The 70,000-nt window shown below is 34.0% G+C and overlaps 1 protein-coding gene across 1 annotated transcript; it reads left to right on the plus strand.

Annotated features, from left to right (window-relative positions):
• Positions 1 to 9,532: 9,532 nt before the first annotated feature.
• On the plus strand, positions 9,533 to 31,566 carry LOC145276874 (co-chaperone protein HGH1 homolog). The gene is made up of 4 exons (XM_080128288.1): positions 9,533 to 9,683; positions 16,250 to 16,926; positions 24,865 to 25,055; positions 30,763 to 31,566. Exons 2-4 carry the CDS (start codon positions 16,266 to 16,268, stop codon positions 31,036 to 31,038), a joined length of 1,128 nt encoding a protein of 375 aa, XP_079984414.1. The 5' UTR covers positions 9,533 to 9,683; positions 16,250 to 16,265; the 3' UTR covers positions 31,039 to 31,566.
• The last annotated feature ends 38,434 nt before the right edge of the window (positions 31,567 to 70,000 follow it).

The raw sequence follows: 70,000 nt of genomic DNA on the forward strand, positions 1-70,000 counted from the left end.
ATCCATAAAAGGACGGCCCGTAAAAATCCAATTATTTGAAGCCCCTAGCGCTGCTCTGCGACTTTTAGTTTCCGGAGAGATAGAGTTTGAAAATATGGATACAGACAAACAGACAGACAGACATATAGCCTTTTATATATTACATTTATTTTATTTATAAAACAGTCATCTACATCCATATATTAGGCCATACCACGGCTCATCAGCGCCGCTAACTATTGTGGGGTTTGAACCTCTAACGACAATGTTTATGATCGAGTGCAGATACTGTTACGCCACAAATAGAGGAAGCCAGTTACTTGGCTTAGGTTTAGATCTAAGGAAATTAACTGTCTTTTCTGATTTCCCGGGAGGAAACTTTATATACAGAATTTAATCATCATAAAAAATCAACATTTAGAAACTTTTTAAATCATTACTATATATTGGGTCCAATGTAATCTTCTATAATATAAATCTCACCTGTCTGTTTACATGTATGTATGTATGTATGTATGTATGTATGTATGTATGTCTGCCTAAAACTTTCGACAGACGGAACAGATTTTCACGAGATCATTATTGTTTTGAAGCTTGGCCCTTTCGACGACAAATATCAAAAAATTGGCTAAAAACATTAATTCCTTCACCCTCAACTGGGCACTTTTCTACAGGGAGGGGGTCGCTTTTTTCACCGATATTTTCGAAAATCATCCATTCTTTTCGATTGACTAGCCTTAATTTAAACAACGTCACTTCCGGTTTAGCGATGGACGCAGCAGCAAACATGCCACGTTATTTTTCCACGTTGTTCTCCACTTTCGCAGTACGGGTTACAGCCTGCTTGCCTGCCTGCTACCACATTTTTTTTGCGCTCGCAATTTTCCTTTATATTTATTTATTTATTTATTTATTTTTTTTTTTTGCTTAACCAACACCCGTACACAACCTTCACTTTCTTTTCCGCCTTCTCGTAACGGGTTCGAGCCTGCCTGCATACTACAACTTTATTTATTTGTTTTTGCTCAACACACATCTCCAAACAATCGGGTGACGCCGGGCACCCGGCTAGGATAATAATAAATACTAAATCTGCATTAATCGAAATATCATATTTAAGCGTATTTTACGACCGGGCAATGCCTTGCGGCCTGCTAGTATGTATATATATATATATATATATATATATATATATATATATATATATATATATATATTGGGGGGGGGCGGTGAAGAAATTATAAACAAACAGGAGATTTGACCGGTTAATTCAGATCCAGGATTACATTCGGAAAAAGAAACCGATCTCAGTTTCTCTCTATATAGTGCCCTCTATATATAGTCATCCACAGACAGAGTGTTTCTCTGTATCACAGCTCTTTAGAGCGGCTAGTTTTTTTCGATAAAATATGCCCTTTCAATTATATTTCACCCTCTGTGTATACTAAGCCTTTTTATTTTGAAGCTCAATGTAAGTTGAATGTAACAATAGAGCATATATAAAATAATAACAGTATAGCTCCAAATACTTATTTTTCTTACCAAACAATTCTTTCAGCACGTTACATAGAAACAATCATTATTATTATGTCAATGTACAATATTTTCGTGCATATACTATTCAGAAAAATAGAATTATTTTGCTTAGAAATATATATATATATATATATATATATATATATATATATATATATATATATATATATATATATATATATATATATATAGTAAGTTATAAAATGTATATGGCGATTAAGCTACACTGAATATTCCGCGTTTCATCCACTCTAGGACTCTTCAGGCTTAAGACAACTGTAATAAATTTATATTATAAAAATATAAAGGGTTGTTTTAATGGTTTCACAAATAAGAACAGTTGTCTCAACTATATGGTGCTGATCGCTTCATGGTTCCTAGAGTGGATGAAACACGGAATTTCAGTGTAGCTTAATCGCCATATACATTTTATAACTTACTAACTAGCTCTATCTACGTATTGAGCACTTTTGAAGTAAATACTTAAAGTTTACGCATAAATCTATATTTTCGTATATTAATTTTATGTGAGTAAATTAAGTAGTTATATATATATATATATATATTGTGTGTGTATGTGTGTTTGTATGTATGTGCGTATATATACACATGTATATATGTTTTCAGGAAGGTTAGTGTAGTGATATCATATAACTACTTTCCTGTGTGCTAGGATTGTAGTCCATTGGCACAGGAACACACAGAACAGTCATTACGGTTTTCAATTTTAGCAGCATGCCTTACCAACGTGCCGGACCTTACCTTGTGTATATATGTTAATAAATCATTAATATAACAACAATGGCTTCGTCATAATTAACCCACTTTTTCATTACATGGTGGCAGCATGAGATTCAAAGAATAAAAATAAAAAATATTGAACATCATAAGATTTTCTTAAAATAAACACAACAAAAAAAAAAAGAAAAAAAAAAGACAAAAACGAGTCTCCGTGTGGAAAAATAAAAATAGAACCACAACAACAAAATCCGCACAGAGAATAACAGAATAAACATAAAAATGTGTCTTTCATAGATTAATACCAACAATAACTGACTATCAAGGTTATTCAAATTTTATTTTTTAATTCGCAAATATGTGATGTATTTGTTCTTCGTCGATGCCGTATTAATGCCTTTTAGGATAATTGTTTTAACTTTCTAATAAAATATATTTAAAGAACACAGTACAAAAGAACAACAAACTTCTTTTTAACAATAAAAACTTAAAATATTTATTGGTAGCAGGAAATGGCAGGTAAGATTGCGAAAAAGAAAAAGGAACAGAAAGTTCTTTTTGAGGTCGCCGTCCGTCGGTCAGTACCGTGTCGTCCTCAGCTAACAGCAGTTGTCTCCAGTAGAGGCCGTCCATGCTAAAGTAAGATGTCCAGTAGACAGGGGACGAGAGAAGAGGTGTCGCTTGGCTGAAGGCCCAGTCCTGACTCAAGATATTTTAGGGAGCAAATAAATCAGTGCGTTAGGTCAGCCTGTGGCCGAAGAACTCAGAGGGGGGCATTTATTCCTTAGAATACTGCTACAGTATGTTTGTGTCAGCATTTGCCATAGCTTATAAAAACTATATTCCATCATTTAAGTGGAATGCCACAAATCTTGTAGAAACGTTTAATTTATTTAAACAAAGTTTGGAATTTTATTTTATAATTAATAAAATAAAAACAAAACAACAAGCAAATTATATTTTATTAGAAATTAGTAACGAAGGACTAAAATATTTGATATGTGGACGCTAATGGCGAAAGAAAGATGCGCTCTTCAAATTATTTTTAATAAGGTCATTGAACACCTCAAATCTACAGAGAATTTTAGAGTAAATTGTCTAAAATTAATGTCATATAAACAGAAATCTGACGAGTCATTATACGATTTTGTCAACAGATGTAGGCAGCTAACGCAGAAATGTGTGTTGACATAATCAGAGCAACAACAAAGAATAATAGAACCTATTGTAACCAGAACACCAATTACAGATTTCAAGAAAGAGTTATTAAGAAAAGATAACACCTTAACTCTGGAAGAAACTCTTAACATTGGTAAAATGTATGAAGATTCTAACACCCATTTAGAACAACTTAGGGTCATGCTGAATGATACTGAGGATTAAGACAATAACATACAAGCAATAAGAACACACACATACGTTCTAAAAAAATCAAGCGATTGCCTCAATTGTGGTAAAAGCAATGCTTTTCGCCATAAAGCTTGTCTAGCATTCGGATCAAAATGTGATGCCTGTGGAAAAGTCAACCACTGGGCAGTAGTTTGCCTATCAAACAACAAATTAAAAAAAAGGTGTAGATCATAAAACAGAGAGACCTAAATACATATACCACAACAATCAACCACAATATAGGAGAAATTAACACGAGAAAAGACAACACATGTGAACTGATACAATATGTAATACTCAAGCACTAGAGGAAAAAAGTCGAAAGCTTAACATTTGACAGCATTAAGATATTCATTATTACTCAGAGAAATGGAGATTTTGTATATGTGAACATAAACAGAAGTGGAGTTCATAGGTTGAAAGTAAAAATTGATACCAACACATTACCAATCTCTTCATTTCGTAGGACATAAAAACAAACAAACAAGTGATAAGAACCTGGCAGCATATAACGGAACTGGAAGCATTAAAATATCATGTAAATATAACAATTCAGATTGGCGTAACAACACTTTCTACATTGTAGATGTACAAGGGCCAGCAGTTCTAGGACTACTATCTCCAGAACAGCTTAAACTAATTACCCTTCATTGCACTGTCTGTTGAAGAAAGATGAATTTTTTCGTGGAAAGAAACCACAAAGAATATTTTGAGTTTCTCAGTGGTGAATGCTGCGACGAACTACAAGCACTTGTACCCCCTCGACGTAAATGCCCCCGACATACCCGACATGCAGCAAGATACCACCCTTACACAGTAGAGATCGCTAGATGTAAGAAAGCCTTCTACTTAAAAAGTTTCTTCCCCCAGAACTGCTAGACTTTGGAACTCTCTTCAGGGATTTTGCTTTCTCAACTGTACTGACATGCAGGAGTTCAAGTATAATGGGAACAGACATCTTGCTGCTCATCTCCCTACACAGTATTCCTGTAACATGTCCTCGATAGTAGCTCCTACATCAAAGTGGCACTGTGCCTTGTTTGGGGTGAAAATGGAATAAAAAAGACTTGTTACGTTGTCGTATCATAAAATGAGCGTTTGTTGTATTGTCTATTTATAAAGGATTGAGTGCTTGATTATATTATCAGAGTTAATGTTGTTATGTGTGTGATCGTCTAGTGGTCTTTCTATTACATATGTTCATATGCTGTTAAGTGTGAATATGTGTGTGACATGTCATGTATCTTCAACATACCTTCTGCCATTTCGTTGGTCCATCTGGAAATTCTCGTCTGGGAGGGAGGCTTGATACCGGTTTTTGGAGACGAAGATTTATTTCACTCCAAGACAAGAAATTGGTTCTATAGTTTTTTTTATTCACCTTCCAGTTTGTTCGCAGAAGACTGGAAAGTGAATTTGGCCTGTGTTGTTTCTTTTTCTATGTCTTATTTCTACCACATCAGCGTTCGTCCCCTCCCCCAGCGAAGGGGAGGAGACAACAGCGAAACCGTCCGCTCTCTTCCAAGTTCCAACCAAATCTCCTCGATTCAGGCAACCTGATCACATGACTCACACGCAATCAAATCAGCTGATCTTGACTTCCGGTCAACGTGTCTACACTATAACTCACACATCTCCCTCCTCTCTCTCTCTCTCTCTCTCTCTCTCTCTCTATATATATATATATATATATATATATATATATATATATATATCCATTCTCTAACAGACTCTTCATTTACATACTCTAACATGAGTGAAATACCAATATTACAGATCGATGCAAGTTTGAAAGGACACGCAGCTGCATTAATACAGAACAAAATAAAACAAAAAAAACTTTGCGTTTGCATCAAAATTTCTAACAAAGACAGGGAAGTTGTATGCGTGCATAGAATGGGAACTTCTTGCTATTGTATTTGATGTCCAAAGATTTCGATGTATATCTGTATGAGCGTAAATTTAAAGTACTCACTGACCATGAGCCACTCGTCATGATACAACAAAAGCAACTGACCAGTGCACATCTTAGACTACAACGAATGGTAACAAAGCTGCAGGGACATGAGATATACAGATAGAATACATATCAGGACAGCAAATGATTCTGGCTGATACATTAAGCCGTCTGTCCAGCACCGAAAACACTAATACGATCGACTGAGATGTTCGAGTTGATTTGGTGAGATCCAGGAGTAATCACATGAATAGGATAAGAAATGAAACTAAGGCTGAGCCAATACTTGACCAACTGCAATGAATCATAACAAGAGGATGGCCAGACTCAATTAAGGAGCTACCACAGGAAATACGGTCATACTAGCCATGAAGAGATGAACTATCTGCCAATGATGGTATCATCATTAAGAGTTGTTGTTTCTTTCTTTTACAAAGGAATCACCACTTATCAAGGCCCAGAGGCCACTCGAGGATAAGGGTTAAAGAGTGTACAGTAGTCAAAGGAACAATATCATAGTAATCGTTAGAAGTGTAAATTTGGTAAATTGGATTATTAAGGGGAACGGCTCATCAAGAACTTGTATATCCGTATGGGCGTAAATTTAAAGAATTCAAGAATTATTAGTTCTGGACCAACTGCATTACAGCGATCAAGATGTTGAAAAAAAACACGCCTTCACGCCAAAGATGTTGGAAACTGGAAGTAGATTAATGCTGATATTGAGAACATTATCGAGAAATGTTCAATATGTTAGGAAAATCTTCCAGCACAACCAAATCAAACGTGACAGCCACATGACATTCCTAGCAGAGCATGGGAAGTTGTCAGCACTGATTTGCTCCACTGCAGGAATACCTAAGAATTGTTGATTACTACAGCAAATTCCAATTATACGGAAAATGACTGAGCTGACTACAAGCAGTATGATTATCTCAGTAATGAAGCAGATATTCTCTGAACATGTACATGTCCAAAGAATCTACATTCAAAATTTCAAGTGTTTAGACCCAAAATTGGCAGAGGTGTTTAGTAGAGTTTTCAAGGCCAAATCGTTGAACTTTGAACCCTTGACAGCCAAATTTCTAGCCTAAAACCGATTAAAAAGATTTTCCCAAATCTCAATACTCCTTATGTCAAATCTCGAGTCTGTAGACTGAAATTTTGACAGAGTAATTTGGTAGGGAAATGTACATAGACAGACAATTTCACTTTATATATATATATATATATATATATATATATATATATATATATATATATATATATATATATGCGCGAACCCAGGTCGTCGCACAACTATCTTAGTTGTATAGGACGCGTTGCTTGTCACATTGAAGAACTGGATAAAATATAAAAATTAAAAAATCGAGACATAGCCAATAGATTGCACCGTGGCCCATATGGTTAGGTCGTCAGTATTGCACACTGGGTTCGCGCCTATGTCGGAGCACGTAACTGATGAGATGCAGTACATCGAGACCCACGTTGGGTCTGGCGTTGTCGATGCAATTGCCCGATTCTATCTAATTCTGGGTTCTAGCTTCATCGTGAAAGGTGTATGTGAACGGGGGTATTTATATATCTATCTATAATCTCCTCTTAATGTCTAATATATATATATATATATATATATATATATATATATATATATATATATATATATATATATATATTATAAGGTGAAATTAAAGCCAAGAACAATGAGAGATTTTTTTTTTATATAGAGTAAACTTATTTCAACTCTAAACAACAGTAGTTTTTTTTTCTGTTGTATCCGATGGTGTTATAAATCTCAATATATTTCGGACTTATTAGTCCTTTTTCAAGAGAAGACAGCGGAAGAGTGTTCTTCATGAGTGCAAACTCTGTCTGGCCGAGACTGAGGGATATAAGTAGGTTGTCGTTTGCTTGAAGCATTGTTGAAGAAAATTATAAGGTGAAATTAAAGCCAAGAACAATGAGAGATTTTTTTTTTTTTATATAGAGTAAAATTATTTCAACTCTAAACAACAGTAGTTTTTTTTTTCTGTTGTATCCGATGGTGTTATAAATCTCAATATATTTCGGACTTATTAGTCTTTTTTCAAGAGAAGACAGCGGAAGAGTGTTCTTCATGAGTGCAAACTCTGTCTGGCCGAGACTGAGGGATATAAGTAGGTTGTCGTTTGCTTGAAGCATTGTTGAAGAAAATTATAAGGTGAAATTAAAGCCAAGAACAATGCGAGATTTTTTTTTTATATAGAGTAAAATTATTTCAACTCTAAACAACAGTAGTTTTTTTTTCTGTTGTATCCGATGGTGTTATAAATCTCAATATATTTCGGACTTATTAGTCCTTTTTCAAGAGAAGACAGCGGAAGAGTGTTCCTCATGAGTGCAAACTCTGTCTGGCCGAGACTGAGGGATATAAGTAGGTTGTCGTTTGCTTGAAGCATTGTTGAAGAAAATTATAAGGTGAAATTAAAGCCAAGAACAATGCGAGATTTTTTTTTTATATAGAGTAAAATTATTTCAAAATTTCAAAAAAAAATTATTTTGAAAAAGGACTAATAAGTCCGAAATATATTGAGATTTATAACACCATCGGATACAACAGAAAAAAAACCTACTGTTGTTTAGAGTTGAAATAATTTTACTCTATATAAAAAAAAAATCTCGCATTGTTCTTGGCTTTAATTTCTCCTTATAATTTTCTTCAACAATGCTTCAAGCAAACGACAACCTACTTATATCCCTCAGTCTCGGCCAGACAGAGTTTGCACTCATGAGGAACACTCTTCCGCTGTCTTCTCTTGAAAAAGGACTAATAAGTCCGAAATATATTGAGATTTATAACACCATCGGATACAACAGAAAAAAAAACTACTGTTGTTTAGAGTTGAAATAATTTTACTCTATATATAAAAAAAAATCTCGCATTGTTCTTGGCTTTAATTTCACCTTATAATTTTCTTCAACAATGCTTCAAGCAAATTACAACCTACTTATATATATATATATATATATATATATATATATATATATATATATATATATATGGTAAGTTATAAAATATAATTATAACTTACTAACTATTGGGCAATGTTGAAGTAAATACTTAAAGTTTACGCATAAATTTATACTTTCGTATATTTATGTGAATAAATGAAAAATGAAGTAGTTATATATATATATATATATATATATATATATATACACAGATATATATATATATATATATATATATATATATATATATATATATATGTGTCTGTGTGTGTATATATATATATATAAACAATCAATAAATTCATGGATATTATATATATATATATATATATATATATATATATATATATATATATATATATATATATATATATATATATATATATATATATATATATAACTAAGTATTGAGAATATTCTGTCAAACTTTCATTGTAATTAAAAGTAAACTGTTATCTTGTACATATCTATGATGAATTTCTTTTAAACAATGCATTTCATTTTTGACTGTATCAGTAATTTTGTGCAAAGTATATGCTCCTATATTTATTTCCGAAAAAAAACCCCAGTTTTATGCTACTAAAGATTTTCTGAAAGACGGAGTTTTGTGTTAAAAAGGCGATTATATGCAGACAATTATAAGCATTTTTTCTTGACAAATTATGAAGTGTTAAGGGGCGCTACTCATTCGTATTAACTATTAATACAACGAGAGTACCTTCCCTTCACTTGTGTCCTGGCTGTAAACAGTTATAGTTATCTCCCCTTTGTTTTTTAAATTTTGTATTTGTAATTTAACGAAATATCCACTTATTTCATTTTAAACCCAAAGAAAATATATACGCGACCGATTGCAAAACTTTAGTCCCAAATTAATTTTTATTGAATTCACATATTTTAAATTTATTATTATTTTTTTTTGTATATAATAAATGTGTAACGAATTATAAGGTCGGTGTAATTTTAATCAGGAGACTAAATTTTAGTTGACACCGGTATTTTTATTTTGAGTTAAGGAAAAAGTTGTTGTCCTTAGCGTATGTTAAAACCGTGAACGCATTTTAACAGATTTTGTTTTAATAACGATTTTATGGTAAGTACAACATTTCGATTTTTGACTTAAAACCGAATCTATATTGTTTCGTTTCGACCATTTCTTTAGTTTGAAAAAAAAAAAAAAAAAAAAAAAAAACACCCTCGTTCCACGTGGTTATTCATCTTTGGTTTTTTCCAACAAACACCTTTTGATAAAATTGCAGTTTAATGGCCTGGAGATAAATATGTACATGCGATAAATATTGTTTTATTTTGTTATTTTTGTAAAATATTCGTAAACGAGGAACCATTTCGAATTACAATCTATTTACGCGTATAATCTTCAAAACATGTTATGTTCACATATGCTGTGCTTGTGCCTGTAGGTACATCCAAAGCAGTGCGGATAATTCTGTAGCGTGCTTTGGCAAAGCACGCTACAGAATTATCCGTTCTGTATGTAACACAGTGCAACTTTAATATAAGTTGGTACTCATGCAGAGAGTGATCCGTGCTGAAATAATAACGTTATTATTTGAAAAGCCATTCTTAACATGGGGAGGGTGTTTTGTACCTGAGGCGCCGTCTCCAGGCAATGCCGACAAGGCTGCCAGATACTTTTTTGCAGGTCAGAGTGCCCCTCCTCGGGGGCGCTGGCTTCTCAATCTTCCTTTGGGCGGACCTGAACGAGAATAATCGGCCCCCCCACCCTATAAGTGTTCAATCAATAATAATCTACTGAAAAAATTGCAAAAAACTGAAAGCCGTTTTTAACATGGGGAAGTTGGGGGTGTTTATTCCGAAAGTCGTCCTTAGTGGTGGTGTAGGTGTATCAGAATTTTTGTAGGAATTTTTGACACCCCTAACACGAAACTGCGAATAAAATATAAAAATCTCGTAATTTCTCTGTTAAAAGTGGATTATTTATTTTCTTTATGGATTATACTTCCAAAATAAACTAATAAAGTTGTTTTAAAAGTAATAGAAATATTTTTTTTAAAACAGTAATGCATTTTCCGAACTCAATATTTTTCAATTTTTAAACTTTAAAAATCAATCAAAATTTGATTCTATTTTTACGGTATTTTCAGGGTCAATGTGAAATTTTATGTTCTTTCCAATAAACCGAATATAATATTTTAGACAAACGTTTTTTTTAAATTCACGCCTCCCCCCCATTTTCAAGTTTCTATTTAAAAGTAAATAATTAATTTACTCACCGAAAAGTAATAATTAATTTACTCACAAATTGAAGAGAAAAGGTCAATAAATAATATATTCAAATTTAAAACAAAAAAAAACGTAGTGTTTTTTAGAATTTTACCTGTAAAGTTTGAAGTTTAAAACCTTCTTTTTAAAACCACGTTATTTGTTTTCTCTCTCTTTTTTTTTTTTAATGGAACCTTAGTCCTTGCTCCTTTAATTGAAAAATAAAATTAGGGCTTGAATTACATTTTTCGAGTAGTTATAAGCTTGGAAAGACAGGGGATCGAATAATTCACGCCTCCCATTTTGAAATATCTATTAAAAAGTAAATAATTAATTTATGTACCAAAGTCTTATATATCACAAATTGAAGAGAAAAGGTCAATAAATAATATATTCAAATTTAAAACAAAAAAAAAACCTGTTTTTTAGAAATTTACCTGTAAAGTCCGAAGTTTAAAACCTTTTTTTTAAAAAAAAACACAATTTTTTTTAATTTTTTTTTTAAAATGAAATCTTGGTCCTTGCTCCTTTAATTAAAAAAAAAAAAAAAAAAAAAATAGGGCTTGAATTACATTTTTCGAGGAGTTATAAGCTTGGAAAGATGGGGTGGAATTATTCACTATTTTCACGAAATTTCTGACACACCTAGTGGTGGTGGTGGGAGGGGGGGGGGTTCAGGTTCGCCGCACTTTCTGACCCTGGTGTCTAAATTCTTGCATTGCGAGAGAATTAAACAATCCCCACTCGTTTCAACCATTTCTTTGGACTAAAAAAAAAAAAAAAAAAATGCGTATTCTTGCGCGTACAAAAAAAAAAAAAAAAAAAAAAAAAATCAATGTTTTATTTTATTTATTTATTTTCCGGCTGGGAGTAAAAAAGAAAAACAGCACCCCCTCCCTACCTTCCTTTAACTACCTCACGTCATTTCGACTGTCTGAGATTTTGGGTTTCCGTGTAATCCATGTGACGAGGACTTTGTTTTCTTTCTGTTGAACAAAGTGAAAAGCTTTCGCTTTTGGGGGCTAATTAAGCTATTTTCTGTACAAACAAGACGTTTTTTTTAATGTATTTAATTCAGTATCTTAGGACTTTACTAATTATCTTTGAAATAGACTCATAAACCTAATATTTATCTTTCAAATGATTTTTACAATGAATTTATTTAACTTCAAAATTCAGCTGAATTAGCTCGCCGTGAAAACATTTTTCATAACTTTTTTTTTTTTTTTTCACGTGTATAAATATTTTTTTCCTATTGGGAATTAACTTTAGTCTCTAATCTTTCAAACTACAAAAAAAAAAAAAATTATAACTCGGCTTTCAAAACTATGTTCCCCTATCATTTTTTTGCCTTTATTGCCCATATCTAATGTTTACATTATGAATGATTTATTCTGTGTGTTTCTTTTATTTTCAATGTTTTTAGCAATTATTATCGGATGGCACAACTTCAAGAATGCATATTTAAAAAATAAAAAATAAATTCGTCCAGGCAAATCCTTTGTAAATGCAGGGTGACGAAACTTCAAAATAACCAGAAATATGTATGTAAAATAATCGGAGAAAGCGAAATTCAAAAAAGTACTAAGCTTTTTAAAAAAAAAAAAAAATGTTAAATTTGCGAAATTGAGCCTAAAACGTTGAGTGGTTCTAAAATGGGTGATCGATTTACTAGAACGTTACATTAGAAACTGAGCACCAGAACGAGCTTTCCCCCCTCGGACCTGAACGAGCTTTCCCCCCTCGGACCTGAACGAGCTTTCCCCCCTCGGACCTGAACGAGCTTTCCCCCCGATGTAAAAATATGCGGCATAATCATGTTGACACACCGATTCCCGCTGGATCACCGAAGTTAAGCAACGTTGAGCCTGGTCAGTACTAAATGGGTGACCATTTGGGACTTCCAGGTGCTGTATGTGCTCTCCGCTTATCTCGGCATTGTTTCCAGTCGTCCTGGTTTTCTCCTTGCCACTGGACCCAAACAGTGTCCATTCAGGAGAGGTGTGGTTAGGGATTGTGCGAGCCTTGCCTCACAATTACACACGCAACTGCCCCTACAGGGGTATCCTTTGTCTTTCGAGACTGAATGAAGACATCGATCGAAGAATAATTCTTTTTCATGTTTTCTTATTTTTTCTGCGGATTATCAATAACAAACTTCACTTTCATATTAGCAGGAAAATTTTTTTTAAAAGGTTTATTTAATGACTTAACATTTATATGAAAGAACGACCACAAAATGGGGTATCAATTTAATCGAACATTATAATTAAAATGTGATCCCCAACGTTAAAAGTCAAAAAGTTTTAACATTACAAAAAACACTAATAACAAAAATCGTGAAGCCCAAATACCGGCTCCTTTTTTGTTACTAGTGATTTTGTAATGCTAAATGTTTTGCGTCAGTTTTAGCGTCTTATATTCTCGTATGGAAAAATGTATGGATCTCTTAGTAAAGTGGAGTTATCTCCCTCAGACCAGTGATGAATGGTCCCAAATCGCCGACACTTCAAGCGTGTTTTTCTTAAGAGTGATGTGAAATAGATTTTAACTAAAAATGGTTCCTTTATTTCCTAATGTTTAACAGAAACTCAAAGACTTGGCCTTCGGGACAAGATCAAAGTGTAGTATACGTTCTTTAGATGCTGCACCCCAATTTCTTGTTCTGTCAGTGGAGGAGAAATCCTTCACGACTGAGACAATTTTTATTTTTGTTCCTTTTCTCCACGTTAAAAAAACGACCCTGGTGTCTAACTCTGTCCCGTGGGGAGACCTTGTAAATAGGGACTTGGCCTTCGGGACAAGATCAAAGTGTAGTATACGTTCTTTAGATGCTGCACCTCAATTTCTTGTTCTGTCAGTGGAGGAGAAATCCTTCACGACTGAGACAATTTTAATTTTTGTTCCTTTTCTCCACGTTAAAAAAACGACCCTGGTGTCTAACTCTGTCCCGTGGGGAGACCTTGTAAATAGGGACTTGGCCTTCGGGACAAGATCAAAGTGTAGTATCCGTTCTTTAGATGCTGCACTTCAATTTCTTGTTCTGTCAGTGGAGGAGAAATCCTTCACGACTGAGACAATTTTTATTTTTGTTCCTTTTCTCCACGTTAAAAAAACGACCCTGGTGTCTAACTCTGTCCCGTGGGGAGACCTTGTAAATAGGGACTTGGCCTTCGGGACAAGATCAAAGTGTAGTATCCGTTCTTTAGATGCTGCACTTCAATTTCTTGTTCTGTTAGTGGAGGAGAAATCCTTCACGACTGAGACAATTTTAATTTTTGTTCCTTTTCTCCACGTTAAAAAAACGACCCTGGTGTCTAACTCTGTCCCATGCGGAGACCTTGTAAATAGGGACTTGGCCTTCGGGACAAGATCAAAGTGTAGTATCCGTTCTTTAGATGCTGCACTTCAATTTCTTGTTCTGTCAGTGGAGGAGAAATCCTTCACGACTGAGACAATTTTAATTTTTGTTCCTTTTCTCCACGTTAAAAAAACGACCCTGGTGTCTAACTCTGTCCCATGCGGAGACCTTGTAAATAGGGACTTGGCCTTCGGGACAAGATCAAAGTGTAGTATCCGTTCTTTAGATGCTGCACTTCAATTTCTTGTTCTGTCAGTGGAGGAGAAATCCTTCAAGACTGAGACAATTTTAATTTTTGTTCCTTTTCTCCACGTTAAAAAAACGACCCTGGTGTCTAACTCTGTCCCGTGGGGAGACCTTGTAAATAGGGACTTGGCCTTCGGGACAAGATCAAAGTGTAGTATCCGTTCTTTAGATGCTGCACTTCAATTTCTTGTTCTGTCAGTGGAGGAGAAATCCTTCACGACTGAGACAATTTTTATTTTTGTTCCTTTTCTCCACGTTAAAAAAACGACCCTGGTGTCTAACTCTGTCCCGTGGGGAGACCTTGTAAATAGGGACTTGGCCTTCGGGACAAGATCAAAGTGTAGTATCCGTTCTTTAGATGCTGCACTTCAATTTCTTGTTCTGTTAGTGGAGGAGAAATCCTTCACGACTGAGACAATTTTAATTTTTGTTCCTTTTCTCCACGTTAAAAAAACGACCCTGGTGTCTAACTCTGTCCCATGCGGAGACCTTGTAAATAGGGACTTGGCCTTCGGGACAAGATCAAAGTGTAGTATCCGTTCTTTAGATGCTGCACTTCAATTTCTTGTTCTGTCAGTGGAGGAGAAATCCTTCACGACTGAGACAATTTTAATTTTTGTTCCTTTTCTCCACGTTAAAAAAACGACCCTGGTGTCTAACTCTGTCCCATGCGGAGACCTTGTAAATAGGGACTTGGCCTTCGGGACAAGATCAAAGTGTAGTATCCGTTCTTTAGATGCTGCACTTCAATTTCTTGTTCTGTCAGTGGAGGAGAAATCCTTCACGACTGAGACAATTTTAATTTTTGTTCCTTTTCTCCACGTTAAAAAAACGACCCTGGTGTCTAACTCTGTCCCATGCGGAGACCTTGTAAATAGGGACTTGGCCTTCGGGACAAGATCAAAGTGTAGTATCCGTTCTTTAGATGCTGCACTTCAATTTCTTGTTCTGTCAGTGGAGGAGAAATCCTTCACGACTGAGACAATTTTAATTTTTGTTCCTTTTCTCCACGTTAAAAAAACGACCCTGGTGTCTAACTCTGTCCCATGCGGAGACCTTGTAAATAGGGACTTGGCCTTCGGGACAAGATCAAAGTGTAGTATCCGTTCTTTAGATGCTGCACTTCAATTTCTTGTTCTGTCAGTGGAGGAGAAATCCTTCACGACTGAGACAATTTTTATTTTTGTTCCTTTTCTCCACGTTAAAAAAACGACCCTGGTGTCTAACTCTGTCCCATGCGGAGACCTTGTAAATAGGGACTTGGCCTTCGGGACAAGATCAAAGTGTAGTATCCGTTCTTTAGATGCTGCACTTCAATTTCTTGTTCTGTCAGTGGAGGAGAAATCCTTCACGACTGAGACAATTTTAATTTTTGTTCCTTTTCTCCACGTTAAAAAAACGACCCTGGTGTCTAACTCTGTCCCATGCGGAGACCTTGTAAATAGGGACTTGGCCTTCGGGACAAGATCAAAGTGTAGTATCCGTTCTTTAGATGCTGCACTTCAATTTCTTGTTCTGTCAGTGGAGGAGAAATCCTTCACGACTGAGACAATTTTAATTTTTGTTCCTTTTCTCCACGTTAAAAAAACGACCCTGGTGTCTAACTCTGTCCCATGCGGAGACCTTGTAAATAGGGACTTGGCCTTCGGGACAAGATCAAAGTGTAGTATCCGTTCTTTAGATGCTGCACTTCAATTTCTTGTTCTGTCAGTGGGGGAGAAATCCTTCACGACTGAGGAAATTTTAATTCTTGTTCCTTTTCTCTGCATTAAAAAATTAATAATATAATTAATGACTTTTACTTTTAGATTCCACGAATTCAACATGGATGAAATAACACCAGAAGACCTGAAGAATGTTGTCCTTCCGAAACTCTCACCTGAATCAAGTTTGGATGTAAAATTAATGGCTTTAGATGTTGTGCATATCTACTCAACTTCCAACGTATATCGACAGAAAGTATCGGGTGTCGATACCCTCAAACACCTAGTGGCAATTTACAAAGACACGGATTTAGTTGCTGCCAAAAAGGCATTGGCAATATTGGTCAATCTCCTCGAAGATGCAGAAGTTGTGACAAGATTTCTTGAAATTCCTGAGCATTCAGATTTTGGTAGCGCGACACTAAAACAGATCCTCGATCCTGATTTTGAGTTTGCTGATATGTTGTGCATGGCACTGTCCAACATGACGCGTTTTGATAACTCGGCTGAATTGGTTGCCCAGAGCATTTTTGATGGACATGTGAACGTGGCCCAAATTGTGCAGGCGATAACACACCTGGATTATAACAAAAAGAATGCACACCTGGACCATTTGCCACTTGTTTTGTGCAATCTTACACAGATTGGACGGGTGCGCATGTATTTGCTGGACGAGGAAACAAAACTGATAACAAAGATAATTCCATTTCTGTCTTTTGAAAAATCTGTGATTCGAAGAAAAGGTTGTGCAGGAATCGTCAGAAATTGTTGTTTTGAATCAGGTAATTGAGCAAGTTATTGATGTTAGAATCTGATTGTATTATTGCTTTGGGGTTGGCCAAGAAGTTTGTCATTTAGGCCAAAATAATACACAAATACTAAGTGCACATTTAAAGACATAAAATGCAAAATTATTTTTTTTACACATTAAACTTATGTTTATATACTCATCACTATTTAATATATAAAATTATAACTTATATTTATATAATCACTGGCGGGGGTACCCGGCGTTACCCGGGTGTTTGGAGGTGTGTGTGCTGTTAAATAAAAAAGAAACCGGGGGGGGGGGAGTTGGTAGGATCGAACCCAAAGCCAAAGTGCAAAGTTTGTAAATAAAATCGGCCAGCTAGAATGAGTTACTGAAAGATGTTTGAATTTATTTAAGTAAGAACAAAATTGACAGGTGCGCACACGGAAGTCGTCAAGTGTTACGACGACGTCAATGACCAGGTTTGTTTGTTAAGTAAAAAAAAGAAAACAACGTTAAAACGTAAGCGGGGGGGGGGGCTAATCAAAACATCGAAAAAAAACACAAAAAAAATAACATAAGGCAAACGAACGATGAAAAATGGCTTAAATAAGCCTGTTTTGATATTAAAATTTAAAAAATCGGTGGGTACCCGGGTGTTTTTGGGTGTGTGGTCAGGGGTGGATAAGCGAAGTTAAAAAAAAAACAGAAAAACGAACGTTATGTGAAAAATGGCTTAAATAACACTGGTTCAATATTTAAATTTTAAAAATCGCGAAAAAAAAAAGACATCTCACACCACGATTCGAATCCAAAACGTTTAGATAACGAACCAACGTGCTAATCAACTGAGCTAACACGACGTACATGAAACTTAGTCAGTTTTTCAACTATTTAAAGTAAATCAGGTCATGACGTCATCTGGCGCATGCGTAGAACCGTTCGTCGTCACGAGATGACCGTTTTTGTTGACCCCCCCTCCCCCCAGCCATCAAAAATTGTCGATTTCGGGGTGAAAAAATGAACGTTTTTGGCCAATTTATCGATATTTTTCATGCGAAGGATGGAGCTTCAATATGATACTGAGTTTGTGAATTTTTGTTTTGTCTGTCGAAATTTCTTTAGCAGACACACAAACATACATACATACATACATACATTTTCGCTTTTATATATATAGATGACTATTTAATATATAAAATTATAACTTATATTTATATAATCACTAGCGGGGGGTACCCGGCAATGCCCGGGTGTCTTAAGGTAAATCAAAACTCCGAAGGCAGGGGGGGGTTGTTAAATAATAATAAAAAAAGTTTTGGTAGGTGAGTATGAGGATGGAACCCGTACCCTTGAGTTGGAAATTAATGTGTGAAAAAAAAAAAAAAAGTGCTACGTTAACCATTGGGCCACTGCGACATTCAGCGGAGACGTGTTTGAATTTATTTATTTAACTATAAAAAGAGGCGTGCGCAATAAAAGTTAACCCAGCTGCTTCCATTTGACCTAATTAAGAAGATCAAATAGAAGTCACGCAGCGTTTGGGTTTGTTTACCCAAATTTGACTGTTTTTTTTTCCCCCCCCAACAGATGTTGGGGAGGGGAAAACAGCTCCCAATTGTCCAGATTGAATAGCAACTGTCTGATATACGAGATTGATCAACGCTGATTGCTTCTGGACGTTTACCGGCGCGATGCCGAGAACTTTGTTAACTTTGAATTAGTGTCGCTTTTTATACGAAAAAGCCCAATCAACACGCGAGAAGCCAAAATAGCAATAATTTTGTAAAAGTCGCTGTAAGTAAACCCAGACGCGACACACTTTCCCAAATCGTAAATATTATTATCTAGCGGGTATATAAATAGTTCTAAGCGATCGTAAGCCCCTTCGATCGTTAATATTTTTTGTAAGCATATTTTTTTTTTTACTTCACATTTTTGGCTTGTTATTTTTCGTTTAACTATCATATCTATTTTGAATGTGCACTTTAGTAACGTTGCCATAGCGTAGAAGTTCATAGTTTAGCTTGTGTAAGGGTTAAATTTTTTTTTACTGATTACATGTTTTTTTAAATTCAGACTGCCATTAGAGCTTGCTGACGTCAAGATCACGTGACATGACTCAGCGGGTTTTAAATACAAGTTGACCCAAAATAAACGGCCCCGTGTATACTTTATGTAGAAGAGTTGGCGCCCGTATTTTTTTGGGCAGTTATAAATCGATTTAAAAATATGTAATGTTTAACATTAAAATGTCACTTTTTTTTGGGAACCCCCCCCTTGCAGAAAATCGATCAGTTGACACACTTCTGATGGTCCTTTTGGGCTAATTTTTCGATATTTGTCGTCCGGGATGGGGTTTGTGGATTTTTGTTCCGTCGGTCAAAAGTTTTTAGCAGACACACAAACATACATACATACATACATACATTTTCGCTTTTATATATATAGATAGATGACTATTTCATATATAAAATTATAGCTTATATTTATATAATCATGACTATTTCATATATAAAATTATAGCTTATATTTATATAATCATGACTATTTCATATGTAAAATTATAACTTATAATTATATAATCATGACTGTTTCATATATAAAATTATAGCTTATATTTATATAATCATGACTATTTCATATATAAAATTATAATTTATCTATTTAATATATAAAAGGCAAAATGGGCGTAAGTATTTGTGTATATTCACAAAAGGCTTCTCGCATCGGTTAAATTCTGTATGAAGTTTTTGCATGGTTCCCAGATCCTAATATCTCAGATTCGCAAATGGACATCATCTTTATCTTTTTTTTTTTTTTCTTTGATCAAGTTAAACAAAATTCTCACTGTGCCGTCGTCTCGGCTGTTTGTTTGGCTTTTTCGTATAAATAAAGCGAACCCATTAGAATGCAACTGCCTGGCCTTTGGGCCGGGTAGTATCTGTTCTGTAATTGGTTCTTGGTCAATGTGGAGGAAACCCTTCATACTGAGACAATTACAATTTATTTGGATGCTGCCAGAGTGGCCCCTTTTTTGGGGGAGCTGCCCCCCCTATTAAAAACGACCATGTCTAATTTGCTTTCATGGGACGTTTAAAAGAAATGCCATTTCTGCAAGTCATCTTCACTACGTTAAATTTGAATGCTTTAGACTTCCGTCGTGTCATGGAGAAGCGGTAAGACGTCAGATTTTCTTTCACTTTCTTTTTTGCCTTCACATGACGGGTTCGAACCTGCCTGCCTCCTACCACTTTTTTATTTTTTTCTCAACACACATCTACAAACACCTGGCCAACGCCAGACATCCAGGCTAGTATATTTATAGAAGTGAAATTGTCTGTGTGTACATTTCCCTACGAAACTACTCTGTCAATTTTCAGTCTAAAGATGCGAAATTTGGCATAAGGGGTATTGAGATTTGGGGAAATCTTTTTAATCAGTTTTTGACCAGAAATTTGGCTGTCAAGGAGTCAAAGTTCAATGATTTGACCTTTGAAAACTCTACCAAACTCCTCCGCCAATTTTGGGTCTAAACACTTGAAATTTTAGATGTAGGTTACTTGGACATGGATCAAACCTTTTAATTTTATTTGAGCCCAAAGCAAATATTAAGGGGTCAAAATTGGGGTCAAAGTTTAAAAAAATTTACCTCTGCGATCTTTACCAAATTACACAGCCAATTTTTGGTCTAAACATTTGAAATTTTACATAAAGTGTATTCAGATATAGGGCAACGTTTTTAATCGATTTTTGGCCGAAAATTGGCTGCCAAGGGGTCAAAGTTAAAGATTTGACCTTTGTGGTCTCTAGCAAACTATTCAGCCAATTTTGGGTTTAAACATTTGAAATTTTACATAATGGGTATTCAGACATGCAGCAAGCTTTTTAATCAGTTTTTGGGCGAAAATTTGGCTGCCAAGATGTGAAAGTTGAAAGAGTTAACCTTTGCAGACTCTACTAAACTCCTCCGCCAATTTTGGGTCTAAACACTTGAAATTTTAGATGTAGGTTACTTGAACATGAGTCAAACTTATATATATATATAAATATATATATGCACATAAAGTTATGAACAGTGCATAAGGCTCAAGCAAAGCCAGACTAGCCTGCTAGTGTTTATATATTCATGGTTATTTAATATATAAAATTATAATTTACTAGCAATGAGTGCCCGGCGCTGCCCGGGTGTTTGGAGGTGTATGCTAAGCAAAAAAAAAAAAGGTCAATTTTTTTTAACTTTGACCCCTATTATGATCCCTTAAAATTATTGTTTTTGGCTCAACTTAAGTTATTAAGTTAGATCCATGTCCAAGGAACCTATATCTAAAATTTCAAGTGTTTAGACCGAAAATTTTCGAAGGAGTTTGGTAGAGTTCTCAAAGGTCAAATCGTTGAACTTTGACCCCTTAATCGCCAAATTTTTGGCCGAAAACCGATTACGTCGATTTTCCCAAATCTCAGTACCCTGTATATCAAATTTCGAGTCTTTAGACTTAAAATTGAAAGTTATTGTGTATGGAAATGTACAGACACACACACACATACACACACACAGACACTTTCACTTTTATATGTATATAGATGTTTCTATAATCATGACTGTTTAATATATAAAATTATAACTTATATAATCATTGCTATTTAATATATATATATATATATATATAAATAAAATTATAACTTATACTTATATAATCATGGCTATTTAATATATAAAATTATATTTATATAATCATGACTTGTTAATAAAATTATATCTGCCTAATTTTAAAAGTTGAACCGAAACTGACAAATGAAACTAGTATTCTGACTAGCCAATTTTCATTTGTTATTGTTATACCATGTTACTGACAATAAACTAACATATTTTGCTTTTTTCTTTTTTTTTTTTTTTTTTTTTTTTTTTAAGAAACCATTATAATTTATTTCATGCATATTGTTATTACTTAAACATGCCGCCATGGTTAATTTATAACTTTTTCTTTCAGATTATTAAAACATCATATTTTTCTGCAATATGTTGGCTCAAAAACGACTTTCATGACCTGAGAACAAGTTGCATACGTCATGATAATAATCAGCTTGAGCTATTAGTGGTTGGTTGGTTGGTTAGACATGAGTTGCTGTGACGATAGGGATTATGATAGCAATTTTGAGAAGTTGATTTTTAGGCTAAGTGAAAGAAATTATAATGTTTAATTCCTACCTGGAATTGTAATAAAGAATATTGAGAAAAATTTTAAATGTTTTTTTTTTTTTTTTTTTTTTTTTTTTTTTTTAAACTTATCTTAAACTCAAACCTTACGAACAGTGATGACATGACTTACCTGTCCCAAAATATTTCTATTATAAAAAAAGATGCTTAAATCTAAGGAATATAATAAACCTTGGTTTAATAATGATTGCAAAAATGCAGCCCAGATTACACTGGGCTGCTCTCTTTGTAACAGCAGATGGTCTGAACTTTTTAAAATCACTTCCAGTGTAAAGATCAAACATTTTAAATAAGATTAGAAAGATTTCTAATCAAAATAAAAGTACACATTAAACATCTAATAAGTCTACAGAATAACCAAAAATATCAAATGCACTTGTCAAAAGTTTTTCACAGAACTCGTCTTCTGCTAAACTATAGCAGAAAATTCCAAATTATTAAAAGAAATGCTAAAAAAAAAAAAAATTAATTTCCTAACTAACGATTGGAAACAATATTTTTCCTTATCTAAATCCTAACTCCTACACATTATGTATTTCTATATTGGAAATGTTCCTCCTACACATATTACACATTTCTATATTGGTAATGTTCCTCATAAACATATTACAGGTTTCTATATTGATAATGTTCCTCATACACATATTACACATTTCTATATCGGTAATGTTCCTCATACAAATATTACACATTTCTATATTGGCAATGTTCCTCATACACATATTACACATTTCTATATTGGTAATGTTCCTCATACACTTATTACACATTTCTATATTGGTAATGTTCCTCATACACATATTACACATTTCTATATTGGTAATGTTCCTCATGCACATATTACACATTTCTATATTGGTAATGTTCCTCATACACATATTACACATTTCTATATTGGTAATGTTCCTCATAAACATATTACAGGTTTCTATATTGATAATGTTCCTCATACACATATTACACATTTCTATATTGGTAATGTTCCTCATACACATATTACACATTTCTATATTGGTAATGTTCCTCATACACATATTACACATTTCTATATTGGTAATGTTTCTCATACACATATTACACATTTCTATATTGGTCATGTTTCTCATACACATATTACACATTTCTATATTGGTAATGTTCCTCATGCACATATTACACATTTCTATATTGGTAATGTTCCTCATACACATATTACACATTTCTATATTGGTAATGTTCCTCATACACATATTACACATTTCTATATTGGTAATGTTCCTCATACACATATTACACATTTCTATATTGGTAATGTTCCTCATACACATATTACACATTTCTATATTGGTAATGTTCCTCATGCACATATTACACATTTCTATATTGGTAATGTTCCTCATACACATATTACACATTTCTATATTGGTAATGTTCCTCATACACATATTACACATTTCTATATTAGTAATGTTCCTCATACACATATTACCGATTTCTATATTGGTAACGTTCCTCATACACATATTACACATTTCTATATTGGTCATGTTCCTCATACACATATTACACATTTCTATATCGGTCATGTTTCTCATACACATATTACACATTTCTATATTGGTAATGTTCCTCATGCACATATTACACATTTCTATATTGGTAATGTTTCTCATACACATATTACACATTTCTATATTAGTCATGTTTCTCATACACATATTACACATTTCTATATTGGTAATGTTCCTCATGCACATATTACACATTTCTATATTGGTAATGTTCCTCATACACATATTACACATTTCTATATTGGTAATGTTCCTCATACACATATTACACATTTCTATATTGGTAATGTTCCTCATACACATATTACACATTTCTATATTGGTAATGTTCCTCATACACATATTACACATTTCTATATTGGTAATGTTCCTCATACACATATTACACATTTCTATATTGGTCATGTTCCTCATACACATATTACACATTTCTATATTGATAATGTTCCTCATACACATATTACACATTTCTATATTGGTAATGTTCCTCATACACATATTACACATTTCTATATTGGTAATGTTCCTCATGCACATATTACACATTTCTATATTGGTCATGTTCCTCATACACATATTACACATTTCTATATTGATAATGTTCCTCATACACATATTACACATTTCTATATTGGTAATGTTCCTCATACACATATTACACATTTCTATATTGGTAATGTTCCTCATACACATATTACAAATTTCTATATTGGTAATGTTCCTCATGCACATATTACACATTTCTATATTGGTAATGTTCCTCATACACATATTACACATTTCTATATTGGTAAAGTTCCTCATACACATATTACACATTTCTATATTGATAATGTTCCTCATACACATATTACACATTTCTATATTGGTAATGTTCCTCATACACATATTACACATTTCTATATTGGTAATGTTCCTCATACACATATTACACATTTCTATATTGGTCATGTTCGTCATACACATATTACACATTTCTATATTGGTAATGTTCCTCATACACATATTACACATTTCTATATTGGTAATGTTCCTCATACACATATTACACATTTCTATATTGGTAATGTTCCTCATACACATTTCTATATTAGAAATGTTCCTCATCCACATATCACACATTTTTATATATCTGCTTGATCAACTTGTAAATGATTTGATTTAACTTTGTAATTAATACATGACAAATTATTTATTACAGCGAAACATGAATGGCTTCTTAGTGAGGATGTGGATTTATTGCCAGCTCTTCTTCTACCATTAGCGGGTCCAGAAGAATTCGATGACGAAGATAATGAGGGGTTGCCCCTAGATTTACAATATTTGCCTGCTAGCAAAACAAGAGAATGTGACGTGGACATTAGAAAAATGCTGGTCGAATCTGTTTTTCAGGTAAGAATTCTACAGTCCTTTCATATAAGTCATCTGATCTCCATGCATTAATCGTGAGTAGTTTTCTTTATCGAAATAGTAACTATTGAGTATACCCATTCCATCATGGGTTTAAAACAAAGGTCGGTAACCTATGACCTCATGCTTGCCACTCTGTTGCTGAAATCTTTCAATGGATGGGATAAGAATATACATAAATATCTTTACGATGCAATGGATGAATAACACGTATCTAGGATTGTAACATTGTAACCGTATAACGAGCATATATGTTTATCATATATGTGTGTGTGTGTGTGTGTATATATATATTTCCACAGACAATGCCATAGCTCATAAGAGCAATGAAAGCCAATAAACCATAAGTCTAAGACTCGAGTTTCGCACTCATTTGGGCTCATCAGTTAGACACATCCGAACTCAGGATTCAAAACCTCAGTGTATGTTGGTCTTTTGGTTAAGAGCAAAGTGTAGTATTTTTTATATATTATACTTTATCTTTTCTGATCTTTACACTAAAGCAATTTTTACTTTTGTCCTGATTCAAAGTGCTCCTCTTATGCCTAACTTTGTTTAACCTTATGTCTCTTTATGGATTCTTTTTTGCTTATTTTCATTTTTAGAATGTGAGAAAGAATATATAATTATTTCAACAGCCAGACAGCGTCGCAGCTCACAAGAGCCATGAAAGCCAACAAACCGGAAATCTAAGATTCAAGTTTCGCCCTCATTTTGGCTCATCAGTTAGACATATCCAGACTCAGGATTTGAAAGAAACGTCAGTTGCTCAGTTGGTAGAGTGCTTGCCTCGTATGAAAGACACTCGGGTTTTTAATCCTGAGTTCCGATGTGTCTAACTGATGAGCCCAAATGACGATGAAACTCGAGTCTTAGACTTCCGGTTTGTTGGCTTTCATTGCTCTTGTGAGCTGCAGTGTTGTCTGGCTGTGGAAATAATTATATATTTAACAGATGTGTATTTTTATAATTAGTCTCTTATGAGTGTTAAGTCATGTGTGTCATTCGTCTAGTGTATTCTCTATTGGGTGTTGATGTGTTTATGCATAAATTAACATTTTATAGAAATCGTTGTTGGTTAGATGACCAGCAAAAACATACCTCAAGTCTTCCTTCCATGTGTCTCTTCTATGCGTCCTGAAATTGAAGGTGTTTCTCTCCGAAAGTGAAAATGCTCAAACGGAAATTATATTTTTAAATATAATCATTTGGCCTTTGCTGGGTTCTTTTCTAGAGTTGGCATGCTTTGTATAAGATTACATTTTTCTAAGTCGCCCCCTTCTGACTTTCATAGGCCGTCCTGTCATAAAAACCTCATCTGTCTCTAATGTGTTGCGTATGGAACCTGATCATCCGCGTCTGCATCTCAAAATCTATCATTTTTATTACGTCATTACTACATGTAGCCGAAAGATTTTTGCTGGGCATTGCTTGTCACATATTTTTGCTTATACCATGGCTGGCTTTAAATTCCATCTGACAACTATTAAATGTAAATATTTCCACTTGACATAAAAATATATTTCTATCAACCCATATACTTTTACCATCACAATAATAGACCATTATAATTTCATCATAATAATTGACAATTTAATAGTTTCCTGTGTTTTTTGGTAGACTAACAACATAACAGTTATATTAGATCCATGTTTTGTCTAGTTAACTTTTCTTATCTACTGCCTGATTTGTGTGTGTGTATATATATAGTTTACACATAAATTAAAAATAAGCAAAAAAAGACAGGTTAATTCTTTTTATTTTGTTGGGTTTTTGGTTAAGAGCAAAATGTATTTGTTATATATTATACTTTATCCTTTCTGATCTTTACACTGAAGCAATTTTTACTTTTGTCCCGATTCAGAGTGCTCCTCTTATGTCTCTTTATGTTTAGCCTTATGTCTCTTTCACTTTGTGGAAAAACAAATAGGGACATGTTGGATTCTTTTTTGCTTATTTTCATTTTTGTTATGTATACATTCTGTTGAATTAGCATACATACACCTCACACATGCACACACCTACAGGGTTTCCAAAACGTCACTGAACGGTTGAAAATCTTTGTCATCTTACCATTAATAATTTTTTTTTTTCAATTTCAGATGTTTTACAGATAATATTTTGGAAATTAATTATGAATAAATATAGCATTGAACGACAAATGCAAGTTGTGAAATTATTTTCCCAATATCAGAGGTCAATTGTTTTGACTTATCAAGCTTATAAGAGCTTATCAAAAAGCAATGTCAAATGACCACCACGTTCCCCAGATTTGACTAGCTCTGACTTTTCTTGTGTGGATATCTTAAAGAAAGAGTCTGTTAACAAACCCCGAATCCTGGAAGAATTGAAGGAAAACATCAGGAACGAAATAAAGGAGTTAAATCACAATCCAGAAATTCTGCAATTTGTCATGAATAATGTTTTTGAAAGAACACAAATATGCGAAGCTGAAAATGGGCAACATTTAAAAGACATTATTTTTCATAAATAAAGATTTTTGAATTTTGCATTTAAAAAAGAAATTTTCAATGTCTTAGTCAGATTTTGTTAAAATTACACAAAGATATCACCAAAAGTAAAAAATCTATTTAAGTTCAAAACCCTTCAGTGACTTTTTGGACAACCTGTTTACGTGTATGTGTGTGTGTGTATGTATGTATGTATATATAATATATATATAATATATATAGATATATATATATATATATTTTTTTTTATTACATACGGACCGGGGCAATATTTAAATATAACAATAAAATGCAATAGAATGCAAGCATGGGTATGGATGGGCATTTATGGATAGCAAACGCTTATCATAGGCAGATAAATCTTCTGCAGTAGGGGTATGTTCATGCGTCCCAGATTGGGTTCAAATTTCCTTTTTTATACAAAAAAGGTTTGAAACAAACAACAATTATTTTCTGTGAGACAGGTGGATACAAAATAAACACAAAAATCGAACACAATAAGATTTGCAAGAGATAACGAAACAAACACTTTCAAATAATATAAAACTAAATTTATTAATGATAAGGGGAAAGAAAGATTTAACAAAAACAAATATATTCAAAGCTAATGGGATTGGGGAATATTTTAACATACTAACTGAAAGAGAATCCTATTAGAGAAAGACCAAAGGTAAACGGTATCAACCAGTGCACACAAGAAAAAGTCCGATCTCCAACTCAACAGAGAAAGAAAGTAAAGTTTTTTTTTTTTTTTTTCACTTACAGTTCAAGTCTTTTCTTTTAAACATGCCTGTCGGCATCCGTTTTGGGTTATCCAAAATAGTTTGATCGAGGGATTAATTCAAATATCTTTTTTTTTGCGTCTTTGCCAACTGCGGAAATGTGACATCGCTTTGGTTGTCCAGAACACGTTTTACGCGGTCAAACTTTTTTTCATAACTCCTCGCACGAGGGAATTATATTTCCTTTTTTTTTTTTTTTCGCCCCTCGATTCTAAAAATAGAGTTGAGGAAATCATGTTCTGATTCCTTATTCTGCTTCTTGGCACAAACACGGTCACTACGTGCATTGACCGGATGACTTGCCTTCATATTGGAGGAGGTGGGAGGTGTTTGATGCTGACGTTGATCGAGCGTTTTTCAACTCCCTTGTTCTCTGTTTCTCTCTCTCTCTCCATGAGTGATGAAATCCATAGTAGTTTTTTTCCTCTGCTTCCGAGATCGGATCATGGTGTAGTAACTGTTCCGCTGTCACATGTCACTCTCTCTGTCCTCGGCCAAGTAAACAGAATTTCTCCAGACTGATTTTAATATTAGGTTTTGTGTGAATTCTTGTTCAGTCAGAACATGCCAATCAAATAGCTACTCTGTACTACTAACAGAATACTAAAACAATAATTGATGTCGAGGTGGCTGTTTGAGACAATATATATATATATATATATATATATATATATATATAGTGAATGAATGACAAAAGTCTATATTTCAAAGTTCATGATGTTGACCATCTTAACAATTTATTCCGTTAATTCAGTTGATATTTACAATTTTTGACAGTAATCTGTTTCATAGCACAAAATCAATCACTTGATTATTATATCAATTAGTGAATCTATTTTGCCCTTAACTCATCAGAAGAAATAGCAACAATCAAACCATCAAAAGGAAATGAAGTGCCTTTTGACATCATTAAAATCCAAAACTTGAAAGGAGAGCTGTAATGGAAACATATTTACAGCTTCTTTTTTCAATTTTCAGATTTTAATCATGTCAAAACGCACTTCATTTCCTTTTGATGGTTTGATTGTTGCTATTTCTTCTGATGAGTTAAGGACAAAATAGATTCACTAATTGATATAATAATCAAGCGATTGATTTTATGCTACGAAACAGATACTGTCAAAAATTGTAAATATCAACTGAATCAAAGGAATAAATTGTAAGATGGTCAACATCATGAACTTTGAAATATAGACTTTTGTCATTCATTCATTATATTGATCTGTAATTACATTGAGCTTCTTAAATAAGGATTGGTATAAGGGGTTTAGGCTCATTACCGTGGGGTGCCGATTTCAAATCTCGCTAGATTCAGCCACTCTGATGAGTCATAGACGACGAAACACGTGTCAGTGGATAGTTATATTTTAAAAAATAATATATATACCGCTCCCCATGTGGGGGTACCAAGTTGGTTAAAGGGAAAATTATTCCCAACTAGCATTTAGGTAAAAATGCACTTTTGTAAATAATTGAATTCATTCAAAACATATCGCTAAAACCAAAACAAACAACTTATCTCTATATAAATAAAATGAACTCATTTTTTCCCGTCTGATTTTGACATTAATAGGATTAAAAATCAAGATATTTCATGCAAATATAATATGCACAAACGGCAGAACAATATCTGAGGTGTGTTATAGGCTTATTATTTCTCAAATTCCTCGATAATCTTAGATTTCTATACTTTTTCTGTTGAGAAGTCACGGTCAAAATCGGTTAAGATCAATGGAAGTGGTAAAATATTTTCTCTCTAATAAATTCCTCCTCCCCCTGCCACCACTTAACACCATTTGGGGATCGTTCACAAGGAACAGTTGAGAAGAGAACACCGGTTTGGCTTCGTAGTTCTTTCATGTGAAGTTATTTAAAATCACTAAACTAAGCTGCAGTGCTCTGTTGCGTAGTGGTTAGCGTGCTGGACAATTCACATTATATTTTCACGTTTGCGCCGACCTACCGTAGTTGTTTTTTTTTTTTTTTTTTTTTCCTAAACAACTGGAATGGACTTTTCTTGGTGGCCGAACTGTTAACGTTGCAGATGTTTTTTTTTTTTTTTTTTTTCACACTTTATTTTCCTACTTTTACTCATGACTCCGGGTTTGATCCTTCCTACTTACCTACCATAACATTTTTTAAAACTCCCCCCCCCCCGTCCCGGAAACAAACACTCGGGCAACGCCGGTTACCCCCGCTAGTAAGGAAATAAAGTATATTTCCACAGGAATATGTGTGTGTGTGTGTGTGTGTGTGTGTGTGTGTGTGATTTTATAATGGAAATTATGTGTCGGTCTCTAACCAAAACTCTGTCATTACCAAACTCACCTATAGGTAACCGTGTATGTGTGTGCTGTTAAACCCCTTCTTATGTACCAGTTTTACTGTTTGTGGCTAAATTTTCACATTTCTTATTATTTTATCTTTTCGTTTCAGTTATGTGCCACAAAACCAGGCCGTCTGTATGTAAAAAAAATGAACACTTATATTATAATGCGCGAGCTTCATAAGTGGGAGACGGACCGTGCGAACGATGTGGCCATTCAGAATCTGGTAGACATCCTGATTGGAGACGAGCCGGAAGAAGGTCTTGAGGATTTGAACAAAGTTGAGATTCCTGATGATCTGGAAGAAAAATTCCAGAAGGAAGACGAAGAGGACTTGGAAGATATCAGCAAGGCGAGGGCTAAAAAGCAGGAAACACAGCAATAAGACCTTGCGTGTGCGACTTGCATCGCTTGTATTTTATGCCTAATTAATGCTGCATATATGATAATATTTGAACTCGGTCGACATGAGTATCCATTCCACCTCAAAGATTTTGATAAGAGGAATTGTCTTCTCTTTCTTCTTCAACTCCATTGTAATGCAAAACAAACAATATTGAATATCAAGTGGAGAAATAAAAAAAAAAAATGTAAAAGAGAAATGGATCAAGATAAAATAGCCATGTCAAATGTTTGTAGTCCATTCCATCTCCAAATATTTGCAAAAAGAAAGATGAACAAAGAAAATGTACTAATTATTTGGATTATTCGAACTACTTTTCTCATCTCATTTGTGTATTCTATGGGTCTAAAACAAATGTTCTTTTGTTATTGTGTTATTAATGAAAATAACAAAACCAATCTTTTATTGTTAGAAACGTATACGTGTTATGTCTGAAATATTAACGGTACTTCTTATACATGCACTAGGTACCATGGAAAATGATTTCAAATAAAAGTTGAGCAAATGGTCGATTATAGTCAGGGCGACCTAAAGGCTCTCTTTTCAGCAGCTGCTACACTGAGATGTAGGGGAGGGCGCCACTACATTCCCAGGATTCCTTCACTTGCACTTTATCCTCCCATGCTTGTTGCTTAGCAAGAGAACATCAAGTACCATTTTTTAAAAAAGTATTTGGTATGATTTGATTAAGGATTGAACCCTCGTCATCTGACCCATTTGCAAACACTTATTATCATGCCAAATGGGTCTGTTATAATTTCACATGATGACTTTCAGGTATGAAAATTATAGAAATAGCATCCTGCTGTCTAAAAATACATGGAAACAAAAAAAATATTTAAACATTAATTTAGAAATCTTTTCATTACCCCCCAACATAAATACAAGGTGGAATGATAAAATTGTCGCCCTAGAAAAAAAAAACGATATGATTCCATTTTCATTTGATGAAAACTGTTTTTTCTTTTTTTTTTTTTTTTTTTTTTTGGTAGACCATCTTCTAGTTGGACAGTTGTGTACAAATCCTAAGAGCAATAAGACCCTTCCATCATGTCTGAAAGTGACACAATGTTCAATGAGCGAGATCGGAAATGCGCCGCTGTACAACTCCTGTTCTCTACCGATCCAAAATATGACAACAGGACCATTGCCAGCACCCTTAAAATACAAATCCAGACAGTTCAACGCTTGAGAGCACAGCTCAATGACGTTTCCACCCAAGATTATGGTCTTTAGTGTGGTTTTAAGTGAGGGCTACATCATGCCACCTCACATCTTCGAAGTCTGAAATTCAACACTAAAGTGTACCTGGATGTCCTGCAGAGTGTGGTGATCCACAGGTGCAATCAGGTGACCGCTGGCAGACCCTGGGTGTGGCATCAGGACTCAGCACTGACCAACAAGTTCGGGCTTAGCTTCAGAAGGAGTGCTACGATTTTTATGCCCTTCTCTCACTGCCCTCCCCCTCCTCCCCCGACCTGAACCCACTGGATTATTTTGTTTAGTCATACGTCGAGAACATCACCAACATGACCTCCCACAACACCAAAGCCAGTCTGATCGTTTGAGGTCCTGTTGGCACTTATGGAAAAGGCATGCTCCCAGTTCCAAACCCTTATCGAGGCGGTGATTGATACTGGAGATGGCTACATTGAATAGATGTCAGCTCTATTACATAATCAAGTTACCGGAATTGATTTTTTTTTTTCAGTAATGAGTTTTAAAATAAAGCTGTAGTGTTGTTTTTTTTTATGGCGACAAATTTATCATTCCACCTTGTAATAGAAATTGTAAATTGTGCTTAGAGAAAAAATATATAATTCAGATTGTTACACAAATGAAATATGGCAGTTCCAAATAACAAGGAAATAATTTGATGTATTTATCAGTTATTAGTGTACACCAAAATTAAACTTAATTTACTATTCGAAGGCGGCAAACTCTGAATCAGAAAACATGATGTCTTTACATTGGAAGAAGGGAAATAATCTATATTTGCTGGCTTAAAGATGCATGATAGCGTTGCATTAAAATATACTCGGAAATATGAATTACGGAAATATGAGGCTTGTTCCAAAATTAATACCTCCTATTTTTTTTATTTATTTTTTTTTATTTCGCCTGAATGGATCGGACGGGATTGCAAATTACGTTGTTATGATGATTGAACTTGTGCATTCATAATCTGAAAGTTCATCTCTCTGTTGCATATATTAATGGTGTGAGATGCTGAGAAAGCAAGCCTTGTCCAGAACATGCGTTATAAACAAAGATATGATATTGAATTCCTGACAGAAGTGAATTGAGAATGGTGGTGACTATGTAGAAAATTCTGGAGCACAAAATCTGGCTGGTTTTAATGGTATACCACCGTTTTTGTAGCTCTTCAATGTTTAAAAAAATAATTGGCTTTACTTTTGGAACTATTCTTGTGGAAATTAATTTTATTTTTTTTCTCTAATTTTATGCAATACTAGCATGGGTGCCCCGCATTCCCCGGGTGTTTGGAGGTGTTGAGCAAAAAAAACAAAGTGGTAGTAGGAAGGCAGGCTCGAACCCGTACTGTGAAGGAGGAAAAGAACGGGAAAAAAAACGTGACGTCTTTGCTGTTACGACCCACCACCAAACCTGAAGTGACGTAGGTTTAAATTAAGGCTAGACAATCGAAAAGAGAGGATGACTTTCGAAAATATCGGCGAAAAAAGTTACCCTTCCCTGTAGAAAAGTGTCTAGTTGAAGGTGAAGAAATTAATGCTTTTAGCTAATTTTTTTATATTTGTCATCTGAAAGGCTAAGCTTCAAAACAATACTAATCTTGTGAAAATTCACTGCCTTTGTCGAAATTTTTAGACAGACATGCATACATACATACATTTATATATTGATAGCTCAAATTTTCAACCAAAACCAATTAAAACGCTTGCCCTATCTCTGAATACCCTTTATGTAAAATTTCAAATGTTTAGACCAGAAATTGTTTGAGTAATTTGGTAGAGACTGTAGTGGTCAATTTTTTTTAACTTTGACCCCTATTATGACCCATTAACATTTATTGTTTTGGGCTCAAATCAAGTTAAGTTAGATCCATGTCCAAGGGACCTTTATCTAAAATTTAAAGTGTTTTGACCCAAAATTGGCAGAGGAGTTTGGTAGAGTTCTCAAAAGTCAAACTGTTGAACTTTGACCCCTTAACAGCCAAATTTTTGGCCGAAGACTAATTACAAAGATTTCCCAAATCTCAATACCCTGTATATCAAATTTTGAGTCTGTAGACTGAAAATTGACAGTTATTATGTAGGGAAATGTACACAGACAGACAGACAGACAGACACTTTCATTTTTATAGATATATATAGATTTTTGTCAGTTTGGTGTATGCAGATACTTCTAACTGATAAATCTATTCATAGATTTTTTTGTTATTTTATTTTGAACTGGCGTATTTATTTTGTGCATCAGTTTGAATAGGAACCAAAATATCAAATCATGAACTTCAAACACAAAACAAAACTAGATTAATTAATCAAGTAAAAAAGAAAGCTTTATAACTAAACACAGACGCGTGGAAAAATGCTAGTTTTGCTATTCATGCCCAGCTTAGTAATAAAAAAATACAAATAAGAATCTATAATATAAATCTCACCTGTCTGTTTAAATCTATGTATTGGCTGTTTCGTATAAGGAGGGGTCGATTTTTTTTTTTGCGGACATTTTAGCAAGTCATCGTCACTGTTAGATTGACTTTGGGTTAATTTCAACGCTTTTGACTTCCGGTTGCGTCATGGAAACATTGGCTAAGATGTCAGATTTTCTTTCACTTTTTTTTCCACCTTCGCGTCACAGGTTCGAGCTTGCCTGACTACTGCTAATTTTTATTTTTATTTTTTTTTTTAACACCTCTCTTCACCCTGGCTGCCTACTGTTGTTTTGATTCCCTCCCCATGCTACGACCATTTTTTTTTTTTTTTTTTTTTTTTTTAAAACACATTTCTCCACAATCACGGGTTCGAGCCTGCCTGCCTGCATACTACCACTTTTTTTTTTTTTTTTTTTTTTTTTCTCAACACCCAGGCAACGCCGGGCACCCAGTTAAATAAAAGAAAAATATACAAATAATAATGATTGAAAAATAATAACAAACAAATTTCTGTTAGTGATAAAACAAAATCAATAAAATATAATTTAAAATGAAGGGTGCAAGTGCATAACTCCCCTCGATCCTATGAAAAACAAATATCAAAAAGAAAGAAAAATCTTTATGATATACAGGGTGTTTCAAAAGTCTTGGGAACATTACAAATGCGTATATCATATATAGTTCCCAAGACTTTTGAAACACCCTGTATTATATACCCGTGATGGGAAGAAAATATCCTGCACCAAAAATGTAAATTAACCAAGTAGTTTAATTTAAAAAAAAAAAAAGAAAAGAAAATCTAGTTTTCTGATTAAACAACAATTGAAAATCTCTCAACACCATTTTGCAGAACAATGGAAATAATTCTAAATAATTCAAACTTTTGCAAAATTTTAGAAAGCCGTTCTTAACATGTGGATGGAAAAGGTCTACAAATTCCCATGAATCACTTAAAAATGATTTCTATTTAAAAATAAAACTAGTTGATCGATTCGCCTAATTTTTAATATATGATACTAGCGGGGTGGGGTGAGGGGCGCCCGGCTTAACATGCTTAAATATGATATTTTAATTTGTCCAGATTTCATATATATTATTATTTCGTGATTTCAAAAGTAGAAAAAAAAAGGATTTGGCTGCCATCAGTTAGAATTGAAACCGAAAGCAAAACTAACATTCAGAGCTGGTGACGTTACCACTGTACCAATGTGGTACGCATATGAACTGATTAAAAATTGAAAATAAACTAAGATGAATGCACAAAATGTATAACGACTTTTTTCAATGTGTGTGTTAAGCAAAAAAAAAAAAAATTGGTAGTAGGCAGACAGGCTTGGACCTGTGAATGTGGAGAGAGGTGTTAAAAAAATAGTGGTAGCATGGGGGGAGGGAATCCAAAGATAGTAGGCAGCCTCGGCGAAGAGAGGTGTTTAAAAAAAAAAAAAAAAAAGAAGTGATAGTAGGCAGGCAGACTATTTGAACTCTGTCAAGGCAGGATAAGCTGCTTCTAGCAGCTTCTGCCCAGCCGGCATATAGTGGAGCAGAAAGAAAAACACCACCTGGGGAGATGGACATGTGGCTCTGCAGTAACAGAAAGAGATTTTTACGTTGATATTGAGACGGAGAGAAAGAAAAGCCTAGTCGGATTTATTTATTTTTATTTATTTGTTTCTTTTTCGACAGTGCCGGACGGCATGGGGGTCCGAGAGAGGTTCGGACTGTAACAAATACGATCCGGGTGTAACGGTCACATTACAGTATGTGCTTTTTGTTTTGTTCAAATTTAATTTTGATATCCACATTTCGCCTGAACAGTAAAGGCTGACATGTTGGATAAGATTCTGATAGATATAATACTACTTTCATTATAACAACCCAACTTTCACCTGGAGCAAACTTTAAATATTTTAGTATTGTAGGAATCTGTGGAAATTTCACAATTGCTTTTCTTATTAAAATAGTTTTCTTTGAAAGACTTAAAAAAATTATATAAATTTGAATATAAATTTTTTTTTTTTTTTTTTTCAGTTTAAGAAGATTGAATATTTCATGAGATTATTAACCTAATAACCTAGTTTCATGAATATATAGCAGTTCACTCCGGCTTTGCTCGGGCCCTTGTACGGTTCATAACTTTATGTGCATATGTTAAAAAAAAAAAAAGTTTGACTCGTGTCCAGGAAACCTACATCTAAAATTTCAAGTGTTCAGACCCAAAATTGATGGAGGAGTTTGGTAGAGTTTGCCAAAGTCAGCTTTGACACCTTGGCAGCCAATTTTCGACCAAAAACCGATTAAAAAGCTTGCCCTATGTCTGAATACACTTTATGTGAAATAAATTGGCTCCCTAATTTGGTAGTGACTGCGGAGGTCAAATTTTCTTACGGTTTGACCCTAACCCTGACCCCTTATATCATTTATTTTTGGGGGCTCAAATCAAATTAAAAAGTTTGATGCATGTCCAAGTAATTTACATCTACAATTTCAAATGTATCGACCCAAAATTAGCAGAGGAGTTTGGTAGAGTTTTCAAAGGCCAAATCGTTGAACTTTGACCTTTTGACAGCAAAATGTCTGGCTGAAAACCGATTAAAAAGATTTTCCCAAATCTCAATACCCCTTATGTCAAATCTCGAGTCTGTAGACTGAAAATTGACAAAGTAGTTCAGTAGGGAAATGTACGCACAAAGACACACACACAGACAATTTCACTTATATATATATATATATATATATAAAAACATTTACTTATTCTTTTTGCTACATCTGTCAATATCAGTGTTATATCATATGTCTGTATCATTTGTGTATGTCAATTGTCTACATTGTCTACATGTATATATCAGTATTGGGATGATTAATCTGGAATTTGAACATTTTTGGGTATTTTTTGTTTGTTTACATCACTTATCCAGGCCCGGAGGCCACTCGGAGATAAGGGTTATTGTGTGTACAGTAATCAATGGGATAGTGTAGCAATAGTATTGGAGAATTGATAAGGTGTCATTACTTAAAAAGGTTGCCATATGTCTGATTACACTTAATGTGAAATTTCAAATGTTTAGACTAAAAATTGGCTCAGTAATTTGGTAGAGACTGCAGAGGTAAAATTTTCATAAGCTTTGAGCCCTTAACATTTCTTGTTTTGGGCTCAAATCAAATTAAATAGTTTGATCCATGTCCAAGCAATCTTCATCTAATTTTACTTAGTATGAGAATAAGTAAAATTTGAGTCTAAATTCCGATTATATAAATGATTCTTTTAATTGTTTTTATTTTTGATACAATGGCCCGTTAAAAATGTCCGGAATGTATAAAATAGAAACAAATGGTACAGGTTGAAAATATAGATGAAAATCTCACATTAAATTTATCGAAATTTTGGATACGATACATAATGAGACAACATTTAAAAGTTTTTGAAATTAAAAAGAAAATAATATCTACATTTAAAAGTTTTTGAAATTAAAAAGAAAATTATATCTACATTTAAAAGTTTTTGAAATTAAAAAGAAAATAATATCTACATTTAAAAGTTTTTGAAATTAAAAAGAAAATTATATCTACATTTAAAAGTTTTTGAAATTAAAAAGAAAATAATATCTACATTTAAAAGTTTTTGAAATTAAAAAGAAAATTATATCTACATTTAAAAGTTTTTGAAATTAAAAAGAAAATTATATCTACATTTAAAAGATGAGGACTCTCTACTACCACCCCTCCAATGTTGAAATAGTATTTTTATCGTTAAACACGTACATTACCTTGACGTATCCCAATGTCAATTAGGATCCAAATGCAGTCTGTCCAAAGGACAGAAACAATTTAAATTTTTGTCTCAATTCAGAGTTCCTCGTTTTAGGTAAATATGTTTTCTTACATTAAAAAAAAAAACAAAAAAAACAAAAAACAAAAAAAACAAGCAAACAAAAACAAACAAACAAAAAACAAACAAAACAAAAACAAACAAACGAATTTAGCGTAACTTTGACCTCATAGAGAGACAACATGCTGTTATGGCCTTTTCGTGGTTAACTTTCAACAAAGTCGTTTCATTTTATATTTTACGAATTCGTTTGTTTGGTTTCAAACAAATGTTTATTGCACGAAAAAAAAAATAGTACTGCAATTTAATAAAATAAGACGATTTGACTCTTTGTGGGAAGGCAAGTAAATAAGAACAATTAAATCTGGGTTTCCCAACCTTTTTCGGCAAAGGCCGCCCTAGAACACTCGGATACCCACTACCACCCCCTTCCTACATGAATCTTGACATAATAATGTAATGGCAGTGCATAATTAAAGTAAAAATAAGTAATTGAATATTCATATAGTTTTGTAAACATTGGGTGTGATTCTTGAATTAATTTTGCCGATTAAAAAGTATGAATCAATTTCCACATGAATTGTGAATCCCAAGGAAAATGGGTTTAGAAAACCCAGTAATGTTACTAGAAGCTCTGTATTTCATCACCCCCTTTAATGAATATCAGGGACTCCTTATACGATAAATTTGGTCACCGCCCACCCGAAGTTTCATAACGCCCCTCTGTTGGGAAATCATGGATTAAATAGTTCGCTAAAACAAGCAAATCTACGCAAATTTAAGGGAGATAATTTAAGTAAAGAGTACTCTCCCTTGAATAATGATTGATATATATATATATATATATATATATATATTTAAAAAAATGTTTAAGTGTTTGTAGAAAAATATATAGTTAAAAAATCGTCTCTGAACCGGTGTATATGCGTGTTTGTTTACTATATTTATAAATGATTTTTGTCGTTGTTGCTCTTTACATATTGCAAAATACGACTTTATTTTCTAGGAACATGTTATCACGACATCTTATGGTTTACAACTTTTTCTGCAGACTTCCATCATTCATTCTAGATATATCTTGCTCTTTAGTCGTTACATTCTTATTTAACTAAAAAGAGTATGGACACAAGTAAAAGATCCATCGTTCTAATATAATCCATTAACTTTGTCATACAAATTACGATTACAGGGGTGAAAAATAAAATCGTCACTCTAGAAAAGACATGATTCCATTTCCATTTGATGAAAACCGGATTTCTTTTTTTTTTTTCTTTTTTTTTATTGCAGACCATCTACTAGTTGGCCAGCTGTGTACAATTCCCTAGATTGCAACGAATAACAGAGATGTGCCCAGGGTGATTAAAACAAAGATTCTAGCCACAGTTATGGTCTTTAGTGTGGCTTCAAGTGAGGGCCACATCATGCCACCTCACATCTTCAAAGAAAGCTTGAAAGTCAACACCAAAGTGTAGCTGGATGTGTTGAAGAGTGTGGTGATCCTCCGGTGCAATCAGGTGGTCGCTGGCAGACGCTGGGTGTGGCAGCTGGATTCAGCGCTGACTCACAAGTCCAAAGAAACCCATGTTTGACTTAAGGAGTGTCACGACTTTGTACCCTTTTCTTACTACTCCCCCCCCCACTCCTCCCTTGACCTGAACTCACTGGACTACTTCGTTTGGTCATATGTCGAGAACATCACAAACATGACCTCTCACAAAACCAAAACCAGCCGGATCGCTGCCATCAACAGAGTATTCACTGAGCTCCCACTGGCGCTTGTAGAAAACGCATGCTCTCAGTTCTGAACCTATATCGAGGCAGTGATTGAGGCTGAAGATGTTCGAGAATGGATCGAGAGAGGGGGGGGGAGGTGTGTAAATTATATTGTCGACCGGAAGTCAGGATCAGCTGATCGGCTTGTGTGGGAATCACTTGATCAGGTTAGCTGAATCGAGGAGATTTGTTTCGGACTTAGAAGGCGACGGACGGCTTAACAGCATCTCCTCCCCTTCACTGGGGGAGGACGCTGACATGTGTAGAAATGAGACCAAGAAAAACCACGCGAGCCAGAGATTCACTTTCCATGCTTCTGCGAGACATTTGGAAAGTGAAATAAACTATAAAACCAATTCATCATTTTGGAGTGATTGAATCTTCGTCCAACAGGTACCAGTCTCCCTCCAAGACACGAGATGAATCCAGATAGACCAACATCCACGACACAGAAGGTATGTCGAAAAATACATATCATGCACACACACACGTACACACAACGGTATATGAACATATTTAATAGACTGGACCACGCGATGATCACACAACATTAACCCTGATTATATATAACACACACAATTCCCTTTATGATACAACAACACAACAAAGACGGCTAAATTGAATAGATGTTAGCTCTACTTCATAATCAAGTTACCTGAATTGATTTTTTTCAATAAAAGTTTAAAATAAAGCTGTAGTGTTGCTTTATTTAAGGCAACAAATTTATCATTCCACCCTGTATTATATATTATTTTATTACTAGCAGTGGGTACCCGGCGTTGCCCGGGTTTTTAGATGCGTGTGTGGTTGGGGAGGGGGTAAAATGAAAACAAAGCGAAGTCATAACCCTGTTTAAATATAAAAACAATGTTTAAACTTAAAAAAAAAAAAAAAATTAAAAAATGAACGTGATGCAATACGAACGGTCTGGCGGTGCCCATGTGTATGAAAAATCCCCAAAAAGTTTGAAGGGTGGGGGGTCGAACTCGAATCATTGAGGCGAGGCGAAAGCGCCCCCCCCCAAAAAAAAACGTGATGAATTAACTAAAAAGTTAATTAGGTCAAATATCAATTCCGCAGTAAAGTTTGTTTTGGTTTAGTTTCAGTAGTCACATCACACTCGAATTCTAAATGAATGTTGTTTTCTCGAATTCTAAATGAATTTATTTGTTTTAATTTAAGTGTAACGCAAGTGAATTCACGATATTGTTGCGTTGTAATCTTTGTGTAAAAATAAATGTTTAGTTGAAAGTACTAATAAAGAAAGTTCATAGTTAGATTTCAAGGTTAGAGTCGTTAAAACCGGAAGTAAAATCCGGTTAGTCTCGCAGATTGCGTCTTACACTAACGAAAAAAAAGCAAAAAGAAAACAATAATAGTAATCGCGTTTTCAAGTTTTTAAAAAAATTTTTTTTTATTTCTATTTTATTATGGAAAAAACAAAAAGCATAAATCAGGGAAAAAAGATAAAAAAAAGAAAAAAAGAAACGGCATAAGTAACCTTGTATGATTCCAAACCGGTGTTTCCTCGTACTGTTCCTTGTGAACGCATCTGCTGCGGGGTAAATGGGGAGCGGGGAAAGGAGGAATCTTGTAGAGAGAAAAGATGTTGTAACTTCCATTGAATCTAACCGATTTTGGCAGTGGACTCTCACCGGAAAAAATATAGGAATGTACCAGTGTCGAAGAACTTAGAGGTAATAGGCCTATAGCAAACCTCAGATAATGTGCTACAGTGTGTACGCATGACATTTGCATGTAATGTCATGATTTTTAATCCTATCAAGGTCAAAGTTGGAGGGGAAAAAATAAGTTCATTTTATTTATATAGAGATTATTTTTTTATTGGAATCCTTTGAAATGAGTAATTTGTGTATTCATTTATTTATTTGTGGATTGTTATCCTCATCTTCATAGTTGTGGTTGTTTCGCCATGTTTCGAATAACTCATCTGCTAGCCTTCTTCAGGTGATTAACTGTGAAGGTATAGGAATGCTGAGTCTCGTAACCATATTCCTAGTAGCTACTGCCTTCCATAGTTGTTGTTATCTCACCACGTTTTGGTTAACTAAACCTCTGGCATGCTTTGGGTAGGATTGAAACTACTATCTTCAGAAATTGCACGAGCTCTTAGATAGAAGCGTTGAATGGAATGCAGTAATTATTGAGGATATAGTTACGAGATTCAGCATTCCTATTGCGTCGCGATTAATCACCTGAAGAAGCCCAGAGGATGAGTTGGCCGAAACGTGGTGAAACAACAACAACAACTAAGAAGATGAGGATAATAAGCTGCAAATAAATAAAATTACGATTATTATATAATTTTGAAAGAGGGTCGTTTTTTTTTTTTTTTATTGTTTTGATAGTCCATTTAGTACCAGAGTCTAGACCATTGTTATAGTGGCTTGTTCTCTGTTGGCTGAAGTATGATCCAGTGCAGTTCTAGGAGGTCTTCTGTGAGAAGGGTTAGTTAATCGTAAATTGCCTGAGGCGCTCCTATCGAGGAATGCCGATGGGGTTGCCCAGCGATATTTTGGAGGCTCTTCCTCTAGTGCGCTGGCTTTTTTGATTCCACATTTCTGACCTTGTGTCACATCTTCCGAATGTGCGAGATAGATAGCCGATTTCAAATATGCAACAACCTATTTTGACAGTGCAGGCGTTTTGGTAATCTCAATGTTCATCCGATATGATATGCAGTTTGAAGTTAGCGCTTGATTGTGTTTTATGAAAGCTGCCCACTAAGAGTGTTGTAGTGCGATGACGTTAGTGTAGCAGGAGTGGTGTCTAGTGTACCACTACTTCTACTGGCATGGAAAATAAATAATAAATGACGTTTGGATGTAACAGCAGCAGAAAGGAAGACAGACTCAGGTGTATAATAAAGAAGATAGTGTTTTTATTTCATAAATCAATAAATACCTCTCTAGGAAAGAGCTGCTGGAGTAGGCTGCTAATCTTTGAGGGCATGGTTGTTGCTGCTAGCTGTAGGAACAAAGAGATGATGATGTTGATACTGTGTGCGGGATTTCGAACTACAGCTAGTTGTAGATTGGAATTGACGATGATGATTATGGTTGTTGTTGTTACTGGCACCATTCATTCTGTATAAATCTGATGATTATTGTTGGCATTCGTTTCCTCAATATCTTTCTAGTTAGAATTCTTTCATTCCATGTCATTAACCACTTAGCTACAATCACTTCCCTAATGTTAGTCCAAAATATGCATTAGTCTTGTTCGCTTTCGATAATGTTTACATGTTATAAAACTCATCAGCTTTTACTAACATCCATATAAGTCGTAGGAGGAATTTTCACTCTCACACCCAAATCTACTGCTCCTGCCACCAATGTACACTGAAAAATCATTTTTACAGGACATTTATTTCTGCTTAGCACCGTTATTATTTCATTTTTTACTTTGTTATTGTCTTAAGTGACATTTAGCATGGTCAGTAATTGATTAGTGACTATAACATGCATGAGGGAAGAATGCATGTACACAAATCTAAGACAATGACTGAATCCTTAATAAATGACCTCCAGACTCTAATGGCATCGGGACGTAATTGTATGGTAACATTTAATGTGAGCAAGACTAAGCTGCTCTTCTTTAACAATTACAAGAAGCTTCTCCAATCAGTGATATCCATGACAAATAACTCCCTACTTGAGAATTATTCCTTCAAACTCTTCGGCTTAACCTTCTTCAGGAAATATGAACATGAGCAAATACATTAAGGACATTGCAAGAAAGGCGGCCTCTGTCTATCGTGCTAGAAAACTACTCACACCTGAGAATATTCTGTACCTGTACGTACAAGGCCATCATTCACCCATGCATGCATGAAGTATTGTTCCCACATCTGGGCTGGTGCATCTATCATTAGTCTCTCCCTCTTGGATAGGGTCCCAAAAAAGGGTCTCCAATTTAATAGGTCCCAATTTGTCAATTAAGCTCCAACCCCTGTCCCATCGCCGCAATGTTGCATCCCTGTGCCTGCTTTACAAGTATTTTAATGATGAACTCATTGCACTTGTGCCCCCTTCAACATACATGCTCGTCTGAACTCCAATCCCTGGTCAACATACATGCTCGTCTGAACTCCAATCCCTGGTCCCCCCTCGCCAATCTTTCACGAAAAACACCCGTCTAGCTGAATCCACTGTGAAAAATTTCCCCCACTCTATATCTGTGCCTAAATCAAAACGCGGATTTCATGAACAAAGCTTCTTTCTTAGAACTGCACGCCTGTGGAACTCTGTTCCGTCTGCTTGCTTCCCTTCGGACTACAACTTGGATGTCTTCAAGTCTAATATTAACAAATTCCTAATGAACCGCCCCCTTAAGTAAACACTTCATCAAATCTCCTCACTAACGTAATGTACTTGCAATAACCCTTATCCCTGAGTGGCTTCCAGGCCTTGATAAGTGGTGATCACTGTGTAAAAAGAAAACAAAAAAAAACATGTCCCGACAAACCCGCTTAGCAGCAAAATCACACCCTTCACCGTTGAGGTCTCTAAATGCCACAAAGAGCTTTACTCTAATAGCTTCTTCCCTTAAACAACCAGACTTTGGAATTCCCTTCCTGCTACCTGTTTCCTTGACTGTATTGAGATGCAGAAGTTCAAATGTAACATAAACCAGCATCTTGTTAATCATTTTTGGGCATGGTCCAAGTGGCGATATGCCTTCTTTGGGTTGTAGGTGAGTAAAACAAAAAAAATTGACCATATACGTAGACACCTAGCTATGGGTAAATAACGTCATCAACCTGTAGTGTCCAATAAGGTGGAACAGAAACTCGGGAGTGTTTCCTCCTCAAAGGGCGATCAAAAAGTTCTGATGGTGATGATTATTGTCTGATTAGATACTCTATATTTTCTATTTAAATATGAAACATCCTCTTAAGATGCACTTCCTTTTACTTTGGGCGTTTAGATTGGGTAGTCCAAATTTTTGTTTCATGTTCTCGATTGACGGAAGGAACAAATAGTAGATTAACATTCATACGTTGCACTCTTTCTTTTTATTTAATTTTTACGATGTTTTACGAAACATGATTTATGTAACAAAAAAAAAACAAAAAACCAAAAAAAAAAACAAAAAAACAACGAATTCCTGACTCACATGAGGGAAAAATTAAATACAACTTTTTGTTTTATTTTTTTTTTCTCTTCAACCAACGATTTTCATGAGACTAAAAGTTGAAAATAAAGTTGTAGTGTTGTTAAACCACAACGAAACATAATATTTTATTGGCATAACAATTCGACTGAATAGCAGAATGGACAAATTTCTGAACATTATGCTGCCTTCGGAAACAATTAGACAACCACAAATTAATACTCCCTTCAATCTGATTAAATGACTGAAAATTAGTGATGGGACGATTCCATGCTAAATTTCCGATTCCAATACAATTACAGATTCCGATTCTTTATAAATCTCTAAATATTTAACTATAGAGTTGTTATTTTCCCCAATTTCTCTAAAAAACACATCTTAATTATGCAGATATTTTCATAAACGTGAAATTACACTTGTGGAGGATGCTCTATAAATTTTAACTTTACTGGTATTTTAAAATCAATAAATATTTATTATTTTATCATCATTACCAGCAATGGAAGATTTTGCTTTAAACAAAATCAAATAAAAAAAAGCCAATCAAAAGAATCATTTTGGCATCGGAAAATAGTCACCATTTTTTCCCATACGGATTCCAACACCCCCAAATGTTTCGATTTTTCCGATTCTCATTAAACGTCCCAACACTACTGAAAATCTTGAATTTAGTCAGTTATCACTCTTGGCAATGTATTGTTAAAAAAACATCTGTTCGATTTGTTCATAAAAAATTAGAAAAAACATGTTAAAAAAAAAAGAAAATATTTCTTATGTACACAATAACAATTCTGCATAACATGAATTTAAATTTTGATTTACTGTAGTCACGGAGGACTATTATCTTAAGAAATACCGGTAGTCAGCTATGTACATCAAATCCATTGCCAAGGTTGCTGGAAAAATAGTGGGATCATTCTACCACTTCAGTAGATATATCACTGTTGATGCAATTCTCTACCTATATAAGAGCTAAACATCTCCAAGGATGGAGTACTGTTGCCACATCTGGGTAGGAGCTGCTAGAAGTATCTTATCCTGCCTTGACAGAGTTCAAAATAGACTTCGTAGCCAAGTAGAAGATACCCTTTTCCCTTCCCTGCAACCTCTTTCCCACAAAAGAGACGTTGCAAGCCTGTCTCTGCTTTATCATTATTTTCATGGTAAGTGCTCATCTGAGCTCCAATCTATAGTTCCCCCTTGCCTGACTTTCGCGAAAAAACACTCGTTTAGTTGAAACCATTATCAATAATTTCTCCCAGTCTTTATCTGTGCCTAAACTTAAACATAGATTCCATGAACAAAGTTTCTTTCTTAGCACTGCATGCCTGTGGAACTCTCTTCTGTTTCCCTGCTTTCTAACTGACTACAATATAGGCGTTTTCAAGTCCAATGTAAATAAGTTCTTGATGAACCATTCCCATAAGTAATCCAATTTACAAAATTTCCACTAGTAACGATTACTATGATATTGCCCATTGACTATAGTATATTCATTAACCCTTATCCTCGAGTGGCCTCTGGACCTTGATAAGTGGTGACTCCTTTGTAAAAATAAAAAGAAAAGAAAAAGAAAACTTTTCACATTCTACATTTATATAAAGCCATCATTCTCTTGTACATGAAGTATTGTTGTCACATTTGAGCTGGTGCTCCAACCACTAATCTCTCTTTATTGGTCCTATATAGTCTATGAATCTCCAGCTTCATCTTAGCAATGTGGCATCTTCGTGCTTGTTTTACTAGTGCCCCCAATAAATGTGCTCTGATAAGCTTATTGCACTTGTACTCCCTCAACATAAATGCCCTCAATCAACTCGATAACGTCAACCCCGCCCCCTCGTTTACTTTAGAGGTTCAAAAATGCCGGACACCTTTTTTTACTCTAAAAGCTCCTTCCCTTGAAGCAATTTCCTTTGGAATTCCCCTCCAGTTTCTCATTTTTCCGACTATATCACCATGCAGACATTTAAATGTAAACAAACACCTTACTGCACAACTTCCCACTAAGGATATCTTACATAAATCTGGTGCCTACTTCCACTCGCCCCTTAAATCTTGATGGCTATATGTCTTGTCTACGGGAACAATTAAAAAAAAAAACAAAACAAAACAAAGTAAACCAACAACTGATGAATTCTTTGGGATATTAAAAGAAGAAAAAATTAAAAAATCCTGAAATGACGTTCTGCTTGTTCAGTGAGCGTCATTGCTGGCCTTTCCCCAAAAGCCAAGTTTAGACAGGAATGTGGCACATCCTTTTTGAGCGAAACCCACCTGTCTTTTGCAAAGTTCTTAGTGTAACAGCTGTCAATGTCCATAACACAGGAGTTCCTTAAAGTCAAGGCTTTGCACTTCAAGACATGAACGATCCCAAAATCTATGACGCATGAATAAAGAATTTAACAACCCCCATATATATATATATGGTAAAACTGGTAATTAGTAAAAACCTGAAAAGAGTGCTCAATACTATTGCAGAGTAAATATGATTTTTATTTTTTTATTACCGTTTTATCTGTTTGGTTACATATGTGTCGGATGTTGGACCATGTTTACGATCCAACAGCCTCATCAGACCTTACAAAAATGGTTGTTAGTACAAGGAAGAAGTGTTTTAGAAGAAAAAAAAGAGGGGGGGTTTGGGGTAGGAGATAATAAGGGAGGGGGAGACGGGTCCGAAACGTATGTAACCAAACAGATAAAACGGTAATAAAAAAAATAAAACACACACACACACACACACACACACACACACACACACACACACACACACACACACACACACACACACACACACACACACACACATATATACATAAATGTTTTAAGGGGATTAGAACAACAGTCTAAAGAGCAGTTTATTTTAATGTATTAGTAAATTCATTAATACGATTAAAATAAAAGAAAAGAAAACAGTGCTCGTTGTAATGTACATATATAATAAGCTCGATAAGCATATATGTCCTAGAGCTATTTTACTATTGAGTAAGGTGATTGATAATTTATAATTTAAATTAAAAATTAAACATTAAAAATTATGATTGATAATTTATAATAATGATAAAGATGATTGATAATTCATAATTTAAATTAAAAAAAAAATTAAATTAAAAATTAAAAATCAGTTCCAAAAGAAAACAAACAAAATCAATAAATTGTACGATCGTTTCGGAAACGATGTTTTTATTGAGATAGACAATAAGTCTTGGACAATAATTTTATCATTTGTTTTTTTGAAACAAAATCTCCTCATCAACAAAAATATTGATTGTTTTTTTTTAAGACACCATAAATAAAACTAGCATTTTTTAAAGTAAGGCAGATGTATCTTTTAATGGTCCGCTTTTTAAAGCTCGTAAGTATCATCGTCAAACATCCCAATGAATGTATTGGCGATGACACTTACTTCATTAACAGAAACGATCGTACAATTTATTGATTTTGTTTGTTATTCCTTATGAAACCGATTTTTTAATTTTAAATTTTAATTATAAATTATCAATCATGATACTCAATATGTGTGTGTGTGTGTGTATATGTATATATGTGTGTGTGTATATGTATATATATGTGTGTATATGTGTGTGTGTATATATATATGTCTATATATGTGTGTATATGTATATATGTATATATGTGTATATGTATATATATATATGTGTATATGTATATATATGTATATATATGTATATATGTATATATATATGTATATATATATATGTATATATGTATATATATGTGTGTATATATATGTATATATATGTGTGTATATATATATGCATATATATGTGTATATATATGTATATATATGTGTATATATGTATGTATATATATGTGTATATATGTATGTATATATATGTGTATATATGTGTATATATATGCATACATATGTGTATATATATATGTATATATATGTGTATATATATGTATGTATATATATGTGTATATATATATATATGTGTATATATATGTGTATATATATGTATATATATGTATATATATATAAATATATGTATATATATGTATATATATATATGCATATGTATATATATATGTATATATATATGCATATATATGCATATATATATATGTATGTATATATGTATATATATGCATATGTATATATATATGTATATATATATGCATATATATATGTGTATATATACATATATATATACATATATATATGCATATATGTATATATATATGTATATATATATGCATATACATATGTATATATATATGTATATATATGCATATACATATGTATATATATGTATATGTATATATATATATATATATATATATATATATATATATATATATATATATATATATATATATATATATATATATATATATATATATATATATATATGTATTAACTGTCAGACTGGCGTTACCCAGTCATACAATACTCTTAAACAAGATATTTTAATTTGTGCAAGTTGTGTATGTATTATCATGGAATCAATCCTCTATTAATTATTACATATTACGAGGAATAATTTGCCCCGTGGACTAATTCACAAAAAAAAAAAAAAAAAATAAATAAATAAAAAATAATGATAATAATAATAGTATATTGTTCATCAAATTTCGTCTGTGTTAGTTTACAATATCACGTTAGCTGATATTTGGGCGTGACAATGAATGCCCCGGAAAAGTCACTTCCGATTAATGCTTAGTTTTAAAATATGCAAACGAAGAAATAATTTTCGTCGATTTTAAATGATACCTCTTCTTTTATCGTAAATTGAACTCCTTAATAAGGAAAAATTGAAATAAAATGATCAGTTACACCTGGGCTGGAAGAGAGATCATTCGTTTATTAGTATTCTTCAATCAATACATTTTCCTTTTTTTGTTGAAATAAATTTCTTAGTGTTCTTCAATCAATACATTTTCCTATTCACAATATAGCTGAGAAGGTGATCTACACACTGAAATAATTGTTTGAAATTTGGTCGAAAAATGCGTGAGCGGTGAAGCTTTAAAGCAGTTCTAAATGACTAAAACTGCCACATAACCATATATTCAAACACTGCCGTGATTGAATGATATATAAAACACTATCGTGTTGAATTTTCCTACGCAATAACTCTGTCAATTTTAAGTCTACAGACTCGAAATTTGGTATATAGGATATTGAGATTTGTAATCAGTTTTCGGCCAGAAATTTGGCTGTTAAGGGGTCAAAGTTCAACGCTATGAACTTTGAGAAATCTACCAAACTCCTCCGCCAATTTCGGGTCTATACACTTGAAATTTTAGATATAGGGTCCTTGGACATGCATCTAACTTAACTTGATTTGAGCCGAAAACAATAAATGTTAAAGGGTCATAATAGGGGTCAAAGTTAAAAAAATTGACCGCTTTTTTTTTTTTTTTGCGCTCAACATACACCTCCAAACACCCGAGCAACGCCGGGCTGAAATGCTAGTATATATATATATATATATATATATATATATATATATATATATATATATATATATATATATATTCCATTAACGCGTAGATGAATCATAAGAAGTAAATTAGTATATAAAATAAAATGCTAGCAGTAAAACAAACCAAAAAAATTCGTTAATAGTTATTTTCACTGGAGAACTTTTCAAAGATATAACGTCAAGAGAGAAAAAAATGGAATGTTCAAATGACGTCAAAGTTCTCTTTCTGTCTACTCACGCTTTGTTTAACTCATATGATGTGTCTGCACATAAAACCAAACACTTTTGTTCTAATTAAAAATAAACTTATATATATTTCTGTACGGCATGAACCAACTTGTTATTTTTTTTTATATAATATAAAATATATATTTTCCCTTGAATAAAATATATACAATTATTTACAGAGGCGTGTTTCATCATCTCTACGATTGACCAGTGGAGCTAAGTGCAGCGGTATGCGAAACCCAGCCTCCAGATGAGCCTATCATTTCATCTCTGACACACATAGAGAGGGAACGTATCTCTATTTTTATGTTAAAGTCACTTTGTGTGTGTGTGTGTGTGTGTGTGCGTGTGTGTGTGTGCGTGTGTGTGCGCGTGCGTGTTAGTTCCTTCCTTATAGGTTTCGAAATGGCTGAGCTTATCTTTTGCAAATTTCACCCTGAGGTAATTTATATGTCTGGCAGTGTTCTTAGATATGTTTTATACAGAAACTCGTCCGGTAAGTATCGAAAAAAAAAAAAAAAATCCGATCCTAAAAATAGTCTTTCTTGCTTATAGATCAAAACGAATTTTTACAGGAGAATGTTTTAGGTTGCACCGGCAAGGGAGATAATAAAATCTCAACAAATAATTTCTTCTTAGAAAACACACACACACACACACACACACACACACACACACACACACACACACACACACACACACACACACACACACACATTTATTGGCATTTGGAAACATAGCTCAGTGGTAGAGCATTCGACTACAGATTGAATGATTCCGTGTTCAAGCAAGGTTGTATCTCACCATTGTATTTTCCTTTTTATTATTAATGAATTCAATTTACGATAAAAAAAGAGGCACTATTTAAAATCGCCGCAAATCATTTCTTTGTTTACATATTTTAAAATTAAACATTAATCAGAAGTGAGTTTCCAGGGCATTCATCGTCAAGCCCAAATATCAGTTGACGTGATATTGTAAACAAATACAGACGGAATTTGATGAGCTACATTATTATTTTTTTTATTTAATTTATTTTTTTTTGCAAATTAGTCCACCAGCCAAATTATTCGTCGTAACATATAATATTCAATAGAGGGTTGATTCTATAATAATACATATGCAATTTGCATAAATTAAAATACCATGTTTAAGCGTATTGTACGACCGAACAACGCCGGGCGTCCAGCTAGTGTGTATATATATATATATAGGGGGCACTCTGGCAATGTTCAAATAAATAGTAATTGTCACGGAATGAAGGGTTTCCCTTACATTGGCCAAGGACCAATTACTTAAGTGAAACATCAGAATAGATACTACACTTCGAAATATAAAATCTTTTATTCAGGTTAAAACAATACAATATCAATTAAACATGAAGAAAAAAATTAGGCACAAGGCAAACTCAAAAGGGAGGAAGAATGGGGGTCGTTGATCATCCTTGCCACTTTAGAACTAAACAAGAAGTTCTCTTAGCAAGTATCCTCTTTCACCATATGTATATAATACCGCATTCACACATTCGTACTGGGGAACGTCATACTTAGAATTCAATTATTTAAAACATTTTTTATTGACGTGTAAAAACCAAAAAAAAAAAAAAGATAACAATAATGATACAATATATCATTTGTGTCGAGAGCAGGAGGGGGGGGCAAATTGATCTTGGCCCGAAGGCCAAGAAAAATGATTTTATTTTATTTATTTTTTATATTTTTTTTGTTTACTTACCTCCTCACGACAGCAGAGAATTTTTTTTATTCATAAAATCCTTTTTTTTTTTTTGCCTTTTACAGGCTCATCAGTACGGGTATATAGAAGTTGTACTGAACGGTGCGATTTGAACCGCGAATCTAGTAATCTAACGTATATAAACCCTCTGGCCAGCAGATCAGCCGTGCGAACGAGATGTGTAAATACTGCTTTTGAATCAGTACTACGTTAAATGCATCTAAGGTGTTAAACCAAGGGAGGCAATAATTTATCCCAACACAGATTGCACAAGAGGTCTTAAAGGTTGCCTTTTTTCTTTCTTCACATTCGGGCCAAGGTCGTATATGTAGTATTTTTTTTTCCACACTCTCCACACAAATGAAATTTTTATTAATATTAATATTATCTTTTTTGTATTTTTTTTTGTGTAAGTAAAAAAATGTTTTAAAAATTGGGTTTAAGTAGGACCCCCCCCCCAACAAATATAAATTTAAAAGGATAAACATGATAAAAGATGCTGCCTGAGAGAGAAATCCCTTTAAGTTTCAAACAGAGACGAGATGAACCAACCAACCTCACCCCCCCTCTGTTTCTTGAGTTGGCCTTTTGCCTTAATTTTTTGTTCATTTTCCCATTTGTATTTTTTTTCTTGTGAATAAAACATTTAATATCTCAAAGTGTAGTATCTGTTCTGATGCTTTACTTATATTAAGTTAATTAGGCCTGGTTCAATTGGTCAATGTAGGGGAAACCCTTCATACCGAGATAATTACTGTTTATTTGGACACTGCCAGAGTGCCTCCTTTTTTTGGGGAGCTGATTTTCTCCCACATTAAAGAAAACAACCTTGTATCTAATTTGCTTTCGTGGGTGAGCAAATAAATACCATATGTTCTGGTGCTGCACTTCACCTTTTTAGTCTTCAGTCAGTGGAGGAGAAATCCTTCATGACTGAGACAATTTTTATTTCTGTTCCTATCCAGAGTGCCCTTTTGAGGGAGCTGGATTTTCCCTACATTAAAAACAAACCTCATGTCTAATTCTGCCCTCGTGGGGATGCAAAAAAAAAAAAAAATCATCATCATCATCATCATCATCATCATCATCATCATCATCATCATCATCATCATCATCATCATCATCATCATCATCATCATCATCATCATCATCATCATCATCATCATCATCAACAACAACAACAACAACAACAAAAACAAAAACAAAAATATTAATTATATCAAGCTTCTTTGTCATTTAAAGGCTTATCCGTGCGGATCTACAATTGATCTGCTCCAAACTCGTAAAATTAAAACGCATGTTAATCGTATAAAATTTAGTGTAGCTTAACTGTCCTAAATATTTTCATAACTTACTATGTATCACTTTGAAGTATTGAGCACTGCTGAAATAAATACTGAAAATGAATACATAAAATATTTTATTAATTTGAGAAAACAGTTCTTGCGGGATTGTTAATTTTGATTTCAATTAATATATATTTTCAAATAATTTTCGTTTTAATACCTTTACTTTACATATCATTTTAAAGACCATTTTTCGCTCTGTTGAATCGTTTAAATTACAATCGTTTTAAAACAATTACGTCTTCTTTCCAGAACGTTGAATGCAAGGTGGAAAGAAAGCAAATTCGCACAATTTTCTTATTTCAATTCAAGCTAGACTAAAAAGTTTCTGGAGCAGTTCACGATATCAGCGAAACATTTGACCCAGGAACCACTACTAAACGCACAGCACAATGGTGGTTTACGAAATTTCGTGGCGGCGACGAGAGTCTTGAGCGTAGTGATCGGCCATTCGATGTTAATAACAATCAAGAGCCTTAGTCGAAGCCAATCCACGCACCACTGTTCGAAAACTTGCTTCTGAATTAGACGTAATGTATACGACGATTTCCAACCAATTGAGAGAGACATTTGAAAGACAAAAAAACTTGTGTTGTATATTGATTTACATTGGAGGAAATGATATATTAAAACGTGTCATGTGTTATCTAGTGGATGTGAGATATTTGTTCTTTTAACAGACAGATAATAAACGTATAAATCGTATGTATGTTGTTTAGTCAGGAGGACATGATATTAACGTGTAAACCGAGTCATGTTGTATCAGGCTTATCGCACGGGATATTTTTACAGTTCATATGTAAGAAGAATAATATATGCTCCATGACTTTTTCTTGAAGAGTTCTTGTGTATCTTTCCACTGCTCCGTCACGAACCATGAAACAATCAGCACCATCCAATTAAGACATCTGTTCTTATTTGTGAAACCATAAAACAACTCTTTATATTTTTATGATATAAATTTGTTACAGTTGTCTCAAATGGTTTTCACGGGATCTGCAGTTCATCTACATATTATATTCTTACAGCTCGCTCTCTAGCTGTCTGTCCACCCCTGTCTAGACGTCTGTCCGCTCTGGTGGTCAATCCTCAACTCTCTGAATCTCTCCAAAACTAACTACATCACGTGTTCTCTTACGTCACCTAATTACGTGTATCAGACCAACCTAATGTTCACAACTAGTTATTTGTTTATTCAAAACCCCAAAATAATGTTTACATATATTTTCTATTTTCACATTCCTTTTGCGATTCACACGTCAATCATTTCTTCCCCAATTTAATTGTATATTCTTCTAATCATAATAACTGATCCAGCGACCATCCGTTGCTCAAATCAATTAATAAGAATACAATAACAATAATAATAATGTTTTAACCCGCTTGCCACAGTTAACAGATACTACGATATGATCAAAGCCTAAAGGGTCATAACATTACACTTGATAAATGGGTGCCTCACGAATTGAACGAAAACCAAAAGAAACTCCGTTATGAAGTGCCATCTTCCCCTTTATTACGCAACAAGAATGACCCGTTTCTTGACTGGGGTGTGACTTGCGATGAAAAGTAGGCTCTTTACGACAGTCGGCGACGCTCAACTCAGTGGTTAGACGCCGACGAAGCTCTACGAAACTTCCCAAATCCAAAGTTGCACCGAAAGAAGGTCATGCGTATGATCTTATCCATTACGGGGTTTTTTTTTATGCAGGCTAAACCATTACGGCGAAAAAGTACTGTCAACAAATAAATAAAATGCATCAGAAACTTTGACAACAACACCCAACATTAGTCAACAGAAAAGACCTAAATTGGCTAAACTGACTCTGCAGAAGTTGAACGAATTAAGCTACAAAACCCTACCCATCCGCCATACTCTCCAGACCTCTCACCTACCAGCTATTAGTTTTTCAAGCATCTTGACAATTTTCTCCGTGGAGAATGCTTCAAAAACCTAAATGATATCAAGAACGCCTTCATCGACTTCATCGCCACCAGAACGCAATATTTTTTTTTTATGTTACTGGTATAAGTACGCTTGTTTTGCGTTGCCAAAAGTGTGTTGATTCTGATGTTGCTTATTTTGATCAATAAATTTTTGTTTGAGCCGAGATATGTTCATCTGAATTTAAAAGTTAAAAACTGCAGCAACTTTCTTGTCGAACTGATATCTTCTTATAACATTTTATGTAGATGATACATAGAATAATAATGCAAACACACACACACACACACACACACACACACACACACACACACACACACACACACACACACACACACACACACACATATATATATAATGTATATAAATTTCCAACAGATTGAATTATAACTTTTTCAACAATGTGCTCCTCCGTATTGAACACCACTATATGTAATAGACGCGCTTTTATAGACAATCTTACATAATATCCATTGAAATCCTGGAAATAGCATGCCGGTCAAAACTAAAAGGATGTTTTAATCTTTAAGCTGTCAGAACATTTTTTGTAACTATCATCAACACACAAACACTGCATTTTTCCTCCATTTTAGTTTATTAAAATGCGATAAGTTCTCTGACAAATATCTGCCCGCGACCGGCTTATTTAGTTCTATTATAAAGCGAACTTTATTTTATAGCCAAATCTTTATCTAAAAGAAGCAATTAAAAAACTCTTTATTTAAAACTGCTGAAACTTTATTTAAAACTTCTGAAGATAAAACGTCTTTATTTAACCAAAAAGAAAACACAAATGTTATAATAAAAATAGGAGCGTGATCTTACCTAGAACTTTTTAACACATGTTATAGTAACAGGATCCGTACCCTGGCGTTGTTTGGGACAACTAAGGAACCTAAGAAACTCCTTTTTTCTTGTTTTGCTCATGTCCACCCCTAACAAGGCATGTCGCCATTTGAACGTAAGGGGCTACTATTTGGAACCACGCCTAGGAAATATTAAAATGTTAGTTCACTTTACATTAAAACTTCTGCATACCAGTACAGTCAGGGAAGCAGGTAGCAGGAAGGGAATTCCAAAGTCTAGCTGTTCGAAGAAAAAAAAAAACTATCAGAGTAGAAAGCTTTCTAGTATTTAGGGTCCTCAACTATAAAGGGGTAAGATTTTGTCGCTAAGCGGTTTGTCGGGCATATGCACGACCAGGAAGCACAAGTGCAACGAGTTCACCAGAGCACATTCCATTAAGATATTTGTAAAACAGACACAGAGATGCAACATTGCGGCGATGGGACAGAGATTGGAGCTTAGTTGACAAAGTGGGACTTATTAGATGGAAGACTCTTTTTTGGACCCTATCCAAGAGGGAGAGGCTAGTGGTAGCTGCACCAACCTGGATGTGGCGACAATACTCCATGCATGGGCAAATAGAGACCTTGTAGAGATACCGGATACTCTCAGGTGGAAGTAGGCTTCTAGCACGATAGAGGGAGCCCACCTTCTTTGCAGCAGCCTTTACAATGTCCTCAATGTATTTGTTCCAGTTCATATTGCCCGTGAATGTAAGGCCGAGAAGTTTGAAGGAAGAATTCTCAGTAAGGTGTTATTTGTCATGGATATCAGTGGTTGGAGAGGCGTTTTGTAGTTGTTAAAGGAGAGTAGCTTAGTCTTACTAGTAATCAATGTTACCATCCATTTGCGGCCCTATTCCAATATTGTTTGGAGGCCATTTTCCAACGATTCTGTCATTGTCTTAGATTTATGTGCATCCGTTCTTCCCCCGTGCATGTTATAGAGCGTTCGAGGAAAGAAACTATTAAGGTAGAAAGCTGTATAGGTTCCTGCCTCCATTCTTGAACCACATATTACTATTTTTATTGATTTAAAAAAAGTATAAATTTTCTAGTTATAAAGGATCAAAAGTAACATTTCTCTTTGCTGTCTTTGGTAATTAAACCAATTGTTATAAACTTAAACTAATTCTTAAGATAATTTATCTTTTAGGAAAGATTTCATATCATTTTGTTGCTATTCCATTTATTTTATTTTATAATATTCAAGTTTAAAAACCGAATAAAATAACCGGTTTGTACACGTCTTAAATATATTTTAAGAAGCTGGAACAGGATTCTGAAAACGTATCCGCGCAACAGCGTCCAAAATTCACGTTTCGGTACATCAGAAGTTCATTTGAGACGCTAATATGAGAACATTTCAGAAGTTCATTTGAGACGCTAATATGAACATTTCAGAAGTTCATTTGAGACGCTAATATGAACATTTCAGAAGTTCATTTGAGACGCTAATATGAACATTTCAGAAGTTCATTTGAGACGCTAATATGAACATTTCAGAAGTTCATTTGAGACGCTAATATGAGAACATTTCAGAAGTTCATTTGAGACGCTAATATGCGAACAAAAGATAACAGATGTATTTGGCCAGATGAAGACATCTTGTTCGGCTGAAAGGATTAGAGAATATAATTGAAAATATATTGATGACAATTATTTTAAAAAGAGGGAAAATGTCAAGTGTTGTGGTTCAATTGTAGACTTTTGTATGCATCCATGTCTATTAAAATTCCATTAATTATTATGTTTATTAATCATACCTTGTGGATTGTAAACTAGACAGCTAAATTAATTGTGGATTTGCAAATAGGTTTGAACCATTCGGCCCGCAATAATTTTCATTTCCTACGCTGATGATTGCGTAAACATGAAACAATATAAAATAACGAATACTTAATATATTTATATAAGGCACTGTACTATACATATATGTGGATGTTATTTATCTATTTTTTTTTTTGCGATACGTTTGGAATGAATTCAATTATTTACGAAAGTGCATTTTTTACCTAAATGCGAGTCTGGAATAATTTTCCCTTTAACCAATTTCGTACACCCACATGGGGAGCGGTATACATATTGTTTTTAAAATATAATTATCAACTGACACGTGTTTCGTCGCCTACGACTCATCAGAGTGGCTTAATCTAGCGAGATTCGAAACCAGGACCCCATGGTAAAAAGCCTAAACTCTTACCACTCGTTCAACTCGCACGGCTCTTCGGATATCGCGATTTACGTAGATTGTAAGAATTGAAATTGATTTTACTTACCGGGGGTGGGTCGGAGGGAAGAAAAGACACTGAACTGCTGTTTGCCGTTACTGAGAAACTGGGTGTGTATTTCCTACTAAGTTAAATAGACATTCTAATCTCGTTGGAAATCACGTTGGAATTCTCGCCACTGAGAGTTAGTATGTATAAAAGGAGTTGTCTCACTACGGGTTAGTGATTAGTTAAGAACCTAGTTACCTAGCTTGCTAGTCGGTTGACGTCTCTTAGACTGATTACCTTGTTACTGTTGTTCGGCAAACGTTACCTGTTAATTGTTACCTTTACAAGGAAAGAAAAGACTGCTTGTAAGCAACGTCACCATTTCGTTGCAAGCCCTTACTACCTGTTCTTACCCCCCTCTTCTTGTTGGTGAAATAATCCCGACAAGATGTTATTTGTTTTTTGTTTTTTTGCGATACATTTTGAATGAATTCAATTATTTACGAAAGTGCATATTTTCTACCTAGATGCGAGTTGGGAATAATTTTCCCTTTAATCAATTTGGTACCCCGATGTGGGGAGCGGCATATATATTGTTTTAAAAATATAACTATCCACTGGCACGTGGTTCGTCGCCTACGACTCATCAGAGTGGCTGAATCTAGCGAGATTCGAAATAGGGTGTCCATGGCAAGAAGCCAGTCGTGCGAGCTGGAGGAGTGGTAAGAGTTTAGGCTCCTTACCATGGGGTGCCGATTTCAAATCTCGCTAGATTCAGTCAATCTGATGAGTCGTAGACGACGAAACACGTGTCAGTGGATAATTATATTTTAAAAACAATATATATATATATGAGGCACTATATATATATATATATATATATATATATATATATATATATATATATATATATATATATAATAAATTCCACAGCCAAACAACGCCGCAGCTCACAAGAGCCATGACAGCCAACGAACCGGAAGTCCAAGACTCGAGTTTCGACCTCATTTGGGCTCATCAGTTAGACACATCCGCACTCAGGATTCGAAACCCGAGCCTTGGACTTCCGGTTCGTTCGCTGTCATGGCTCTTGTGAGCTGCGGCGTTGTTTGGCTGTGGTATTTATTATACAATCTCTCACATCTGAAAATCATATATATATATATATATATATATATATATATATATATATATATATATATATATATATATATGGCACTGTGTGTATGGGGTAGAGTGTGTGAATGAGTTCTCTATGGACTCTGGAACGGCTGGGCCGATTGTTTCTTTTTAAAACCAGCAGTAGGTTCTCTACAGTGCAATGTAGCCTACATTTTGTTGTATAATAAGTTACTACGGGGAGACACATGAAGCTTCGTACCGCGATGCATCCCCGACTAAAGCAGTTAATCTATCGATTTGATTGAAAAGTGGGCGATTTCATCGATCTTTATGACAATAAATAGATTGGAAGTGTAAAAAATTTGTTGATCATTATTCAATCCCAAGTAACGTCGGATGCAATGAGAATATATATATATATATATATATATATATATATATATTTTACATGGTGGTCACCACTTATCAAGGCCCGGAGGCCACTCGAGGATAAAGGTTTTTGCGTGTACAGTAATCAGTGGGATGGTATCGTAGTAATCGTTAGTATTGGAGATTTGATAAAGTGTTTTACTTAATATATATATATATATATATATATATATATATATATATATATATATATATATATATATATATATTTGTCTGTGTGTGTGTGTGTGATTCGATTCTAATAATTTCCCGATTCCGATACAATCACCATTTTCTCCTAAATTCCCGATTCAGATTCTTTTTAAATTTCTAAGCATAGAGTTAATTTTTATGGGGTGTCGATTACTGTAATAACCCATATAATATATGCATATAATTTGAAGCTCTCTTCAGCCGACACTCATCTATATATATACAGTCCTGGTCAAAATCATAAGACCACTTAAGAAAGTAAGCGTTTACGCATATTATCGAATTTTTAATCAAACAAATGGTTGAAAACCATTGCCAAATGGGAAAATATGATGGAAAAAAATGAAATCTGCTTCATTCGAAAACTTAACCCTGATTTAATAATTATTTTTTAAAAAACAAATATTTTTACCTGGTCAAAATGATAAGACCACTTTAAAATCGACTAGTTTTGAAAAACATGAATACGAAAAGCTTTCTATGTTACTAAAAGCAACTTGTTAGTGGATAAAAAACATCTTACTAAATTATAAATGGCAAAAGGGAAACCATTATCAGAGTTTGAGAGAGGAAGGATCTTTGAGCTTAATAGGGGGTGGACTCTCCCATAGATCCATTGCAAACGAAGTCAATCATAGCAAAACGGTCATCACAAATTTTTAAAAAGAAATCCAGATCAATATGGGCACAAAAAGAGTCCAGGTCGAGCAAAAAAAAAAAAAAAATAATAATAAAATAACCCCATCACTGGATCGCCGTATCAGAAGAAGTTTAAAAAAAAAAAAACTCTAGTATGAGTTCAAGTCGATTGAAAAGCCAAACAGCAGCAGAATGTAGTCCTAAAACCATCAGAAGGCATCTGAAAATGAAGGGTTTCAATCATTTAAAGCGACTGCAGAAACCAGGTTGTCTTGAACAGCACAAAACTAACCGACTTAAATATGCCGCCAAATACCAGACCTGGGAAAATGTAATTTTCTCCAATGAGAAAAAGTTTAATCTAGATGGTCCAGATGGATTTCAACACTATTGGCATGATAAAAATTTGTCCAAAGAGACTTTTTCAACTTGGCATAGTGGAGGAGGATCTTTAAACTGGCCTAATGGTTATCATACTTGACTCAGTGTTTTAGGCTTTAGTTTCGATCTCAGCTCGCGTATTTTCTTATTTACAAAAAGTGAACTGTTAAAAAAAAAAAAACATTGTACTCGCATGCATATGTTTCAGTTTCTTTCCATTTTTTTTCTACTTCATATTTTAAAAGAATTTAATGTTACGTTTAATACCGGGCAACGCCGTGGGAATCTTCTAGTATAACTATAAAAGTGAGAATGCGTGTGTCTTTAGTATATATGCGGATACATGTGAAAAACTTTTTAATCAGTTTTCATCCGAAAAAAAAAGACTGCTTAGAAGTCAAAATTAAAAAAAATTGGTACGGGGAGGATAATCGGCTTTTTATCTGTATATTAACTGTTTTACGAATGCGCATACGTGAATCGTTCACATGACGGATTACTTATGTTAAGAATAAGTAGGTTTGAAAACACTTTTTAAAGAACGTGTCAAGCTGGCCTAATGGTTGTCGTACCTGACTCACTGTCTTTAGGATTTCGTTTCGATCTCAGATCGAGTATTTTTTGACTTATAATAAGTGAACTGTTTAGGAAAAAAGCATAATAGTCGCATGCACATGTTTCAGTTTCTGTATGAATTTTACGACCAGGCGACGCCCGATGACCTGCTAGTTTCAACAAAATGGGACATTTTTAAAGCCCCAAATATTTTTGGTGATTTTAAATCTGCAGTTTTTCTAATTACAGTCATAATAGGGTCTTTTCAATCTCTATATTAATACGATAGCGTGTGTATTATGCTTACATCTTTTTTCTTCTGAGAGACTGTTGTTTAATTGTTATGACCATCCATTTCTTGTAATAAATAATTTTACCAAGAATTCTTCATAAGTTTTGGTTTCGGTTTTGATTCAAGCTGATGCACCCAAGTCATGCGGATATATATTTTTTATTTTTGAAATCACAACTTTATAATATATAAGAATTGATAGAAAACTGACTCAATAATAATAATATATATGAAATTTGCATGAATTAAAACATCATATATAAGCGTATTTTACGACCGGTCTACGCCGGGAGACCCTGCTAGCTTAGATAAATACTTTTGCAATTAAAAAAAAAAAAAAAAAATACAAACTACAATAATATCAGGGCGACTCTATTTATGCTGAACATCCACAGAATGCCAACATCAATATATTACATATGAGAGAATCCGCTGTGGAATTTCTATAGGTCTCACTAGTAATTATTATTAATGGATATTTTACTTATACTATCTAGTTCGGTTGGTTGGTTGGTTGTTTTTGTTTTACGGCATATCAACCCTTTTCAGGTTATTTAATGCCGAATCCGGTGATTTTGAGGAAAAGTTTTTAATAGAATATATTTGTTTATTTGCAAGACAGTTTCTATTTAACCCATAGTTGGGACCCTAACAGGTACTACCACTCCGGATCGGAGTGGACCTGGGAGCAATGGCAATTAAAGGGTGGCTCCACACCCCCCAGAGCCCGCAAGCTGGGGCCTCACCATCGGATATAGTTTAAGGTCATATCCAGGACCCCCATCGAGGGACTTTTACCCTCTGCAGGGGGGCAGTCGGCGTATTCTAATGCCCCACCGACAGGGCCATATCTAGTTCGGAGAACAAATCGCGAGAGTTCTATGTACCAAAGTATAAATGTAGCGATTTTGATACGATAGAAGAACAGTTCACATACAGGCCAGTAAAAGTCTTTTTTCACTTAGATAGCAGTGAGAAAGCAACGTCTTGATCGTTCAACAAGGACATCCAAAAATGCCAAGAAAGATGCCCCTCTCACTTTTCATAGTGAAGTACGCACATTTGAGGGTTATTTTAAACATATAATGATTTATCAGAAAGTCGATGTAGATAAAGCAACAAAGAAAATGGCTTTTATTAATGTTTATTAACTGATACTGTTGTTTAGGGCATTATTAAAAATATAAGATTTTTTTAACAATCCGTCTAGTACGATAAAATATGTCCAAAAAGGAATCAAATCGAATGGAATGTTATTATTCTAAGAGACAAAAGTTTCTTGTCCTAGATGAATGATTTGATATTGCTAATCATACATCTGGATACTATGCCAAGTATTTCAATGTTCCAGCTTGGAAAATACATTCGATCACACGTCAAAGGAGAAAACACTTAATATACAACTTTAGCAATCGTATTGATTTCAGAATATTCCTCTGAGGATGTTCTTTTTTTATACTTAAGTTTAACTCAGCGTTAACATAGATCACATGGAAACCATGGGGGAACAAGAAAGCAAGTGTACAGTAAAATCGGTTCAGTCTTTTATTTGGGGACACTAATTTCAACCGTTTGCTACAATGTTATTTAATATATTTCTCTTATAAGCTATTCCTTAAAATAAAACCTATAAAGTGGAGATTTGCAATCAGGCTAAAACATTTCAGGTATTTCACAAGTAAACAACAGTGGCCATGTTTATTTTAGCGTGCCTTGTTTAAGGAAGAGAAAAATACATTTAATTGGAGACAATAGTATACATATATATAAAATATTAATGAAATATATATATATATATATATATATATATATATATATATATATATATATATATATATATATATATATATACTTGCAAAGGTACTCGTCGTTGACCGGATTCAAAAACAGCCAACAGAAAATGGACTCTGATTTATGACTATACAGAATGAAATATTGATTTTGTAGGATGGAAGCTATCGCTAACGAAAGTTGAGAAATAGACCAATTTTACTTTATTATAGAGGACGTTACTTATAATAATAAAAAGTACACACACACACTTATATATATATATATATATATATATATACATGTGTGTGTGTGTGCGTATGGATGTGTGTTGAGAAATATACCAAGCTTGCTTTATTATTATATAAAAGTCATTTATAATATTAATAAAAAATGCACACACAAGCTCATATATATATATATATATATATATATATATATATATATATATATATATATATATATATATATAAATATATATATATATATATATATATATATATATATATATATGTATATATATATATATATATATAAATATATATAAATATATATATATATAAATATATATATATATATGTACGAGAGGCGTGCAATAAGTAATGCCCCTCACCCACTTCCAGTTGTCTGATCTAGCTGAAATTTTGCATGTGCAATGATTTATATCTCTACCGGTTACGTGTCAAATTACAGTTCTGAACTAATTGTGGTTTCGGTTTTACAGGTGTTTGAACTGAGTCAGGTGTGAAATGAAGCCTGTTGAATGTCGAGCAGTGATTCGGTTTTTGTATTTGAAAGGACGCACACCACAGGAGACTTTTGATGAAATTAAAGAAACTTAATGGTGATAATGCCCCATCATATGACTTTGTAGAACGCTGACATCGTGAATTCAAACATGGCCGGAAGTCTGTGGAAACAGCTCCCAGACCTGGTCGTCCCCCTTCTGCCATTGATGAGGTATCTGTCCGTCAAGTTGAGGCTGCCATTTTGGCAGATCGGCGCGTTACTATTCGCCAAATAGCCCAAGATGTCATTATTAGTACGGGGTCTGTGGAAACTATCATTTATGATCATTTGCATATGCATAAGGTGTCTGCCAGATGGATTACCAGGTTACTCACACCATTCCAGAAGCAAAAACGCGTCGAGTGCTCGAGGATGAATTTGGAGATGTGCCAAGAAGATGAGTCAAAGTTTTTCAAAGATTGATTACACAGGATGAAACCTGGCTCCATCACTATGGTCCAGAGACCCAAAGTCCAGTCAATGCAATGGAAGCACTTGGACTCACCACCTCCAAAGAAGGCAAAGTGCAACCCCCCCGCTTGCAAGGACATGCTCACATACTTCTGGGACCAAGACGGAGTAGTGATGACAGATTTCCTGGCAAAGTGTACCACACTAACAGGAGCCTATTATGCTTCACTTTTGAGGAAATTAAGGGAAGCTATCAGAATCAAGAGGCGGGACAAGATCAGCAAAGGTACCCTCCTCCTGCAGAACAACGCTCCGGTCCACAACTCGCATGTCGCCAGATCAGAAACACGGGCGTGTGGTTATGAAATAATACCCAACCCTCCCTACTCTCCTGACCTTGCACCCACTGACTTTCACCTCTTCCCAGTCATGAAGTTGTTTTTGAAAGGAAAGCGTTTCCCAGATGATGCAGCTTTGATTTCTGAAGCCACGTCATGGTTCTATAAAAACGGTTTCCAGGGCTGCATCAAACGATGAGAGAAATGCATAACTCTAGGTGGTTCCTATGTAGAGAAAGACTAATAACTGTGCCAAGTTTCGTTGCTCTACTTCTATGGGAAGTGGGTCAGGGGCGTATGTATATATATATATATATATATATATATATATATATATGTGTGTGTGTGTGTGTGTGTGTGTGCGTGCGTGTATGTGCGTGTAAGGTAAATACTATTACGAAATAATTATTTACATACGCTTCATAATTCATCATAAACAACAATTTTGTGTACGATCGTTTCTGAGACGATATGGGTTTTATTGACATCAATTCTCATCATCAGCACAGGGAACTGACACCAAGTTCAAATTTAATATATAGCATTATAACCACACAACATAAACACACATATATATGTGAATGTGTGGGTGTACATATATTATATTTATTTATTATATATATATTATATTAATTAATTAATTAATTAATTTATTTATTTAGTTATTTATTTTCAATTTAGTGTCTTTTAACAACTCTTGCTGACATTTTCTTAAGTAATAACCTGTACATTTCAGTTGACTTATATTATTTTGGCCTATATATTTTTTCGCGCCTTTTAACATTTCCTGTCTGGGTCATTTTGACATTTGTTTTTATATTTTATATTTAATTCTATCACCATTTAATTTTTTTCCTCTTCTTCTTCCCGTAACTTCCTTATTCATGTTTATGTATTGGCAGCAGTTTGAAAAGCATATCTTATTTTTCTTTTATTAATATTAGTGGAAATTTTTCCCCTTTTTCCTTGTACATATTTGTGAATTATTCCATGGATTTGGGCCTTTGGATTATTTTGGACCATCTTCCAATTACGGGATTTCTTTGGATTTTACTTGTGCAAATTTCTTGAAGTTATATTTTTGGATTTTACCGTCATTGGATTATTTATCTTTCATCAGACTATCCATTCACGTGTAATCACCTTTTTCTTCACCATATTCCATCTGCTTCACTTTTTTGTTATCAAGTAAGATCTTTGACTTACTTGTTGTTTCATCAAATACTTTTGTATGCAAAATCCGATCTCGCATTTTGCTAATTCCTACCCTCTGATGAGAGGGAAAGTATTTCTTCGAAACTCCGCGGATTAAGGACTATCCACTTATCAAGTGTTTCCTTTTCAGATTAAATATGTTTTTAACTCTTTTTTAAAGCGTTTTTTAACATGTTTTATTAACTGTTTGCTCGTATTATAAGCTCTATCTCCTATTTGGTTTTATCGAGCTTTTACATCTGGCTGAGATAACTTTATAAATATTAATTCTTTTATATTTCTAATATACTTTAGTTTTACCATCTTGGATCATTTTGGTAAATTTAATTGTAATTTTTATTTTATTATAAGCTCCCGCCTGGTTGAGCTTTTTATTCTCTCCAGATATGTTTGAAAAGGAACACATTCCTCTGACTGCCAAAAAATCCCTATTCCCACGCAACAAGAATATATCCACAAATTTGTTCTCGCTTTGAACACTTTCCTAAAAAAGATAAGGTGGAAGGCTTATCACCATTACTTAAGCATTAAAAATAAACTTAAAGCGTCTATTTCTTCTGAAGACCAACTTCACCCAGAAATCTTAACAAATGAACTCCCTATCAACTCTCATAGAGAACAAAAGAAATTCGAAAGAATTGTTGCCAAATTTTACGGATTAAAAACCACTGCCCACCCCAAATATAACCCTTACCTGTAGGAGTTTGAGAATTCCATGTTAAATTTAGTCAAAAAAATTAAATTTAAGAAACAAAAACACCATTATAATCCGGTTACTCGAAAAATAAATAATTTTGCCGAAAAAGTTAAAAAGAATAAACATATATTCGTTTCTGCTGTTAAGACAAAAAATTATTATAAACTTGACTATCCTACACATGAAAAACATTTGTATAAAGAACTTAATAAATCTTATAAAATAGTCCCTCCTAAGACTTTAGATTCCATTAATTCTGAAACTAAACTTTTACTGATTTCTATGAATATTCATAACTTCACTGAAATAATTTCTCCGGGTACCCCTAGATTCACCCTCAAGGATCATAAACCTAATTTCCACCCATCAGATTGATCTGCCCATCTAACTCTGACTTAGGAGCTGTAAGCAAAAATATCTTAGATAGAACCATCCCTTCTATTAAAGAAAGAGTAAGTTTGGCTGAATTTAGATTCCGTAATTAATTGGTTTATCTCCCTTAAAAATAAACAACTCCTTACCTTCATAACCTTTGACATCCAAAATTATTATCAATCAATTTCCCCGATCCTTTTAAATAAGGCTCTTATCTTTGCTAAAAGAAATTCTGACTTAACTAATTTAGAAATTAAATTAATTCTCCTAGCGATAAAGCCCCTTATACAATTTAATAATAAGCTTTGGACTAGAAAGGACACCCCTGATAATTTTGACATCTTGATGGGTGCTTCTGACTCTGCAAAAGTTACCGATTTAGTGGGACTCTTCTTACTGAAAGAACTTAAATACCACTTTAAACATATCCAAGGAGGCCTTTATAGAGACGATGCCCTTTTTACTACAACAGCCAGGCCAAGAGAGTACAACAAAACAATTAAAAAATTACATAACTTCTTTAATAACTTCGGCCTTTTTATAATTATCGAACCAAACAAAAAAACTTCAAATTTTCTAGATGTTACACTTAATCTAAACACCGAAACTCATAGCCCTATCATAAACCTAATCTTACGCTTTTATACGTCCATAAATCTTCTAACCACCCCAACTCAATTATAAAATCTATAGTACCATACATCTCTAGGAAAATGTCTGCTCTTTCTGTTGATAAAAAACTTTGAATCAAAATGCCACTTTCTTCAATAATCCCTTATGGAACTCTGGCCACAAGGAAAAGATTAAATACAACAATTATGCTCCTCCTGCAGGCCGCGTTAAATCTGTAATCACACACTATATGACTCGTAAGAAACCATTTCAAATAACAAGATCCGCCGCTATCAATAACAATGAACAAGTCTACATATATAATCCAAACCAAAATGCTAATCGCAATACCTCTAACCCACCCAGTCGCATCAGGAGAAAGAAAGATATTTGGTTTAATCCTCCATTTAGCCTAAATGTCAAAACTAATATACCTAAGGAATTCTTCAACATTGTACAAAACTCTTTCAAATACCAACACAGATATAATTCTATTTTTAATAAAAATTCAATCAGGATTTCTTATTCAATTATGCCTAATTTAGCACAAAGAATCTTAACATCTAATAACAAAAAAAAAAAATTAAATCAGCCCAAAAAATCCCTTTCCCAATTAAACCTAAAACTAACTATAATTGTAATAACAAACATCTTTGCCCACTCAATAATGATTGCATCAATAAAGATGTTATATATTCTTGTACAATTACTGAGCTCCCAGGCAATCCTCCCATAACAGACACTGATATTTCGTCTTCAAGTTATCCTTCTTCCTATCCTCCATCTTATATAGTTACTAATCCAATACACTACTCGAGCACCCCCATCATCTACAATCATACAACTAGCAATAATAATAATAATAATAATAATAATAATAATAATAATAATAATAATGAGAATAATAATATTTCTCCTAACAGCCATCCCAACACTAACAACACTCATTATCCAAAATAGTCCTCATACAATCATTGTCCAA

This window comes from Euprymna scolopes, chromosome 1 (genome assembly GCF_053919585.1).
Source record: "Euprymna scolopes isolate OS-2025 chromosome 1, ASM5391958v1, whole genome shotgun sequence".
Classification (NCBI taxonomy): Eukaryota; Metazoa; Mollusca; class Cephalopoda; order Sepiida; family Sepiolidae; genus Euprymna; species Euprymna scolopes.

What these genes read in the sequence shown, in the direction of transcription:
- LOC145276874 (XM_080128288.1), top strand. Translation starts at nt 16,266, where the DNA reads ATGGATGAAATAACACCAGAAGACCTGAAGAATGTTGTCCTTCCGAAA. An exon ending in AAATTGTTGTTTTGAATCAG is followed by an intron (nt 16,927 to 24,864) that starts GTAATTGAGCAA and finishes TATTTATTACAG; the next exon opens with CGAAACATGAATGGCTTCTT. An exon ending in TGGTCGAATCTGTTTTTCAG is followed by an intron (nt 25,056 to 30,762) that starts GTAAGAATTCTA and finishes TTTTCGTTTCAG; the next exon opens with TTATGTGCCACAAAACCAGG.